General features: G+C 38.8%; 1 protein-coding gene across 1 annotated transcript; it reads right to left on the reverse strand.

The window, feature by feature from the left end:
• Nucleotides 1–24,270: 24,270 nt before the first annotated feature.
• TES (testin LIM domain protein) lies at nt 24,271–51,769 on the reverse strand. The gene is made up of 7 exons (XM_062583458.1): nt 51,634–51,769; nt 38,875–38,960; nt 30,269–30,521; nt 28,929–29,255; nt 27,150–27,365; nt 26,507–26,665; nt 24,271–25,780 (listed from the first exon to the last, which is right to left on the reverse strand). The coding sequence occupies exons 1-7, from the start codon at nt 51,658–51,660 to the stop codon at nt 25,589–25,591; spliced, it is 1,260 nt and encodes a 419-aa protein (XP_062439442.1). The 5' UTR covers nt 51,661–51,769; the 3' UTR covers nt 24,271–25,588.
• Nucleotides 51,770–72,089: the final 20,320 nt, after the last annotated feature.

Genomic DNA, 72,089 nt, shown 5'->3' on the forward strand with positions numbered 1-72,089 from the left:
TGCTTTTGTGCTTTTGAGAGTTTTACAGCTGGTGATAATGACTGATTAATGACTAACTCTCATACATTTATTAAAAAAGAATCTTAGAACAGTTAGCACTGCTGACAGACATTACTGAATTGAGATTCTTGGCATATGAGTCACAAATTACATGTATTATTCAGAGGTTTCATAGACAGTGACATGACTGCAGTTTGTAACCCTGCTTCCCCAAGAGATGTATACTAATTTGTTCTGTTGGAATCTCCAGAATAAAAGTGTCTAGGTATTTATATCCAAACTAATTGTAGGAGGACAGGTGGTTTTGATAAACCTCCTCTTTCTTTTTGTGACAGTATAGGGTAAATATCTTACAGTGCTTCACTACATGTTACTTTATATTTCATTATATATCCAGTTGTTGTTCTTGTGTTAATGCTTGTATGTGAAAAGTTGCAAATATATAAAAAAGTGGAATGACCTACTTTCTAGCACAATTATTCTCCATTTCACTACAGATTGAAATATTAAAAATAGTTATTTTAAAAAGTAAATTAATTTTAATGCAGTCTCTAGGTTCTGTAGAAGTACAGCTCAGTCCAAATCAGGCAAATACATGCAGCTGTGCAAATAACTTTTTTTGTTCAAAGGCCGAATTGAAAAAAAGTAATGAAAAAATGCTATCCTTTATAAATTCATTTTTAAATGCAAATAAAAATGAAATTAATTTAAAATATGTACTCAAATAAGCATTTTATTTGATCTGAGAAAGTAATGATTTATAGCATTTTTAATGAAACCAAATACAATTTAGTAATAAACATGATACTATTTTCCAAACTGTGGACTGCTAGCATTATCCTCCAACATCTAGAGATTATAGGATTCAATTAGAGCATGGTGGAGGTCGTAGAAGAACCTTTCCTAACCAGTTTTAAAAAGCAATTGCAACTATTTCATTCTCTCTAGTTGAAGCTATTTTGCCTTTTAGTCCCATACTTGTTGCTGTGGACTGCAGAGATATGCTTTTTCTCACCAGTCATGGTTAAGTGTTTGACTACAGTGTCATTCCCATGCCTTTTTTTCTTTTTTTCCCTGATTGAGACATCCCCATCAAAATTCCCTGTAACTGGGTGACTAGAGAATTAACCTAGTCCAGGATGACATTTTATTTTTTGTTTTGAAAAACAGAAAACCAAATTTAGGAGTCAGGCTACATGATGGGTTTTGTTTTAGGCGGTACAAACACAGAGAGGTGCCTGCCTGGCTGATGACATAGATACTTAGCTGCAGATTGACGGCTACTTTGATTAAGCAACTGTTATTTCTCTCTCATTTCATATTTTTGCTTCGGTTCAGATGACTCTTCTTTCATCTAATTTCTCAGTGTTACATGAGGACCCTGTACATCTTACATGGGGCTGAGGATTCTGGTGGGTTAATTCTAGGGATTAAATGTAGTAATGCTGAACTAACAAACGACAAAGACTTGTCTTATTTCTCTGAAGAAATTTTTAATGGATTGTGATGTGTGTTGGATGTATGAATTGTAGCTAAAACAAATATCTTAGAGCATTAGCTAAATTTCAATGAGTTAGTAAAATGCAGTTAGGGAATGACTACCTTTGATGAACTGGCTAGTTGCAATCACAGGGAAATTTGTCAATGACTTCAAATGGTCTGGCAAATTCACCTGCTTAAGAAAATGTAATGATTGAACAACACCATATTTTTTTTTTCTTTATCTTAACACATTTTTCTTATCTAATTTTCAAAACACTAAACATTTTTTTTCATTTCCTCCAGCTCTCCAGCTTTCATCACTGTTTTGTAGTGTGTATTTCCTAAGAAAATCCATATCAAGCATTAATCCTTAACTCAAAACCCCTGGCTTTTTCTGAACCAGCCTCCTATTCCCCCCCCTCCCCCCCCGATTAAAAGCCTACTGTCATCTCCCAAGCACATTTCATTAGGGCTCTGGAAACAACCACTGGTTACAGCCTGTTCTGAAGGCGGCTAATCAAGAGAGGGAGGTGGAGAAGATGGTGTTTATTTCCATAGTGGCTAATCGCCCAATGAAGGATCTGATTATTCAACACCCACACTGAATTTATGCCTGCAAATGCAGCAAATGTATGCCAGTGGCTCCCACTGAGATAGAAAGGGCCCTGGTTCTGGTTAGCAGCAGCTGAGGGGTCTCGCTTTCCCCAGCAGCACCTGTTTGACTGCAGTCTGCTATTGAGTAATGATCATATAGCACAGAGGGAGGTTATATTATTGGGTACGTCTTAATTCTTGCTGGTATTAGTCATAGCTGCAGTGATTCATCAATCTGGCTCACAGAGTACAAGCAGATTTACCCTTTATAGGGTTTGGCAGTTGGCAAGTAATTGTTTCCCCTCTGTGAATCAGACTTTTATTTATTTAGTGTAATCAAGAAGGAACTGTCTGTTTTGTGACCTTCTAGGTTAGTGAAAGGGAACAAAAGATTTTTTTAAAAATTATTATTTTTTGGCATCATGCAGTTAGCAGAACAATGCAAAACTGTGATAAGTGAATACGTTCTGTTTGGCTGGCTGCTTGGATTATAACTACATTTCACATTATTTCAATTGGTCTGTAGAATTCTTTTCAATTATCAGAAACAGCTATTTTAATGCAAATAAAATAGACTTCATACTCTAGAATCAGTCAGGGAAAATAGTCCCTTCAAGTAGAGACCTGGATAGCCTTTCAGTGCGGAAGGCACTGAAAGTTCCTCAAATAAACCTGTTAAGTTTTGTCTTACTGGACAAAAAATAATAGAGGAGTTGCAACATACCTGGCTACTGGACAGAATTTATTCTGCCAGATTACAAACACTTCTCATGCAAATTATGAAAAGAAAAAAAAAACAGATGACAGGCAGGAACTACGGGAAGTGGCTCTAGGACAGCAATCTGGATAACAGACCTAAAATGCACATAGTGATTGCTCAATGACAGTGGCGCTGAAAGAATTTGTAAAAGCTAAGAATAACTATCCAGAAATAATTAATTAGTTAGTGCTTCTTGTCCAGATATGGAGAAAATGACTTTTGGAAAGTTCATGAAGTTCCTAAACTCAGTATTTTGCTGGAAGAAAATGGCTTCACCAGCATGAAGCACACTAATTCACTCCTTAGTGCTGGCACGCTGTAGGCATTTTGCTAAGACCTGTAAATGATCTGCAATATGTTCGGAGAATGCCAACAAACATTCCTCTCTACAGCTACATTTGTTGCATAGCTTTTGAAGCTGACTATTTCAAAATGTTTTTCCTTCCATGTTTAGTTAGAGAAAGGTTTGAAAAGCATTAAAAAAACATTGGTACTGAGCAAATTGAAACAAAATTGAACTATATGGACTGAAATGTCACCAAAAGTGTTATCAAATAGATTTTTTTTTCAACTTTATTTCAAGTAACTGTCACTAGTGTCCTCCCCTGGTAAGCTGTGGAGTGGGTACGGGGTTCCCCCTGCAGCAAAGCGTTTGCAGAATCAGCCCCACTGGTAGTTGCTGGTCTCTGAATATTGCATCATGAGGGAATGACTTTTTGGTCTAGCGATTACTTTCTTGTATGGCTGCACTGAGGAGATCTTAACATGCTATTTTATTATGATCCTCAGTTGAGGAAGAGCATATTTAGAAAGCAAATGAGAACAACTGTAGTTCCTTAAGCTACATATTTGAAAAGGTATTTTTGAAGAGTAATCCATGCTTCTTTTAAACCAAACCTTTCTAGCACAAAAAAACCCTTCTAACTTTGAGATAGAAACCAAGTCTGTATTAGGTATAAATAAAGCATGACTGACTGATAGATTTAGCAGGGTTGGGGGCATCATGATGAGAGCTCCCATGAGTAGTTTTTTCATTAAGTGAGTCTTACTAATCTTAGATTACTAATTTGAGACTGTTTGCCAGCAAAGAGTATGCTTTGCTTAGGAATGTATGGTCAATGAATTTATTCAAGTGATCTATGGATACTGCAGTTTCTTTTTCTTTAGTATCTGTAAGGAGAGGTTAAACGATCACCTGAGAGGAATGATTGATCAAGATGATGTGTTAGTTACCTGAGATCTCTTTCAGCACTACATTTTTATTTAATAAAGGAAAGACAAAACAATTGAAAATGGTGGCTGTAGATCTGAGTTCAGAGATGCATAATTGGACCTGAAAGAAGATCTATTCTTGTTGAAGTTGGTGGGAGACCTCTGGATAGACCACAATTCCTGCTCAAAGCTATGGTGTTTTATAAGTTAAGCAGACTTAAAGAAGTGCTTATTTTGAAGAGCACATTACTTAAAGCACATTTCCAAATTGCAGTCTGTGACAGTGGATACTGAGATATTAGTTTCCTTACCTCGACCCTGATAATAAAGAGATGCACCCTTGTAATCTTAATTTTAGTATGCTTCACCTGAAACATTGCCAAAGCAAATATTATTGGATCTCTTCCAGTAGGCAACAAGACTTAGTGTTGTGGGTAAAATGACCATAAATAGACCCAACATAAAAATTACTTGTGAGACACATGATAGAGCTGTGCTCTTCCACTTTCCGTTTGTCAGAAACACATTGCTCCTGTGACCATCAGATGTTGCAGCTTAGGAATAAAAATAACACATGGTATTTGTTGCCCTTTGTAACAGGCACTGTACAAATATATAGTAGCTGAAATTACTAGTAGTCATGATTTTATTATGACTCTCAAGATTTCTAATGTGCTTCTTAAAGCTGTCTTTCCTGTTGTCTTGTGATATACAAGAATCTAAGTATTGTTTAATAAAAAAGCTTTCTTATTCACATAACCATGCAGGAGAATCTTAAAATTCCAAAGCCAGACACAAAATAGAAGAACACAGGCTTTTATTCTTTTTTATTTCTTAAGCCTCACAATTTTTAAAGCCAGTCTCAAAGTATTGCTTGCTCTTGGTTTGGAGGGCTCCCAATACTAATGAAAAACCAGACCCTATCCCTAACAGACTGCTCTGTCTATGTATTACAAAATGAAAAAAAAAAAAAGGTAGGGAAAATTAAACTATTGTTATGAGTGTGGAAATTAAGCATATGGAGGTTAACCTGCCAGATCTTTCAATACGGTTGATTACATAGATCAGGTCAGAGGCCAAGACTGCACAGAGGTAGTCTGTGGTAGAACTGACCCTGGCTGTTCCTTTTGTGTGAGACAACTGCTGTAAAGTGTAAATGAAGAAGCTGCTGAATCACTGACCAGCACAAAAATGAGATCAGGTGCAAAGCTTATTAAATAGAAATCATTGCAAAGAATCTCAATGAACTGCCTCAATTGCTATTATTTTTGTCTTTAGGTTAGTGGTTTTCAATGCTTTTCATTTTCTGTACTCTGGAAGAGAAACACAGCAATTGTCCAGAAATCTGTGGGATCCAGAGAGCACAGAGTGAAAACCATTGCTTTGGTAAAATCGGAGGTCTTAGATTTAACCTATTAATCAGCATAGCATACAGGATCTACTTAGCAGGAAGTGATATCCTCCCTTATCATGTTTACAGTTTATTGATGTCTCATGGTCAGCTGAGACATCCGCACTGAACTTTTCTTGCTCTGTAATACAAAAGTATTGATGCCAAAGTATTCTTTAAGAGGGCAGCTCCACTGCAGAACTGTCATCTTACACTAGGAATCCGAAAGGGGAACTCACCTAGGTTGCCAAACTAGCAAGGGCTACCACAGCCTGCATATTTGTTTAAAATTTAAACAAACAGGAGAGGAGTATGATGTCACTGTGTGAAGTACTTTTACTGGTCTAATGTTATTTATGGCATCGTGGTTGAACTGAACATGTTGACATTTTAAATGCTTGTAATCCCAGAGAGTACCATGAGTCATAAATGAATGCTTTTTCTTTTTTATTTAATTAGAATAAATTAATAGAAATCTATATTTGATGAAGGTTATACTGATTTTGATTTTTTTTTTCCAGAGGAATTCTGTGTTCTTCCAGTGTGGAGCTAACTCAGCAGCAGGTTCTTCATTAATCTGGCCTCCCTGAAGTCAATGGAGTGTTGGCCAGGACCTTGGTGGCGGTGTCCTTAGACAAGCCATCAGCAGTGGGAAAAGGACTGGAGGAGACAAAGGCAGGTGTCATCTGACTGACACAACAGGAAAGGAACACAGATTCAGACTCATCTGGAGCTGAGGACACTTCTGAAATAGAAGGAGCTTGTACAAGGTGTGACTGCAAGATGTGCAAGAGAGGGTTGGATACTGGTGGAGAGAGACACTCCAGGTTCATAAGGGGTTAAATAGGATAGCTTTAATAAAGAAAGGACTTGCACTACAAGCTTCATAGGGAGCCCCGGGAACCATGAGAAGGGATTACTGATGGGAGACACGTAAATGTCTCCCATGATGGGTCAGACACGTGGGTTGGACACCGAGATAGGACTCAACTCATTGTTGCAAGGGCCCCTTAAGTCTACTAGAACTATTTCCTTATCTCAGCTGTCCTAACCTTGAGCAGCTACTGCCCAGGAAGCATTGTTGACAAAACGGAATATGCATGCCTGGCCCTGATGGGAATTTGATCAGCGTGTAGTTTCACACTCTGGGCCTGCTACCAGGTACTCTGCCAGCTGACTCCTTGCCAGATCTTCCTCAGGTGTCTCGCTACACTCCACTCCCTGACTGACACAGATGCGATATCAATGCCACCAGTGAGTGGACAAGGTTCAGACATGCCTTTCTGGCATTAGCTTAACCAACAGTTAAGGTGCACAAGCTACTAAGTCATAGTGAATATGTATGTATATATGTATGTAGTATACAAACAGAACTAATCAGGCCAGAACCTAATGTGTTTTCTCCACAGTCCCAAATTCTATAGCCAAGGTGACAGTCACTACTAGATGTTGTCCTGCGTTGACTCTTCGGGCTTTACATCATGTGATACTTGAAGCAGGCTTTTTATCTTGAGGATGTTGAGTTCAAGGCACTCACTGCAGTTCCATTGGTGTCCTGGCTGCCATCAGTGTATACGGTTGGGATGGAGAGCAGTGATGTTGTGGCTCTGCTGGGCATATTTATCATGTCACTGTTCTCTGGGTGAGAGTCTCCAAGAGGAAACATAGACTGGGATACTTTCCCCTTTGATTAGTACAAGTGGATGTCTCCTGACCCATCAGCACTGATTTCCCTTTCCAACTGTTCAAGTTTAGTCAGATCATGCACCCATACAGCATGCCTTATAGACCTGAAACTGCCTGGTTGCTGAGTGGGTTGCAAGGAATCTACTTCCTGGATAGTGGGAACCCCTATCTGCTCACAGATCATTTGGGCTATTTGATCTGCCTGTGTACATCACAGGAGTTGGGATCTGGTGTGATGGATCACAACCTGCACTCCTTCAAGGCAATTTGAGTCAATGATGACCTGCAAAGACATCCACCTCCTGGAAAGTTAAACTATTACAGGGCGCTATGCGACAATAATACCCTTGAGATATGATGATTGCCAATCCCATACTCAAAATATGGTGGCTCTCTAGTTCCAGGGTTATTTCTTTGTGTGACAGTCGCAGACTCAACCCTGCACTCCTGGGCAGGGCTTGTCTGGGGAGGCAGGTTTGGGATACAGCATGTGTTCTGCAGGTGTTCTCACTACACAAGGGAACAGATTTTACCTGAGCCATCACGGTACCTTCCTGCTGGCAGTAAACTCACAAGTGAGGTAGCTTTTATACTGAAAACAGATTGGCAGGCATGGGACAGGTTGGGACCTCCCTAAATTACAGAATTCTGTGTCTTGAGTGATGGACATACGCAGTGGGACATGTTTGTGCTTCTTCAAAAATGCTTGAAGTCTTGATAGTAAGAGGGGGAACTGGGCTGTCTAGCTATCCATGAAGACATCAGCTTAATAGACACCTTGAAAAGTTAGTGGAAAAGAAGAAAGTCAGTTATGGGTATAAGCACCCAAAACATCTTAATATTGAATGACAGTAAAAATAGCAAAAAAAAAATACCTAACTTATTGGTAATTAGGAATAGAGAACAAAAAGCAGATAACATCATTATGCCATTGAGCAAATCTATGGTGAAGTTCAGAGAAGAGCAACAAAATGACCAAAAGCATTAAATATACTCCATGGACAGAATGACTGAGCTTGGAGTTATCTAACAAGGAGGTACCTAAGGGTGGAAAAGATAGAAGTCTGTAAAATCACATGTAGGGAGCGATGGGTTAATAGGTATCGACTGTCATTTCTAGTACAAAAACTAGGGGCATAAAATGAAACGGCAGAAGTTAGCTGTAAAAGAAGAGCACAATGTTACTCTTCACAAAATAGTTGATCTTGGGAACTCTCTCACAGGATGCTGTGAATGCTAAAAGTTTACACAGCATTAAGGGGGAATTGGACAACTCCATGAGTGAGAAAACAGATAATATTAAATGCAAGAAAATTCATATTTTTCTCTGGAAAATCAGCTGAATTTTGGCTGAAAATGTTTCAAGGATGGAACGTATTTTGGCAAGGTACCTTATGTTTTCCTTAGACAATGATTGTTCTGTAGACATTGACTTTTGGCCACTGTTGGAGACAGGATACTGGATTAAATGGTTTTTTGATGTGACTTACTACTACTATTCCAAGGTTATATTGTTATGAATGCCACTTATTTACAGCAGTCCAACCCATCAGCTGTCGGAAGTTCACTTAGATGTTATGCAGCTTTTGCAGCTACCAACAAGTTTCCAAAGAGTTTCCCTTCCCAGAATCTCTTGGCCTTACAAGTAAAGTAATTCTACATGGTTTAGCCACATTTAGGCTATCAGTGAGTCACTTGTTAGGATTGCAGCTTATGGAAGCTGGTGAAGTAAGACATGGGGTCAAAAGCTTCATTAACAAGGATAGGCTGCACCAAGCTGGAAAATCTTTTTTCCTCAGTAGACCCTTGATAGTTCTAAAATCTAAGAAATGGGTTTCTACAAATAAACAACATCTGTGTGTTATCAGCATTATCTGTCTTCAGGATGGAACACATTCACCCGGGTAGAGTCTGAAAGCCCTCTCAGGATTATTTCAAACCCTTTTCCTAGGCAAAGCAAATAGATACTTATGCCCCAACCCTACATCCCACAGATTCCTGTGTTCACTAGGAACCCAGTGACCTCATGGAGTCCATACTGCTAGTCAAACTGTAGGACAATGCATTGCCTTTGATAGCTAGGAGAGTATGGGTTTTTATGAGGAGTATGTTCCAATTTTATCACTTCTTCTTCATGTTTTACTGTAAATGAAAAATTTAAGTGTCTCCATGTTTAGAGTAAACACAAGAAAGAAAAGGTAAATGACATTTTAATTCTCCGTTTTGATTCAGCAGAAGGAAGTCTATGATTTAAAAAACTGGAGAATGGAAATCTGTTGCTTTCTTCAAGCTTTTTTACTCATATAGGTAGGAGTTATTCAAGCAACTAAACACATTTTAATTCTTTATTCAGCAGACTGACTTATGGATTCACACAGTTTAAGCAAACTGTGGCTCAGACTCTAGTGTATAGTTACGCTGTACTATAATTGCTGGCAGAAAAAGAAAGCTTGATAAAGGGAAAATCCTACCTTTTGTCTTCTAAAATCCAGTTTATTGGTGCAATAGTCATTAGTTGTCTGGTTCCCAGTTCTATTTCTTTATGCCCCCTTGACTGCAAGATATTATTAGCTTTCAGTTAATTGATAATGACTGCCAAACGTACACTCCTAGCCTGTTGCAAATGTGGAGTAAAATGGGCTTACAAAAAGTCACCCATAAAGATGGTTTAAGTTGCCCGTTTTACTTCTCATTTGCAATGGGCTAGGACCATGCACACAACCAGTCACTGTGGTCCAACTGACAGGCAGTTAAGATGTGCCAGCTTGTGCCTGTGGGAACAGATCATTAAACTACTTTGTCTAGTACTTCACTGCATTAAAAAAAAAGCTGTTGTGTATGTTAAGGTTGTGATAAAAGTTTTATTTTACTGATACTACATGTAAATTAAGTATGTATTCATATACCAAATGAAATTTCACATTTTCTATCCAAGCTGTGTTCAGCTGATCTTCTTATGCTTCATTACTGCACAGATTTCCATATCTTGTTTCCAGCACCAAGTGTACTTCCAGAGAAAAATACATTTGATATTATCACTTTTGGGGGATTTTGTTAGTATTCAGAGGATCTCAGGACCACACAAGGAGCTCTTGGCAAATGTCAGATACAGAGTTTTCTGCAATGCTGGGTGGCTGCTTCTTTGAGACTCATTAACTTCAATTATGACCAACTGTTGCAAAAACAAATTGCTGTGCTCTAATGTTCCAACAGGTTATTAATTCATTTTTCATTGAGACTCCATGTGTAGATAAGACTCCACACCTAACATGCAGCTATCTCTCTCTGTCTGAATTCTTTCCATGAGAGATCTATATACATATTTGTCTTCTTTTTTATTGCTATGAGATAGAAATATGGGATAGAAATCTGCAGATTCAGCAATAGATAAGAAAAAAAAAATGTTATTCTCTCACAATCTGATAGCCAAGAAAATTTACCCCTTGTATTTCTGCATTCTGTTTATGTAAAATTAAAAATGAAATAGTTTAGGAAACTGATAGCATTTATTTACTCTTTCCATGTGCATATGATAATGGAGAGATGTAGGCTTTAACTTTGTGTTTAAAGTATATCTACATTTTGAGCTGATAAGATTTAATATTTTAAATACAGTCTGTAAAAGATGCATATTAAATGTGAAATCAGCAACAATTCTGCAGAAATGAGTAGAGAATTAATCCGAATTACCTTGATTCTCTCAGTTAGGTGTTCAGACTAAGCTAAAGATATACTGTCAAGAGAGAGTAAGAGAGTGCAGGGTATCGTTAAGTTCGTTCTGAAATAAGGGTCTTAAATAGATGGCACAAAATCACCCACTGGAGATGCTTATCTCCTCTCAGTAACAGCAAGCTGAGCTTTGATGATAAACTTCATTTTAACATCTTATTTTTAACGGCTAAAATTAGGTAACATGAACCTTATCCTGCAAGTATCTACTCTCATCCAATACAGCAAAGCATTTAATAGTGTGCTTATATTTAAATGCAAGAAAAGTGCCATCAATCTTTCTAAGTGTTTTGCTGGAGCAAGGCCAGAGTGCTCATCACTTTGCAGGATCAAGCACTAAATTTTTAATGGTGTGTAGCTCTTGAAATCTCTATCGACATCATTGCTCTAATGTGCAGTTACAGCTTTGAAATGTGAAGGCCAGACTTGAATGTGTTTGTTTATCACTCAGCTATGATACTGTCTACCCCAGAGGGAACTGGAGGTGAAGAAAAAGAGCACATCTCACAGTTGGCTCAATACTGAGCATCTGAAGGTTATTTTCATGGTGGATCTTCTTGCAACTTACAAAGACAAGTATGTTTAGAGCTCAGATACTGAATTGGGAATAGATTTCACAGGCAGTTATTACATTTACTTCATAGTCTATTAAGGCTGCTTTAGGCACCTACCTTAAGTGCAATTCAGGACATATACATTTAGGAATCCAAATTTCCTTTACTGTCCTCAGGAAAAGACATTCTGAGGACTAGTCAGAACATCAGGGTTAGCTGCCCATAATCTCTAGCATTGCCCATTTTGCTATTTAATTGCAGAATTAATGCCTGGTTGTTTCCTGGCAAGTTATAAAGTACACATGGAAAATTAAGATACTGGAAGAACACAGAGCACCTTTTTGAGCTCATTTAACTCCTCTGTAAATTGGCAAGTAAACTCTACTTCCACTGAAGTCTTGTGTCTAAGCAGCACAAAAGTGTTTTTCACGGGTATTTGCCATATTTTACAGTACTATTCCACAGCAGTCTAGATAAGTAGCTTGCAAAAGCTATGTTGCTGTTTGAGTCTTAGAAGCTAAACTTGTTTGTATTTGCATACCTATCACATGGATAAAATAAAAGCAACTTAATGGTGTTATATCTTGGCTTTGAATGTGATAAATATAGTCCATGTTATCATTAAGCCAAAACAAACATACTGAATTAGTGACAAACGACCAGAAAATAGATTTTGACTCATTTACCACCCAGTTTAGTTTCCAGAATGGCCTGAAAGAGTAAAATCCTTCCTTTGCCTACATTATTGTTATTTTAGGCCAAGGAGAGGATTGGCTTAAACAGCTCTGCTCTGACTTTTATTATGATGTTTGACTTATTACAAATCTAGTCAAAACAAAGGAAAGAAAACATTTCAGATTTTGAAGAGTGTTACATACTGATTTATTTGAAACATATAAAACAGAACTTTGCATTTGCTTCACTGCCTCCAGCTGTTGCAATAGGTTTGGCAGTTTTGGTCACCCAAGCTGACTAACTTTTCTTCTTAGTCTCCACTGCAAATAGCTTTATTCCCAGAACAGACTGTTCGAAGATGATGGCTTAAATCTCTGCTCTGCCGCCCATGATGTGAAGAGAAATATCAGCTTAACTTAGCAGATATTGACAATCCGGTATGCTGTGTGAGTGCACCAACAAAAACAGAGTTTAGTGTGGGATGGACGAATTTATATAATTTTAACACTTTCTTACATAAAGGAAGGAGGGAAATTAACACCCAGATCTATTTGTTGATGTGAAGCATTGTTTCTTATTTTATAGGGAAAAAGACCTTATCCTGACATGTTTTATTGATTGATGGGTGTCAATATCTCTGCTGATAGCCTTCAGATGTGCTGCAGAGTCACCAGTTTTACAGACTGCTCCAATATACTGAAAACTCAGCTCACAGGTCAAATGCCTAGCAGCGTTCTCTACCATTTTCAGAAAAAGAGTGGGATCAAAGGAGACTGACTACAGTTTATCTGCAAGACCCTTCCACTGTCTCTGGCACGGCACTATTAGCAAACGTGTACTAAGGAAACTGCCCGAATACCTGTTTGTGGTATGCTATTATTAATGAGCCTTGGATACACCTCTGGCACAGAGGTGCACAAGACCGTGCGGCCTAGCAGTGTAAAAGATGTTCTTCCTGTGGTAGTAGGGCTGGATTCCAGGCTCAAAACTGGAATTCAGTGAATTTTCATACGTATTCTGATGCAAATAGGCCAGAGCCATGAGAGAGTTCAGGGTCAATTCAATAAATTTGAATCTTCCAATAAAAATGAAACTGTTCTTTAGATGTTTACTTCTATGCCTACATATCAGAACAGATGCAATAACGTCTGACCTTGAAAACTTGCAGAAAAATTCAGAGTTCCTCTTCATTAGCCAGTCATTGGCATGTGACTATGCTAAACTTGCTGAGGGGCTAGACAAGTCAATCTCCCCCCTTTTTGTTCCGTATTAAGAAGTAACTGACACAGCAACTTGCTTTTTGAGCTTCTCTTCTACAACAAGTAATGCAAGCATTTCTTGCTGTAAGTTGACTTTTTTTTGTCAGTTCCATGAAGAAAGATGGAGAGGATGAGCAGAGGTACTGAATATACTGACCGAGTTACTGATTATAACAGCAGGTGTTGTAAGTGTACCTGATAGTGTCAGGGCATGTCTAGGCTGCTAAACAAACAAGAATAGAGAATAGAGACAGAACTTAAAGCCCTTGTCTTCTCATCTTCCACGTTGCTCAAAAGTTTTTTTCCTCTTTTTCGGACATCTCCAGCTAGCTCTTTCCGAGATGATACTTACCATGGTCTGATGGACAGTTCATTTCCAAATGAATACAAAGACAGCATGAAACCAGTTTTGACTCCTTCCTAACATAGACTTCTACTGCTATCCAGCAGATTTACACTATCACTTATCTCCATGTAGCCTTATGCCACTTTTAGAACCTCAATTTCATGCTATTAGTAAGCTGCTGCCCTGTTTTGATATTGTTTCAGATACTTTGAACTGAATCTGCCTCATTACTGCTACCCTCTCTAATAATAAAAAGGATCTGGATCCACAAGAACACTACCAAAGACATGTTAAGGATGGATAAAAGGGATAGTGGGATAAATAGTTCTCAAAGAAAAGGCGTGTAACTTTTGGATTGCGCAGACTGATTTAACTTTCTTCAGAATCTGAAGTCTGTGAAATGAGCTGCTATGGACTGTCAAACTTGATCATCTTCTCTATTGAATGTATTATCTGTTTTTTAGTATTGCTAAAGACTCCTAAGGAGTGGAAAGGGGAAAAAGATTGTCTCCAAAATGTTTTCCTTTATGCTTTCTCTCCACCCAACCCAGTATCAAGTGTATAAATTAAGGCAATGGGGCGGGGGAAAGGCTAATATGCATCACGATGCTGGATAAGTCTGTGTCCCTACACAGTTTTCAGCATAGGCTTGCACTTCCTGGCAAGCGTTGTTTAACTCATGAGAAACTGTCAGCCACATGCAGGCCTTCTAGAAAATGGGCTCTTTGGCCTTTTGTCCTTAGAGAAACAAATTCTTCCCTTACGATATTTAAGCCCAAAAGAAACAAGTTCCTCCTAAACCTGAGAATTATCAGGAAGTTAAACTGCCTGCAGACTTGTACTGCAGCATGTGTCTGCGGCTAGCCAAGTCTGATCTCCATGTCTTCTTAGGTCTTCTGATAGCTGTTTTTGCAGAGTCAGTGTCAACAATACTGATGGCTCCTGTTTGGTACAAAAGAACTATGCTTATACGAAAGTTACATATTCATATTTCTTGTTCTCTTCCTATGAAATAGAGATTTCTATGACCATGATTTGCTAGATTAAGTTACTCAGCTCCACTGTTGCTGTGTTTATGGAAGACAGCTCAGTTCCTACAGAAGGAAAGTGAAGGATATCCAGTCAATAGCTTTGACCTTGCTCAAAGGCTTCTAATTCCTGTCCTCATACAGGACTGTCTAGGTGACCTTCTCTCAGAACTTCCACTTGGTGTTACCTCAAATTATGGAACTGAGACCCATGTTCTTCCATACATTATGAATTTTACCAGAGTCCTTTAAGTGGGAGTCTTAAATTTCACATCCTATTCTGGACCCACAGACATGTGTCATGGCCAAGACTACATATTTTTATGGATTTGGAAGATGAAGAATTAGAATATGAAACATTTTCTTGGACTATGAGATTTCCTGTGGTAGAAGTTCTCTGAAAAATTAGTTGTGATAGTGCTGCCGTAGCAAACTATGTACAACCCAACAATCTTAAAGAGACCATTTTGGATTAAAAGGTGGTTTGATTTGATTATTTTGGTCTAAAAAGTCTCCATGGTAAGGAAATGAATAGCTGGAGGTCACCTGGTAGAAATTCACTTGACTTAACTAATTAGAGAAAGTTACCTACAATGATAACACTAGAATATTTCTGCAGTCTGACCCCATAAGAAAACCTCCCTGAGCCAAGGCTCAGATCAGGAGAGCTGATGGGATGAGAGCTTCAAGTCTCATGTGTATCAGCCAGGTAATGCCAGCCAAGAAATTCCCCATACTTAGTCACATGGAATTGTAGAATGTAGAAGATGTAGATGAGTATCCTGGAGTAGGATATTTTTTACTAGTCACCTTCCAATTATTTTAAAGTTTTTAACTAAATCCGGAAGGTTCTGGAAACATTGGTGTTGCCGTCCTCATGAAAAAAAAAGGAGGCTGTAGAATTACAAAAAGTAAAAGCTTCATATCAGAGAAAGGAAGAAATGTCAGCACCAAAATTAGAACTCAGATGTTCTAGTCCTGCATGAATACCATCAATTTCCCAACTATCAGTGAAAATAAGTGTGATATTTTTCCAACAGATCATTACTATAATTCTAATGAGACTAATTAATTAATTAACTGATTGCCTAATATGAGTATAGCTGAAGTTCAAAATTTCCCATCCTCTATAGACTTCACACATTACACTACAAAACTACTTTTCCAACATAATCAAAGCTGGCAAAAATGCTTCTGAATTTGTTGCTGTGCTTTTGCTTTTTTTTTTCTCTCTATCTCTTCCACCATAAGCAGATTTCAGTGAAAAATAGTAATCCTCCAAAGTACTCGTGACACAACCAATATGGAGACTTTTCTTGCTAAATGGAAATAATTCAGTATTTTCTGGTATCAGGTTTGGAACAGATTTGGATGTGGCACAGTCCCTTCCCCCTCTGGAATAGTAGCTCATTGCAAGGTGGTTAAAATGCATGTTGTACAATTGCATCTGAAGTTACAATAGTTTAAGAACAGAACTGTATTTGGGACAGCGAGTTTAACAAGTATTAGGATAACGCTTCTTTCTTTAGCATTCTCTAGGCTCCACTCCATTTCTTAAAATTGCCGAACTATTTACAAATGTTTAAGAGAACCTCTGTGTTATTAGAAGAATGTTTACACGGCCATGCATTTTAAGTACAGTGAGAGCTATACAATCAGGGCCCACCCCACAGACAAGAGCTGCAGTGTACTGTTGAAATATGCACTGGTTCAACTCTCCACTACCATACAAGGCAGCTCTGCATTCCTGCTGGTAACCTTTTATTACCTCCTAAGTTTTCCAGATCACTGCCAGATTTCTTGAACTTCGTGGAATGATTACAGGCTTTATAAATATAAACCTCAGATTCTGTTTGGCAGCTTCGTATGAGAAAGCCAAAATGAAGAAAATAAAATATATTTTAGAAAAGACTGAGACCTTTTTGACGGTAACAGCTGCAGTTATACAATTTACAGCTTCAATAAATTTCACCAGTTAGAGTGAACCAAGTCTCAAAACATCACTGTGATGTTGTTAGTACACCCATTTTACATAGGGTGTTAGCTGGAAAACAGAATGCTCTAGGAATTTAGACAATGTCACACTGCATTCAACGGAGGACTGGAATTAGGCATCAGATGTTTCTGCTTTCCAGTCATAGTGTGCAGGCTACAAAACCATGGTGACTTATGACTTTAGAGAGGAAGAAGGTATTACATAAAAAGGATTCCAAACAACTTATACTAGTACCATCATAGTACTATGACTGAATTTGAAGTAGCCACATTTCCATTTGTTATTTGTAAATAAGAAATTTTAAAATGAATATTCAAGTTTGGAGAGTATTACTCCAACCTATTAGAAAAAATGAAGTAATGGAACAAGTGCAAGCACACGAAAGCAGTCTGAAAAGCTTCTAAGTATGTATCATATAGAGAATTTTCTAAACGAAGTATGTTTAAATTCCTGGAATGCGGAGAGAAGCTGTTTGTATTCTGCCCACAATGTTCTGGCTTCCTATTCTGAAAGGTCATTGAAATGTTTTCTAAGAACTGGCAAACTGTCTACTGATTTTATTCTTACTGATTATTTCTGATTTCTGATTTATAATCCTACATACACTTTCAAAATTATTCCTTAAAAAATGCTTCCAGGCTTGTTTCAGCTGCAACTTTAATGCCGCATTGTTTTTTTCTTGATGAAATCTGTATCTAACAGAGACAACAGAGTAGGCCCAATAATTTCCATTGAGTCAAATTCCTATAAAATATGACTTGTTTGTTTGTACCTAGAAATCCCATAAAGGTGTAGATACCTAAAACCTGATCATCAGAATGTGTCATTTTTAGGTCCAGGATCTGAAATTTGGGAAGGGTTAGTGCCTTAGAACAGGACCCAAAATTACCAGCATACGGAGCAGAGAGTTGGTCTACTGAAAACCACCAAGAGGAAATGCTGAAAATGCCAAGCACTCAAACGTCTCTGCCTCTTCGAAGATTACTTGTATCAGACAGAAATGGCTGTAAACCCCAAGTGAAGGCATTTTTAGAAAGACTCTTCTGACTGAGTTGTTTGTGGATGTGTTCTCCATGTGGGAATGAATAATGTGTGTGTGTGTGTGTGTGTGCGCGCGCGTATATAAAAGAGAGACTCTTCCTGCTGTAACCTCAGCCAAACTTGGCAGAGGGATAGAGGTCTAACACATAATGAAGTTCCTACAAGTTCTGTGAAACAAGTTTCATCTGTTAATGCTTCTCCTGAGGCTCAGCCTCTAGAAGACAACAGAAAATTTTCATGTGCAAATAAGATATAATGAGTTCCCTATCTGTGGGAAATGCTTTAGTCAGAGTTTATGTCTTATTAAACAGCAGAATAACCTCAGACAAGAGTTCTCTTCTGTTTGAATTCTCTGCTGTCTAATTAAATGCAGATATAGATAAAAGTTATAAGTACACTAATAAGCATGTTTTCCCATATAGATTATCTGAAGTCTAATAAGGGATAAACTCCTGCTGCAGCATAATATAATAGGTTTAGAGTGTCGATTAATCATAGAAGTGCTGTAAACTAAACTTCACTGGTTCAAGCACTTAGGGAACTGTTTGCTCCGAGTCCCAGGATCCAGCTGGGTCTCTTTGCTGGGGGCTTTGAGTTATTTAGGAAAGACTCAAAGGAGCAATGCATCTCGGCTAGAAGGAGAAATAGCACTTGGTGTGTACCTTTTAGTGATATGTGAAAGTGAAAACCAGAGCAGGCCACGAGATGTCATGGATTAAATTGACCCCATTTTGGAATAGGCAGGTCTGTGACTATAACTTGGCTGAACAAGGCCCTGAGAAACTTGATCTAGCTTTGAAGTTAGCCTGACTTTGAGTAGCAGACTGGACTTAGATGACCTCCAGAGGTCCCTTGAACTTAAGACTTTCTGTGATTTTATGAGCCCCCATTCTTTGAATTCACACTTAAAAGGAATGTGATTGTTCTGCTGTTACTGAGACGTAATAATTTATCACTGACGCATGAACATTTGGTACGAGGCTGGGATGCCTTTAGTTTTTGGGAACTTTAAAATAGACATTAATGTTCTGCTTACTTGTGAATATAGGAATATATTCAGACTTTTCCAGATGCCTTCTATCACTATAGATATGATTTATTGATGATTTGATTCCTCTTGATAGAAGCGTCACAAAATTAACCTCAGACAGCAGATTTCAGTATAGACCATTATCACACAACAATTTAATTTTTTTTTTAATTCCAGATTCCATGCTGTTTTCCACTGCCCCTCCCCCCCAGCCTCACAGTCTCCTAGGCTTACAGACCCCTCCTCAATTTATTTCTTCTTTAAAATCTTAAGAACATATCTTCTCTCTTCCAGTTCAAACCCTCTTCTTTCATCTCTGTTTAGTATTTTCCACAGTTTTGCCTTGTCTGTTCAGCATATGTGCTCTGTGTAACACAGATGGCATCTGCTGGATGATTGAAGAACATCATGGCGTTTTGTGGCTACTGTAATTATTTTATTTACTAGAAAAATAAAAATCAAGACTTGTTACATGTAAACCATTTATCTAGTGCAACTAAAAATAGTTAATATTTTATTATGATGCAACATTTTTAATGAATTAAAGTTAATAAATATATGAAGTTTAACTAGTTGTTCATAAACTGACTGCAAAAGTTTTCTGCAACAATGCTAGGCTTGAAGCCAAATCTAAACAATGCTTGGCTTAGTCTGTAGCAAATACATCCTCTTATTTGGGTCATTTTTCACTTGTTGTGGAGGAGGAGATGGGGAAACTCCGAGCTTTTGCAATTTTTTTGTGATTGCTCATAGAACTCGCATTGCTGCCATGATGGTGGTATGCTGAAGTGGGTACCACCTAGGTGCTCTGCTGAGTGTAAAGTAAAAAAAAAATATGTAGCTCATTTTTCTATGATTTAAACAGCGAACATAGGGTGTCAGTCTACAATCTGAGTCTAGTTCTGGCTCGGGACTTCTAGTCCCTAAAAGTTGGTTTATCTGTCATTTCTTAATAGAAAAAAAGACACTGAAATAAATGAGCATGTTATTTTCTGTACTTTGACTAATGCTCCCTACCCCCTTCTCCTGGATTGCTGATGATCTTTTGGTAATTTGTTTTCATTCTGCTATCTACTTGTAGGAGTTCTTTGTTAGTATACTTAATTTTATTCTGTATCACTCCTAAGACTATGAATTTAATTTACTTATTTACTGGTGGAGTGAGTAAAGACAGTATCTGCTACAGGCCTTTTAGGCCTCTGCATTTTGAAGTGTTAAGGTAATGGATACAATATATGAAAGTGTTTGATCAGTTACAGTGTTTGTATAGGCAGAGAATCCTCAGCTTTCATACCATTAGTAAGCAACTATTCATAATATGGCTCAAAATTATATCATTGAACCTAGCTCTATGTGTTCCTACTCTCTACTAAGATTGATAATGACAGAGTGATATGATTTTAAGAGCATGAGAGAATTTAAGCTAACATTCAAATTCATATGTAGTAGGACCCACCTCCAGCAGCAGGTGTGGAGAGTGCCTGCGTAAGGTGATCCCATAGCTCGATGGTTGGGATGTTCTACCGAAATATATGAAATACAGATGCTGAAAAGAGACTAACATCCAGCTGGAAGGAAACGCTTCACTCACTCAACAATACTATAAAAGGTGAACTCCCTTTCCTGTGTTTTATGGAGAAAACTATTCAGTGCTCAGCTGAATATTGTGGGTATGCAGGACGCAGGCTTACAGCACCAGCTGGGCTGGAAGCCTGTCAGTACTAGGATAAAATAGTGCACATCTATAGTCCTGAAGTGTGAAGTGGTGTACAAGTTCAGCAGAAGATTTTATGTTGGCCTGTTGCATCCTTTTCCATGTACAAGAGCATTTATATGCATTGATATAAGTCAGACTGGAATCTTCTCTGATGTTGCTTTACTTGACTATGGAAAGGAGAAAATGGGCTTTATCACCCTGCCACCTCTGCCTCACTTCTTCTTCTGGGAATGGATAGTCTGGAGCTTCCAAGCACCTCAAGTCAGTCCTGACTGCAAACAATTTTGTGGTGAGGGTTGTTACTCTAACAAAGCTGACAATTTTCCTTAACACCAACAACTGTGTTCTATAACACTCCATATCTAGGATTCAGTAGGAAAAGGGGGATTTTGCTGTATTAGCTTTGGTCATTAGCACGTATTTTAACAGACACTAGATTCCAGGGGCTATAGTTATTTATCTTGTACATATATCCTATGTATAAAACATATATAGTGTGTGTACATATGTATATTTAAAGCTACTTAAAGTGTGTTTTTTTCTAGCATAAAAATAGCTATAATAAGCTTGAGATGTAACCCTAATCTCACTAAAAGTTACAGGTTATTCCTACCATCTACAAACATAGATAACTCAAAGGTGAATTTGTTTAGCTTCATTCTTTTACAGATGCAAAGCCCTTACCAGCCTGGACTTTACAGACCCTCAGGATAACTTTTCCTTAAGTATAATGCATAGGAAAATGTGTGTAGATCTCTCATGAAGAACAGTAGGAGGTATGCATGCTCAGAGCACCATAGCACTCTTTTGTGCACTTCAGGAGGAACTTGAAGAGGCTGCATCACAACACTTGTACAAGGGGCCTCAGATAGCTGATTAAGGCTCCTGGTCTCCGCACTTCCAGAAGCTCCAGCCAAGATTATAAGCAGCTTAAGTGGAGCAGAACTTAACATTCCTCTCAATGGCATTTCAACTTGTTTGTAATTTTGGGGCACTAGACAAATTTCACAATTTTAGAGAGTATTAAAAGCATAAGAATCCTAGTGATTTTAGAAGTTTGAAAAGGTTGACTGCTACTGCCATATGGAACAGAAAAATCAAGTTTCCAGATGTCCCAGTTAGGTCAGTGACAGAATGCCCTCTTTGGTGTCATCTGCTGCAATAGCTTAAGCTAGACAAAAATTGCAAGTAGGCATTATTCCAATAAGAGACAAAGAGGGAAACCTACAAAAAGGTAAAGAATAAGCATAGTATCCTAAGTCACTCAGTAGGTTTACTTAAAAGTCTTGACTACAATTAAAATGGATGTCCACAGATCCTCCTGTATGTCAAGAAAAATAAGCTCTATTTGTTTTTGAAATCCTTTATTAACCTTTAAAAATGATATAAAGAGCTATGATAACCACAGTAGTGATAATCCTACACTAAGTACTTCAGGACAAAGGCTGCCTTCATAGATGGGCGGACATTGCTCCTCCACAAAACAGGTTCAGTTCTTGTTTTCTCCTCTTTGGAAAAATGTATACAATGTGTGTCATACATGAATCCTCAGAACTATTTCCCTGTGCTAAAATACACAAGTATACATGAGGATTTATAGATCAGGTACAGCTATCTTGCTGTCCAGAATTGATGGTGACATGGCATACATGACACAATAAAATCTTCAGAGAAGTACATATAAATGCTGTAAGATTTCCAGATATACAGAAAAAGAGAGGAAAGAAAGTAAGCATGTTTGAATCTGTGAGGAAGACACCTCGCTGAATAACTTCTCCATTGCTGATCCAGTGAGAGTCATGCATACCTATGTCCCACCCTACTTCTAATTCCTAAGGTTAGCTTGTTGTTGTACTACACAATCCTACTTGTTCTTCACAGACAGTTGTCAACAGCACATTTCACTCCAAAGTCTTAGCAACATACATTCTTTCAATACTCACATAAAAGAATAAGACAGGCAAAAAGCTGTATCCTGAATGTTAAGTTTGGGCCTTTCCTTCTCATGCATATTCATTACAAGGTTCTACAGACAAACCTATCTTCTGCTGAGAATTGTTTTATTTATTACTTATACTATAACCACTTAAAACCAAATAAAATAAGTGGTGGTGGCACGATAGAGTTGGCTTAGTGCCTCTTCTGGTTGGCCCTTCCAGTCAACTAACTTTCTAAAAACAGATGACGGTAGTTACAATGACCAAGTGCTTTTAAGGTTTTCTTATCAAAGAGTGGACTTTCAAGAATAGAATTTTACTTTCATATTTGGGGTTCAGAATTTCTGCAGAGTAGGAACTGGTATTACTGAAGCACGCAAGAACAGTAACCTAAGACTAGAAGGTAGATAAGATAAATATATGCATTGGGCTCTCCATGATTTAAAAAGTGTTATGACATTGTTTTTATTATGGCAGTGACAGAATGAAAACCTTCTCAGCACTTGTTTTGAAAATCCAAGATGCTGACATTTTCTTCCAGCAAACATTGTAAGCATTACCTTGACAGGAACATAAATAGTTCTCCTAATGAGCATATGAAGGAATTTAGTGTTCCAAATTATTCCTGAATTTATTGTGTAGCCACACAGCATTACCTTTGTCACCCTTCTGTATCCACTGCATCTTACACTTGACTTTAAGACATGGCCCTTCTCAGTCAGTGCTAGGATATTGATTAAACTTAGTCTACCCATAATAGAGACAACTAGAGGCACCTCGTTCTAGGGAAAACAGATGGAAAGGTGCATGCAAAGGGGCTGGACTTTTTAGGAACAGAACTAGCTAAAGACAGGAAGCTCACATGCTTCAAGAGTAGGCATGGAAACAGTCAGTCCCAGATTAACTATAACACAGCATTGTTAAGTACTGAGGTAATGCCTGTTCATCCTTTTAAGTGAAGTTTACACAGAAGTAAGTTTAATAAAACAAAACTGCACTGAATTAGATTCTTCAGAATTAGAAGCAGATATAGGGCTATCATGAGTGCAAGCGATCGTATCTAAGCAGAGGTGCTTGTTACATGGGGAGGATGGCAGGTAAGAGGAAATTACACAACAGCTTTCCACAGAATTACAGAGATCAGCTGCAGCTCACAGAATAGATGTTAGCAAGCAGGTGAAGACAGATCTGCTCTAAACAAGTAAAATCCAAACACTACAAAGCCACCTTCATGGATGATCATTGGGGAGGCCTCGCTCCGTTCCTCTCAGAGGATAGCAATCTCATAGCATGTCCAAGTATGGATTAAGGAACACTTTGGGAAAATGGAAACACCTTCATTCAACAAAGCAAGAATCCAGGCCCTTTGGTGTGAGCTGAAATACATGTGATTGAGACAATGCTAAGGAACTTGCAGAAAGGCTGTACAGGCTTCCAGAAGATTAGATCTCCATTTAGGCAACATACGCTGGTATGAGGCACATGCTCTGTTATTCTGTTATTTTTGCAGTATGCAAAGGATCAGAAAGCACTTAAATGTTTCCTCTATCTGTTACCCCACCAGGGTAAATTCAAAACTTTCAATCTTAAAAGATTCTACGACTAAGTGAACAAAGAGTAAATTCACACTAAATTGAAGTTGTATATTTTCTTTGAACAAGACCCATTGTTTTACATTCATAAGCACAAAAAATAACAAGACACAATATTTCAAGCCCTAAGATGTGAAAGATGGTGTTCCCAAACTTCTGTTTGTCTTGGAGGTTATTTCTCTACTTTATGCTTCCTAGCCCATAAGGAGAATTCAGCAAGAACAGAAACAGCAGACATCAAGTGAGCAACATTAATTTTTATTTTCAAGTGTTACAACACAGGCATCATAAAGCTTAAAAAGAGAGCTGAACATAAAACTTGCATAGTCTTTTCTCCCCACCCCTCTTCCCACCCCCCAGAGGTCAAAGACTCTCCATTTGCTGTTTAACACCGAGAGAGAGTTACAAAGTTTCATTGTAGAACTGTAATCCTTACCACAGGGAACCACAAGAAACAATTCATTTGGTTTCACTAGTAAGCTAGAAAGCTAGTATACAGCTAGCAATCCTTTTTATTCAAATATTGGAGATCTTATGGGAAAGACTCTTCTGCTTTGGCTATCTTTTGCAAAATGACATTCTCAGAAATACATATGCTATTCTGTGCCACATCCCTCTGATAGAAGGCACAATTTACCAAAAAACATTCATAAAACCAGAAATCAGTTCTGAAAGAATAAAAATGAAACCCAAGGCAAATCGTATTTTTTTTCCTTAATTTGGGCAAGACCTCTTCTTGTAGTTTCCTCCCCCCTCCAAAAAAAAAAAAAAGAAAAAAAAAAAGAGAGCAACTTTAATCTTTATAAAATGAAAACATCAAACACACCTCTAGGCAAGAAAAGTTGCCAAAAAAAAAAAAAAAAAAAAAAAAAAAGAAGAAGAAGAAGAAGAAGGAGTAATATAAGCTAAGATTTTTTTTCTAGGTACTCCATAAACTAGATGTTAAGAGTACTCACTAGCCCTCAATAGTCTCTATTCCTCTTGTGTCAATGAGGAAGCAAGAGCAAGCAGTTACAGGCAACTTAAAAAAACAAAAAACAAACAAAAAACCACTTTGTTCTCCTTGTACACTTGAGGTCTAGTGAACAAAAACGCATGTGGCAGTAAAGTTGATCATTTTGTTTAAAGTGCTTGATGAAAGCAGGGAGATTATTAAAAATGATAAATTAATTTGTCAAAGTGTAAGAGCTACATAGGAAATAAAAAGAGCATTTCACTTTTCTTCTTCCATTAAACAAGGCATAAAAAAAAGATCCTTCATGATGAAGAGCTCCCTCAAGTTGTATGCAGTTCGTAACACATTTTTCTTACATTCCTGTGATAGGAAAATTTTGCACAAAGACCCAGGAACAAAAATCCCAAAGAAGTATTATTATAGCTAAGGACTAAAGATTACAGAGCATGTTTCCTACTCATTAAAAAAAGAAAAGAAACACTTTGGGAAAATGCTGTTTGATACTTTCAATATCTTTAAATGCCCCAGTACTATATAATTTACAGTAGAAATGCAAGATACTTTGGAACACAGCGACACTTAGTTTTGTGCATGTCTTCTTTCTCTTAAGACATCATCTTTTTCTTACATTCCACTGAGCAAAAGACCATTCCTTCTATCGGCATAAACTTCTGGCCAATCAGACACTTGCTGCAACAGGAACACAGGAAGCATTCCTCAGTAGCGTGCCAGTTGAAGCTGTTGTATGTCACACGTTGAACTTCTGGATCTATAGCATTATGACAGCCTTGGCAGATCTGGTAAGTTAAAAGAACGAAAACTTAAAACTGTAGACATCGTTTCCACCATTCCAAGAAAAGTTGAAATTCTTGAACGTTTTGGAGAAATTAATGGTACAAGAGAGAAGAGTCTTTAAATAAAACTGATTTTTGATTTTTCCTTTTCTAAAAGAAGAGTTTAAGCAAAATGAAGGCTATGACACAAAATAACAAAATGCACGGATTACGCGTTCCCAAAACTCCAGTTTTATCAGTCAATTTTGTTACAACTCATAGTCAGAAATACATGTAAAATAATGAAGTGCCTAGATTGTAGCTGTCACTGCTGGCTTTTAACAGACCAAATAATTGTGAATATGAATCCCACTAGTCACAATTAGCTATAATTAATATAAACGAGACTGCATTACTCATTATTATATATCTCACTTATCCTGTTAGACAATCCTGCCTCATCACTAGAAAAATTAGATCTATTTTCAGACACCCCCCCCTCCAACCCCTACACTCTTAAGTAGTTTTAGGTCAAGCTTACAAAGCTTACCAGGCTCCTTTTTAAGTGTTTTTTTTTTTTTTTTTTTTTTTTTTTTTTTTTTTTTGAGGGGGGGGATGACTGACTTGGCCCAACATTTGCATTCAATTTACATTCTTCAGATATTCTCACACTGGGGAAAAGCAGAAGTTTCACACTCCATAGGTACACTCCTTTCTTTCACAGCACCAATATGCCTGCAAGGATCTTACCGCAGCGTGGTTCTTCACATAGCATGGTTTACAGACAGGCTTGTCATTCACCATTACATAGATTTCCCCAGCCAAAACACAATCACAATCAAAACAGCAAAAGTGCTTCAGATGCCAGTTTTGACCTTCCGCTTGGGTATATTCATTGCTGAATATTAGCTATGAGGAAAATACAACACATATTAATTCATGCATTTGAATAGTATTTCCTTCAATAAAGACAGCCTCAGGATGTTTTGTAACTTCCCAGGAATTGCTTGAAACCCTACTGTTTCAAGTTATTTAAACATCATAACTGAATGTGTTAGTTAGACTTTTGTTTCCAAAACCTTCCAATTTGTTTATTACAACTGTATTCTGCATAAGGTGTAATGTGTAAGGCACTCTGCCTAGGGTCCCTTCATGAAGGAACAGTTTGTGTATTACACACATATCATGCACAAGACGACCCTTGAATCCAAAACAAAACTGTGGATTTTCCTGAATGCAGTGTGTCCATCACCTATCAATTCTAGTTCCTTGCACCTGCAAACAGGTAAGACTGGTGCAGAGACACCCTCCATACTGAAATACTTTACTTAAAATCACATTCAGTTTTCATAACAACAAACCCGCATACTAAAACAAAGGACATCTTTCCTACCTCATCACATCCAGCACAGCGAGGTTTTTCACTATCACAATAATGTCTTCCACAGTACAGGTTACCATTCTTCCAGAAATAGATCATGTCTACTAGAAGTTCACCGCAAGTGCAGCAGACAAAGCAAGCTGGGTGCCACAATTTGTCGTACCCAGCACGCTCTGCGTAGACAGCTGGGTCACCTTCTTTCATGTTCAGCTTGCAGCAATAGCAGAACTGTAAAGAATTTATTACAAAATTAAGTAATTCTATGAAGAGTGATGTTTATGGCAATTGTTACCTACGTGTTTCAAAAAATCCATTTTCCTAGACTGAAATTAAAGCATTAATTCCATGATCAGAAAATATCATGACGTGATGCTGCAGTATAGGCTTAACTAGGCAATTCAAAATGATGCACTACTGACAGCACCAAGTAAATGGATTATTGCATTCTGCCATGTTTGCATTCTTGGAATTATAGTACAGTTCCTATAAAAGATTCCAGAGATAATTAAAATTCATGTTATGTCCTGCGAGTCTTACATGTGTAAGAATAAGGAACCTCCATCAAAACTAACTGACTAGACTAAGACTGCAGTATGTGACAAGAAAATAGCTGTGTACTTACAGGTCATGAGAAGATCAAGCCTTATCACCATCACCAATGAGGAAAAATTTATTACTGTTAATAATTCAAACTCATTCTGTTTAAAACTGCATTCTAGAGCTGCTCAGTCACTTACGGCTATTGTCCAATATGCTGTGATTAACCATCTTGGGACAGGGAGAGCAATTATGGAAAAAAAATGACCAAGAATTTTATGAACATACTACACTAGAAATAGTCCCCAAAAGTTCATAGATAATCATCTGCTCTATACCTTCTTAGAGAGAGGACTTTGTCATCAAGTCAAAGAACACAGGTCATTTATGTAATTGAAATATAATTTAATCTATGGTTTAACAAACCATTTTGCACACTTCTGGAAATCAAGCTTTTGCCACACTGAAGCAAAGGTCTACTACTAGAGAGCAATAGAAGAGTGAAAGATGGCTTAAGGAGTTGTTGGCAAGAAGCTTCTTTAATTTGGTACTTCACTTATCATACCCCTATTTAGGATTCATAAACAGGTAGCTGAGACATGCACAGCAAAAGTTGGCAGGATATGGCCTTAATAAAGCAATTCTGACATAAGTGTAGCTTTAGCAATATCAGTGAAAACAGGGTAATTTTCCATTACTCGTTCTTGCCGAGTTATTTCAAGACAGAAATCGCATGCCAAAGAAAGAAAAACGATCCGAACAGCTGGCTAGTCAATAGAGCTGTTGTGCAATTATACAGCCTGGCTTGCTGTAGGTGGGAGAGGTGTTACTTTACTATTTCTTAATTTCATTTTGAAGACAACTCGTCAGTTGTGTAGTCTCAGTGCTTTTCCAAAGAGGAGGAGGAAAACACAAGCTACCAAAGTTAAATCAAACTCTTCTTGAAATAGTCCTTAAGACTATACAAGTTTTTCCTCATTATTCTGCAAAAGCCATCCTGATACTGTGTATTTTCTAGCTTGTATTTTGTGCAACAGGCATGGAAAGATGATCCAAGTCACTTATTTGTTGCAAGTTACTAAATACTGGTAGCAGAGTCAGGAGTGCTGAGCAGGCATTAACATACATTTCCAATTTCCCGTTCCTTCTTTCCCTCCCCATATTCTCAGCATTCCAGGTTAACAATGTTAACTGAATTAAAATGACCAAAGAAAATACTCAAATAGTAATCTTCCTTTCATTTCTTATACTTACATACTGAGATGCCTTCTGATCTGCTGACTTGCCCTCCATTGCTCCTACAGCAGCTGAGGTGCCTCTGTCACCATTATTCACGTTACTCTTATTAGCTTCCACCTCACCAGGAAACTTGACATCTCCTACACCGAGCGCCTCGTGCTTATACTTCTTCACAAATTGTTCCATCTGCTTCACTTCACTGGGAGATAGCTCGTGGCATTTTGAAGGATCCTGATCATGAGCGGGCAGCTGCTTTGCCAGCTGTTTCTTCCTGTACTGCGCGCCTTCTGAGCCAGCAACAGGCTGTTTCTCCTTTGGAAGCATCTGCATATACTGCCTAGCCTAAACCAAGAGGAATTAGACATCAGATGCCACTTCAGCTATAGACTCATCCTTTTAAAAACAAACAAATGGCTAAAATCAGCTCTACTGTTGTTAGCGACAGCCAAATTTATCAAAAACAAGGTTCTTTCCATAAACACTAAGCTCCCAAAATATAGTAGATGAAGATAAAAATAATGCATCTGCTGTAATTGGCTTCTACCCAGCATAAGGGACAAGCTCCCTTTGAAGCCTTTTACAACATGTCAAATACTTATTTACTCCAAGTAGTAATAACTTGGAACAGTAATTAACATTTACATAGCACCTTGTCTCTTCAAAACTGTCTAAAACACACTGATCATCAGGATAGCTTTAAGAAGTAGAAGCTGAAATATCTTGCTGGAGGCACATGGTCCATTGCAGAAATAATTCTAGCCAAATAAAGAAGAAAGCACTGTTTTAATAAAGCAAGAACAAGTTTAGGAAGTGAAAACTGTAACTAAATGTTAAGCAACAGTGAATTTAGATATGGAATGTTTAATTCATTCACCGAAAAATGGTATTTTTAGAGAGGTAGGTCAGAGTTAATATGATTCCAACATGAATCACAAAACCCAGCAGTAGAGTAAGTTAACAATTAAAGCTTGAAAAGTGAAGCAAAATCCCCACAAGACTATCTACAGTCTCATCTATTTGAGCTGCAAACATACTGAAAGAGAGTTTTTCTTTTGGATGTCAACACTGAACTTGTTCTTACCATATACAGTAAAAGCTATATATAAGACAGTGTTCCCCCTTAAACAGCTGTTTTTTTTTTTAAACCCACAGTCCATCCATTTTTTTTCAAGTTCTACTCCAGAGGACTTGCAAAAAATATTATTTTTTTTATTATTGTTCATTGAGAAGAAAATAAGAAAAGTAGTCCATGGAGAGGGGCTACAAGAAGTAAATTTATCCTTTTGATAAACTCCACCTCTCCAACTTCCATCATTTCCTGATGTAAACATACGAAAAAAGCAGCTTTGACTTACAAGTGTCTGATTCTGAACTGGAGGAGCCCACTCGTAAGTGACAGTATTGATGGATATATTCTTCTTGGCTGGCACTGGATTAGTCAGTATCATTACATTGCGTTTATACATGGGAATGCCATCATTTTTCAGCTTTGCAATAAGGGTTGTGTACTTCGTATCTTCAAAGAGTTTCCCCACTTTCCGGTCTTCTTCATTGCTTGTGAGGACATCATGCTCTTCCTGGCCACATTTGCAGTTGCGACATATTTTTCTGAAATTCAGAGAAATGGCAGCAAAGCTATAATCCCAGCTGCAAACTACATCTCACACTAGCTGCATGCATAGTATTGACATCATTGGGAATTCCAAACCTTGCTTTCAGTTTTTGGTTAGGGCATATAGGTTGTTCTCCAATTTTTCAAAGACCTCTTGATGATATTCTTTGTTTCTGCTGTTAAATTCTTTGCTCACCAAGACGATCATCACAGAGATGCTTGCCACTTACATTAGAACTTTTTAAATAAAACGTCCTTTCAGTGAAGTCATGGTACAGACCTTGCACATACATATCTGTTATCATCCACCTATCAGATTAATTATGGATAGTCATCTACCTGTATCAGTTATGACCTAAATGCACCCACACAACAGCCAGTGACCATTTTATTTAGGCTTTTAGTTTGTAAGGTTCTCTTTATACACTCAAAACTTCATGCTCTTTTCTACTTTCTCCATCTGCATTTCACTATGCATGATATTTGCTTATCACAGGGCTGCAAGGAGGGGTTTGAGTAATGTTTCCACTTTTCCTAGAACAGAAAATAATGTGTACGGCCATATGTAGTGTAACTGCAGCAAGATCTGTCCTGAAGTTCAGCATTTAAGAGAAGATGAAAGAAGAGCAATTAGCTTATATAGAGAAAGTCTTTCACACAGCTCTGAATCAAGTCAGAGGTACTCTGGTACACGCTGTACAGAGAATTTCCACAGAAAACAATCTTAACAGGTAGAAGGCTCTACTTATTCAGATATAAACTGAATTCTTCTGTAGTATACATGTAACACATTTGAACTCCTTTAATCAAAGAGTTTTAGATCATATTACTTTTAGCATAATTAAACAATTCACATATAATAAGCAGATCCTTGAATTAGACAAGCCAATTTACTATTTTTAATAAATTTTTTAGAGCTTCCACTCAAGCCACAATATACAGAATCAGTGAAGTTAGAACACCCTAAGAAAACTGATCCAACTTCTGGATCTCTGTTGAGCTTGAATGAGCAATATTTTACCTCATTATTCAGTTCTTTATGTAGCAAATAGTGTAAAACAGATACCTATAAAATGCTTTTCAACCCCACCCACCAGCACTCATCTAACTCTCAGATTATCTACACCTTATTTTCCAAAATCTTGAAGGTAAGATGCATACCTTATCTTAAGGCATTCAACAGGCACATGTCCTGCCACAACACAGGAACATGCCATGCCTGCCACAGCCCCATTAGATGACACAGAAAGGAGGAGGCAAGAGGACCTACATATAGGTCACACAATAGACATAAGGATATGTGACCAGCCCCAGAGATGCACAGTACACACAACCAGAGATCCCTGAGACAATAATTAGGCAATTTAAAAGAATAAGAAAGCAGTTTATGTTCAGTTTGTCCATCTTTTAAGGTTTAATCATATGCACTCTTTATTACCAGCTCTTAATTATGTCTTGACAACCTAAAGCTAGCTGGCAGTATTAGACCTTCCTTTCTGTGGTTTTAGTTCATTAATACATCAATGACTAACATGCACATGCCTCACTGTGTACCTGAAACTTGACTTCAGGCAGTTACTCCATTTAGGTAATTTTTTAACCAGATATTTTCTCCATTTTAATGCAAAAGCTTTAACAACATTGAATCCCAATTTTAGCCTTCCCTCTTGACCTATCAAGAGAGAAGTGGGTGAAGATGAGAGGATGGAGTGGAAGAGGATGTGCTCTAATGTAACAGGTGACTGAACAGAGGTTCTCAGGTGAACTTCACAGATTTATACAAGCAAAGTGTAGTTCTTCCGTCCTGTTGTTCATAAACTACTATGCTTGCAAAAAAAAAAAAAAAATCATAGAATCAGTAAGGTTGGAAGGGACCTCTGGAGATCATCTAAGTCCAACCTCCCCGCTCAGCAGGGTCACCCAGAGCATGTTACACAGGGTTGCAAATCTGAATGAAAATACTTCACTGTATTGCCGCCTACTTGGTCACAACAGCAGTGTAACAGTTTGTCTAGCTCTCGTCAATCTATACAAGATTCAACTGAGGCAAAGTAGCACTCTCAGTCTGAAGATGTAAGCGGAGCACAGCAAGCTGTGGGCTTGCTACCCTTCCACTAAAATTTCTACACATGCTGAAAGAGCCACCAGGGCATCTTACTCTTGCTCATGTTAAGTCATGAAATGGCACATCTATTTTCTAGTACGGACCTTCATCACAGAAGGCAGAACATATTTTTGAGAAGTAGTTTCTATTTCCAAATAGGAAAGTACTGACAGCTGCTTTTATCTTCAATGCTACTTTGAAGGCTTAACATGTCTTACTAATTTCAGTATTTCTGATTTTTTGTCGTCTTGAAAAATTGACGAGAAATATTTGCAAAAAAATGATAGTATACAACTTGTCCTCAGAATCTTTCCTAGGTCCTACTGTGAAACTCTCATAGAACACCTGTGGTTTATATTTTAATTGAAAAGAATGAGATCACCATCCTGATTCAAAAGCTAGGCTTTTGACACTGTCTCCCATAACATCCTCCTAGATAAGCTCAGGAAGAGCGGGTTAGATGAGCGGACAGTCAGGTGGATTGAGAACTGGCTGAAAGGCAGAGCTCAGAGGGTCGTCATCAGTGGCTTTGGAGGCCTGTGGCTAGTGGAGTTCCCCAGGGCTCAGTACTGGGTCCCATCTTGTTCAACTTATTCATCAATGATCTGGATGAGGGGATGGAGTGCCTCCTTAGCAAGTTTGCTGATGATACCAAGCCAAGAGGAGTGGCTGATACACCAGAGGGCTGTGCTGCCATTCAGAGAAATTTGGACAGAGTGGAGAGCTCGGCAGAGAGGAACCTCATGAGGTTCAACAAGGGCAAGTGCAGAGGGACTGCATCTAGGGAGAAATAACCCTAGGCACCAGTACAAGTGGGGGCTAACCTGCTGGAGAGCAGCTCTGCAGAGAAGGACCTGGGAGTGCTGGTGAATGACAGGTTGAGCATGAGCCAGCAATGTGCCCTTGTGGCCAAGAAGGCCAGTGGTGTCCTGGGGTACATTGCAAAGAGTGTTGCCAGCAGGTTGAGGGAGGTGATCCTGCCCCTCTACTCAGCCCCGGGGAGGCCTCATCTCGAGTACTGTGTCCAGTTCTGAGCTCCCCAGTACAAGAGAGACATGGAGGTACTGGAGAGAGTCCAGTGTAGGGCTACAAAGATGATCAGAGGGCTGGAGCACCTGCCCTGTGAGGAACGGCTGCAAGAGCTGGGCCTCTTCAGCCTGGGGAAGAGAAGCCTGAGGGGGGATCTTATCAATGTGTATAAGTACCTGAAGGGAGGGTGTCAGGGGGACGGGGACAAACTCTTTTCAGAGTGTGTCACAGGACAAGAGGCAATGGGCAGAAATTGAAGCACAGGAAGTTCCGCCTGACCGTGAGGGGGAATTTCTTCCCTGTGAGAGTGACAAAGCACTGGCACAGGTTGCCCAGAGAGCTTGCGGAGTCTTGTTCTCTGGAGATCTCCAAGGCCCGCCTGGCTGCAACCCTGTCTGCCATGCTCTAGGTGACCCTGCTGAGCAGGGAGGTTGGACTAGATGATCTCCAGAGGTCCCTTCCAACCTTACCCATTCTATGATTCTTGTCTGATGCCCTCCCCTTCACCCACCCATCCCAAGCTTGCTTAATTTAAAAAACTCACTGTGCACATTTCAGTCTAATGTGAAGCATCTTCTCCTTGCTCTTTGAATAGCAAGGCCTGAATAAGAGGCCAGGCACTGCCTTTTCTAAGGTTACTCTAACGATTTATATTAGAGCTGGCTGATGCAGGACTCTACCTGTGCACAGTTTGCAGGATGCCATTACAGGAGCTACATTATAAAACTACAACTGGAGTAGTCCTGTCATTAGGGCTTCTTGATAATCCAAATCAAATGCAGAAGGAAACAATCCAGAAATACTTTAGAGGATGTAAAGTCACAGCTGATGTCAGTATAGCTTGGTAAGGTCACAGGGGAATCCCTGAGGCTGCTGCTGTTTCCCCAGCTCCCCAGATCTTCACTGGATCTCAGCCTTGTGAACATGGTAGCATGCTGCTAAGAGCCAGAAAAGGCTTTCTATCCTGATTTGTTATCCCTTTTCTCAAATAATTTCCAGTTCTAAAATACATGCAGTTGACATTTACACACATTACTTGTAATATATTGTTCTCAATTTACATATACCTTCTTCCATTAAGCTGCCACAACAGTCCTGTTCATTAGGAATTGTCCCTTCTGCAGGAAGAATATACCAATTTTCTCTACTTAGGCTAGATTAGCTGGTCATTACTTTGCTATGATACAGCCATCTTTCTTAAATTACCCCCCCCACTATCTCAAACTCCCAGTTTACAAGCTTATCTGAGAACTGAAATCTAGTTTTAGTTTCAGTTTTAAAGGAGGCTCCTTACATGCCCCAGAACAACCAGTTGCTATTATATACGCATGCAAACACATACATAGACAGAGATTCATCTCCCATGGCCCTCTCCAGAATGGAGCCTGCAAGACTTTTTTTGTTCTCTACTGTCACTGAGGGGTGATAAGGGGGAAGGTAAAGGAGACGGCTACCCCCTCTCCCCCAGACTTTTTTCACTTGAGTACATTCACCGAAATCACTACTGAAGGAATAATTAGAGACCACTGTTCATGTCTTTGCAACGCTTTGGACTTAAGCAAAGGAGATAAAGAATATTAAAGCCATCTTTAGGCTGTCTTTGCCTTCCAGGGATTGTATCTTCCCAAAAGAATCAGATGCTGACAGTGGGTCATTCCCAAGCTCAAGATTCTTGTCTCCAGAAGCTTTTGAAGATCTTGGCAAGCTATACAAAAGACAATTACCACTTTCCAGTATATATGACTAAGATAAATCAGAATGCTCCCTCCTGCTTGCAAGGAGCTTGTCTCCTGTCCCATACTCCCCTCTAGTGGGAAATATGCTCCCAAAGAACAAAAAACTACAGCAAACAGTTTTTTTCCCCTCTGCAGTCAGCTTTCCCTGCTAATTTTGCAGAGGCAGTTTTGCAAGCTGAAGGATTTTTAATAACTGAACTAAGACCCTGCCTACTGTTGCAGCTAAACTTGGAAAGAAGCTTGACTCTGACAATTTTAAAAGCCAAATAGTTATTAAACAAATGGTGAAGACTTACCTGTCTTTTCGCAAAGTATTATTATTGTGGCACTTGGTGTAGTGATTTGCTTCTGGCTTACAACAGGAGGCTTTCAAAACTTCAGAACTAAGGAACAAGTTTTAATACCGGCTTTTGTTCATCACTACTTCTGTACTAGCCAATTTTAACAGTTCTGCATCTATATAATTATCCCACACATAGCGCCAGTCATAGCACCTTCAAAGCCTTCAACAAACTCCAAGCTGTATCCGACACCTCAGAAGACTATTGTATTTTCTGAACGCTACAGCTATATAGAAGAATACAATGTAGTCACACTGTGTAAAACTCTGCTATCAAGTGGATATACTTGCATTTTTTTCCTGCACTTTCCAATATGACTGCCCAAAGGCAGCATTTAGGCTCTTTTGTGTAGAAATACAAAGAGAAATTACACTACTCCACTCTGATGCATGCCAGAGGTTTCAGATATTACTGGAGGGAGTGAGGATTATGTCACTGCTTCACTCTATCCAGGAGAGGGCAGTGCCACCCTGTAAAGGCCACAGCTCCAAGTACAGCCTACTTCATATGGTAATATGAAGGCAAACAATTGTTACCCCAGGCCAGCATGGGATTGTGGCTAGAGAAGCTGTTAAAGTTGTGAAGTTTAACACCTGTCTCATGGATAAGACAAAGCATAGCATGAACTATCAAGAGTAGTTCAAGTTTAATTGCCAGGTTCAAAGGTATTCTTGTACACTTCTGCTAGTTTGACTTCTACTTAAAACAGAGTTTCAGCTTTTTAGGCTAAGTGAACAGATATTCTGATGACTAAGTACACAGATATTCCGAATGCATCCTCATCTGTCCAAGTGATGACTCCTGAAATCTATCATGCAAAGCATATATTAACATTTTTCCTTTGCAAACTGCTTATGCAGAGCTGATTTAACTGACTTTAGATTTGCATCTTGCTTGTCCCCCAATAGCAGCTACAGTGTAGAACAGCAATTTTCCAACCACCACAGAACACACACCTGGATTGCAGGTTCTTTCAGAGGTAGATTCTACACTGATCTGATACCAGGGAGAAGCATCTCTGGCATATTAGAGCCTCCCTATTGGATACATTATCCTATATCATTCCAGTTTCCAAATTAAAACTTCAGTCTCAGCTAAATAGCTGGTATGATAAGACCACTGTTTTCATATATTCCTCCCCTCCCCACTTGCTCTTTAAATGCTCTGCTCTTCCAAAATGAGACTCTGGACAGAACAAGTGCTCTGAAGAGCTACATATTCAGGACGTACTACAACAGACCCTAATCACAGGGGCCTAGAGAAACAAGGAACAAAAACCCCAAAGCACACTCCCCCCCCCCCAACACCCAAGCAATAGACACTGAATGAGATTCAACTTTTTAGGTTGGCAAATATACTATTAGGTGACTGTATTGCTTCAGCTGTTATTCCGACTTCTCTCTGCTGAAGAATAAGCTAGGAATTACAAGGTCCCTTGATAACAGAAACTAACAATAAGAGAAAACGAAAAAAAAAAGATTTGAGAAAAAGCTAACTGGTCTAATCTTTCTTTCACCTGCTATTTCCTCATCTCTCAAGTAGGAAGTGACAACATGACTTCTCATCTAACTATAGACAAACAACACTATCTATTCCCACAATTTTAAATTCTGTTTTATCAGCGTACTTATAACACAATAAAGTTAACTTCTGTGCATATATTTTCCTTGTATTACACGCATAGATCCCCTCAGTGACTGTTTTCTTAAAAAGCCTTTCCATACTACTCCTGTCTTATGTACCGATACACGGTTGTGATCATCTTAAGGTATCACCACTACTGGAACCATCTGGTCCATTATTTATATTTTGTTTCTGTAGATATGCATTACAGATACTTAACTGAGAACTATAACCTCACCAGCTTACATAAACAAGTCTGTTTGCAGTCTGTTCTGACAAGTTATTTTCTAAACTCATTCTCAGTTGCAGCCAAATACCTGAGATTTAGTATCTCCTAGGCCTTACCTGTATTTGATGCCACTCTGGCCATGTTAGAAAGACTACATTAAAAAGTGTCTAAAAAAGCCTTCTGTGGATACAGTTATTAGTGTAGCCACACAGCATTGGAAAATTAATTATTTTCATCAGCTAGCATGTGCTAGCACTACTGACATTTATTTGCATGTCCTTTGTAGACTATTCACTTTGAAATTGGTGCTGATTTTTTTTTCTTCAAAAACCAGAATCACTAGACTACATTTCAAAGCACACCCAGGATAATTAGTGAACTGAGCTAGCCAGAACTGTGTGTTAAGGTTTCAGTAAAACAAGAAGCCTCAATGGAATACAAAGTTCTTGCAGAAGTGATGGCATAGACCACAGCATAATCTATTTACTACAACGACCATCAGTTCTTTTTGGTTTAAGAATAGTGCGTCATCCAAGGTCAAGTCCTATTTGATAAGCTTCCGTAAAATGACATTTCCCCCACATTAACTCCCCAAGCCATTTGCAGATGTATACAAAGTTTCAGACTGAAACTGGTGAGGTTATAGTTCTCAGTTAAGTATCTGTAATGCGTAGCTACAGAAACAAAATATAAATAATGGACCAGATGGTTCCAGTAGTGGTGATACCTTAAGATGATCACAACCGTGTATCGGTACATAAGACAGGAGTAGTTTATGGAAAGGCTTTTTAAGAAAACAGTCACTGAGGGGATCTATGCATGTAATACAAGGAAAATATAACAGAATAAAGTTAACTTGTGTGCATATAAGTACTCTGATAAAGTTTGTAGATAAGGTAATTTTAACCAAAACCCCAGAACAAAGGTTATGCATTTGGCGAGAAGCCAAGAAAGTATTTTGTTACTGAGGTAAAGCATATTCTTCCTTGTCATCTCTCTCACTGTAGGAATGGAGATGCTTTTATAATCATACTTCAACTGTTTATTAAACTGATGCAAATGCTTAGAAGTACCACCATTAACTTCAAAGCAGATGTATATATTCATAAGCAATAACCTACTTAAATACTCCGTTGCAATGCTGCAAAGAAACCCTGCCCCTGAATCTGAGCACACTTTTTTTTTAAGCGCCTGAATAGTAGAAAAAATAATAAAAAAGTTAAACATTTGCACAGATGAGCCACTGCTTGCAATACTGAGCCACAGATGAGGCATCCTATCACTTACCTCCAGAAATGAAGCTCAAATCCTTCACACTTATCCTTGCACTTTAAGCAGGGAGCACCGAATCCTTGCTCATGGCCCAAACCCATCTGTTTTAAGGAAAAAAAAAATCTACTGTAAATTTCAAGAAATAAGCTACATGAATGATCTTACTGATTCCCTTTACAATGTATAACTCACAGCTCAAAGGTTAGCAGTTTGACTAAGCTGACATCAGGACAGTATAGTAGGGTTTACCTACAATCTTCTATTAGAACTATGTGAGCATGTTCACACAGGTCTGTTTATAGAGTTGAGATAGCAGAAAGTCAGCCCTGGGCAAAAATCAAACATTGTTTTTGGTGACTTCATGTCTCCCCAAACTCTGCTAGCTTCACTGGAGAGGAAACAGATTCTTTACAACCCTTAACCTAAGTCTGTGCCTGTGAAACCACAGCGAGCAAAGCCACAAGATCAAGTCAAAAGGACACTTAAGTCAGTTGTCAAGACAAAGCAGTCCACAATATACAACTTAGTAAAATGTAAGAGATCAAGAAACAGATTCCACGTTTATACGCACTAAATTGAATCAGATAGTCAGTAATAAAGAACTGATTTAAATGACAAAACTGATATTCCTGAGTGTATCTGAAACTTTTGACAGTGACTGAGAACAGAACAAATCTTCCAAAATTTTGTTTCAGCTGGACAGATATCCGCTTACTTTCCAAGAAGAAAGAGAAACAGCACAGTTGGTAAATGCAAGGAGTATGATATACAATGAGTTTCACTATGGAGATTGAAAGGGCATATGACCAATTCAGAATGCAGAAGAAATGAGAGAATATAAAAAAAGTAGTGCAGAGTAAAGGCTGAGCATTCACACAATGTATCAATGCAACAGCAAATTTAAATGGATAACTGCCACTGAAAGTCAGAGGTGAAAACAGACACCAACCACTGTAATTTATGCATCTGTTTAACGTACTAAATTTAAAAATGTTTCTCTGTAGTTCTCTAAATCTTTGGGGAAACCTCAGTCCTGAAATAGATTAAGACCTATGGGACTGTGGTCACTGCTGAGTACACAGGCTCACACCCACCAGGTGCAGGACAACCCATCCTTACTGTCCCAGCCACCACTCCAGCAGCACAAACATTCCCAATTAGCTGCAGGTGTTGTCAGTGGAAGGGAGAGCAATCACGACAGAGATGGCTCACCTTTCATTTAGCATTTATCATGAACAGAAAATGAGCTAAATGCTGACAAGTTCTGGTTCTAATCTCATTTTGTATTAGAGTCACCAGAACTAAGATAATATTATTAAAAAAAAAAAGAATCCAGGTTAGAATCGCCTCTGAAAGGTCATGTTGTTCTTGTACGTACAAGGATACAAACAGTTCACCTTTCATCTCACTTCTGTCTAAAATGAAGAAGCAGATTATTCATGAACCACTTGCTCAGGACAGACAGCACACAGTACAATACAAAGAAGATCGTATTTTCAGTTATTTTATAACTCAAAGGATAACTGCCTCCACAGTCATTAGACATCCCCAAGGAATCACAAACTTTTCTGCAGATAATGGGCTATTTAGGAAGAAGAGATCCTTTGTAAACTATATAGCTACTGCTTACAACTCCAAGACAGACACACTAAATTATTTCTTCTTCCTTTCTTATTTCAAAGAAGAAACACATTCCTGCTCTGATCATAGCGACACTTTTATTAGCTTAAGGAGTCCAAATGTTCACATGCTGGAGCAGCTAACCTGAAGCCAGAGCCGGAGACATGTAAGAGATGAAAGCAAAGAACTATCTTCAAAATCATCAACTATATTTTTATGTAAAGCTAACAATAGTTTGTCTCCTCCGAAGATGGGTGTCTACAGGGGACCTCATCCAGAGACCTATCACGTACACCAGGAAGCAGCTAAGGACTCCTGTCAAGTTACGCACAAACAGAACAAAGTGTTGCCCAGGATGTTCTTTAAAGCAAAAGAGGAAGCTAAAGCCATACAAAACAAAACTGCTTGGTTTTTCATGACAGGTTGTTTTGAATCCTTCTCCCTAAAAGCTATTGAACTTAATGTGCTTGCACAAAAATGCAAAAACATTGACCCAGATAGTTTTCTCTAGCTGCTACTCCAGCTACAAACCAGCAAAGCTTCCTTCTGTTTGCTTCCTCCACTTTTAAAAAAGGAGGAGGGAGGAGGAAGATGAATGATAATTGTATTGATTGTTTCATTATTTTAATTTAAATAACTTTTAATGATAGTTTTATTACATTATCATTAGAAGGCTTGGAAACCTATGATCACTTATGCATGGAGAATTACATGCACAGTACACAGAAATAACCTTAGCATTTCAGGAATTTCCAAAGAATCACCCAAAATAATCATGTTCACAGTATTTTTTTTCCCAAGACTCCTAACATTTAAAGTTTTTTTTTTTTTTTTTTTTTTTTTAAGGTTAAAAGTATTTCTCCAGAGTATGTTAAGACAACAAAACTTGTATACAGCTGTCCAAACCTCCACCCAAACACACAACAACTAAACAATTTACTCCCATCTTCACAGCCACTGCTCCCAGTGCGGATTCCTTCAGTAACATCTGATTCCACATTCCTTCCCCAGTAATAAAGAGCACATTATTAGCAAATGCATGGAAAGAGCAAACACGATAATGACACTTATTCTGAAGTGATTTTTTTCTGTTTGCTGTGAAAGAGAGAAAAGAGAACTATCCCTTTTCATAAGAAAGGTCTAGTCATTTATGAAAGGGGTTTAGCCTGAAACTACGGGCACCTTCAGAACTGAGCTGGACCTCATGTTCACAGCTTCCTTGTTCAGACAGAGAAACTATCTGGCCACTTGCCAAAAATATTAAAGCTATACAAAAAACCCAATAGTATACTTTGCTTTTGAGATTGACTCTGTATACAATAGCCATCGTATGTCAAATTCTTGCACAGTGCTGTACCAGGTCTTGTTTTAGCAGTAGGGGAACATCAGCCGCAGAAGTCACTGTTCTATCACATGCTCAGGAAACTCTGAGCACTTACAGCTATGATGCACTTCATCACTGCTGTTGCCTATGTTCATTCCCCATGCCTCCCAAATGACACATAACTGGCTCCATGTTGGAGCACCCAAAAACATAGAGTGGACTGAGCATACCCTAGAAGGGGAATGCATGTCTGAAAACAGGATGGAATCAATTTTCCCCATAAATGGAATTATAGAAGAAGTGGCATAGATAGGTCAACTGAAAGACTGCCAGAGGAAGGTTCCTGCATGTCAACTGTCATTAATTTTTATTTTATAAGATCTATCCAAAACCATCTGGTATTACTAACATACCCAATACAGATTTTAATAGTCTGAGTATGGAAGACTATATAAATATTGAGATCATCTGTTGCATGCTGCTTTCAAGATTAAACAGCCCTCAAGGGCAAAGAATTTTAAATGGTTACAGCTAAGTGAGCATTACTAAAAAACTGCCCTATTTTAACATGGACTGGAATCTGGTGTCAAAAGTTGACTATCTTTACATTGATCAAAGAGGTACATAGCTCACGGTTATCTTAAAAACCCAAATGATCAAATTCAAGTGTTTAATAGTTTGTTCAGATCGGTAAGATAAACATGGCAGCTGCTACAATATTGTTTAAACCCAGATTACCAGAAACATTTATTGTTAAATTTATTGAACATGACTGAGAATAAACATCCAACAAATGTGTTTTCTGCTCCTTTTAATGTAAATCCTCTGGCAAGTGTTGAAGTCTTGCTTTCTTAGAATGCTAATTTTGAAATTTATATTCCTGTAAATGTAGTAGAACATCAGACATAACCTCTGACTACAGGGAAGGCTCAAAAAAGAAAAAAATCCAAACAAAAAAAAAAAAATCAAAAACATTACAGATGTAAACAGACTATGCCTATAGAGGTAGACAGCTAATTTAGTTTATAGACAGATACAAGTGAAATTATGTTTTGCCAGAAATGTTTCCTCCTCTGTTGAGAAACAAGTGACCTGTGTTACAGCTAACAGCGCTAGTAAAGAACTATAATGAAAGAAGGATTAGCTTTTTAATAGTTAAAAATTAATGTCACAAAACTAAATATTATTCATAGTTGAAAAAAGCAACTATGATAAGCCATAAGTAGTTTTTGATAAATTAAAACATAAGACACAAGCAGTTTTTAAATCTTGTCAACACTTTTCACAATCATAGAATAATTTAGGTCGAAAGAGCTCTCTGGAAGTCATCTAATCCAACTGTCTGCTCCCATCAGGTCCAGCTAAATCAGATTTACTGAGGGCCTTGTCCATTTGTGTTTTGAATACCTCGAAGGATACAGATTCCAACTATTACAAAGTTGGTCTACAAAGTGAAAAAAAAAAAAAAAAAAAAAAGAATTCTACATGTTTAAATCAGAATTTCCTATGTTGCAACTTGTGTCAACTGCCTCTCGTACTATCAGTGTACATGAACTAAAGAGTCTGATTTTATCTTTCCTGTTCTCTCCTACCAAGTAACTGGAAACAATGATACAAAGAATATTCCAGTGGAACTCCACTGGAAATCTTGAATTAGTTGGTAAATAGTTATCATCAGTCCTCCTCCTCCCCACCACAAATACAGTCCTCAAAATAAAGCTAGCTACTCAGTGCTTTCTTCCCCCTTAAAAATGAACCTTTTAGGAACAGAGGCAAGGAGGAGGTGGATGAGGAGGCTGTAAGAAAAGAACAGAACCTCAGCTTGGCACAACCAAGTCTCTTCCCTACACGATTTATTTTGCCTCCTTAGAGTTTCACTAAGAGATCAGAGCTAACTAGGGTCTTGGTTCCTTTCTATTCCCTTTCCCCCAGGAGAAGCTCCTGTATTATCTGTCAGACAGCTTGTATTAATCTTCCATCAGGTCACAGATGGTAAAATGCAATACCTCTGCAGAAACAGAGGTCCTAAAGCACTTCCACTGTTTGAGACTGCTCCAGAACTTCAGAAGCTGTGGTTCTCCCTAAAAGCATTCTTTCAAATACAATACTCAAAAAAGTCTTTCATTTATACAGACACTATATAAGAAGAAAACGATCATTAGTGTGCTACAAGAATTAGCAGTGAACTCTAGAACAGATTTAAATACTCTTCGCTTTTTTGAAGATCTTTCTCCGTTACCCTTAGGTGTTCAGAGACCAAAAGAAGAGATTCTTGATAAAGCTATTCTTGAATTTACCACAAAACCTCACTCAGAGCTCTTCCAGTTTGACAATTACCTAGCTAATAATCCATTTAGATGTTACTGGGTACACATAAAATTGATTTTTCCACTCCAATGCTGACTGAAGGGGAAAAAAACCCCACTCCAATAAAAAGCAACCCCACTCCCCTAAAACTGTACAACACAACATAATAGACTGTTAAAAGATCCTAATTTAACTTAATTTAGGAAGTTCTAAAGAAGTCAAATCAAGAAAGTCAAAGCCAAATAAGAGTAGAGGAAAAAAGCGTTAAAAGATTAATGTGTTATGCATGCTTTATTGCTGAGATACTATCTTGTATTACTATAGTCTATTCTCTTCCAGCAGATTACATCATTAGTAGGAAAACACAACAAGCAAATCTGATCAGGTTATAGAATTTAACATAGCTCTTCTGCTTTTAAAAATCTATTTCTAATGATGTTGGATTGAAAAAAAAACCCATAAAAAGTGATCACATCTGGGTAATGCTCCTTCTCATAAAACTTTTACAGACACCATATGAGAAAAAGCAACAACTTCATCTGTAGTGAAGAGCAGGATCCCACGGACCATTCTATATTTGTTGTTGTTATTTAACATCTGTCTTAAAATTGATGGTAGGTCTGTTCTGGCTTTTTTAAACATGCATTTGGATCTAGGGAAAAATTTGACTGGGATTAAGAGGCAGAAACTCTTTTAAGGAACTCCATTCGCACATAAACAAGGATGCCAAAGTTGCTTGCATCCAAGAAAAATATTTGAAAGATGCTCTGAGCTGGACAGGCATAAGTATAAATCAGGGAGCTACAGACTACCATAGTACACAAGTGCTAAGAATTTATTTTATTATGATATCTTTAGCTAAATATCACAGTTCAGAATATAAATATTTAAGACACTGCTGCACAGTCTACTGTCAAGAGACTAACAGCTACTAAAGATTTCCAAACAGTTAGAAAACAGAAGTGGTGTTTATTCAGAAAGCCCACTATTATACCAAGCTTGAATGCAGCTGACATATTAAAACATTGTATAAACCACCAATATAGAACCATCCAATGCTGCAGAGGCAAACTGAGATTTACTGTCTTTACTGCTCAGCCCTCCAACCCTTCCAAGATGTTTATTTTAAGAGTATGGGTTTCTAGGAAAAATAGTCTACTACAAGGATGCAAGTCACCATTGTCCACTACCTCCAGCCTTACTTGTTTTGATGGCTTAAGATAACCTAGAACACAAGGAAGAATCAGTCATTCAGAAGCTTAGGGCTGCCTTGCAAGACCTTCACATGGTGGAGCTTTGTAAGCATCACATACACTGAGGAGCCGAAAGGAGACAGACTGCCAGGACTACTTCACAGATGACAGATTACCACAATTTACAGTGAGGCTGCACAAAGTGTACTGAAACATCAAAGCAACCGGGAGATTTTACACACACACACTATATATATATATATATATATATATATATATATATATATATATATATATATGTATATACACACACAAAACATTTTTTCATTCTGTGCTCCTAAAAGAAGCTACAGTTAGACAAACTCTGACAGAAAATAAGGCATAACAGGAGAGTTATGTGGACTTAAAACATGACCAGAAACACACACAGCTGTACCCAGAGTACAGTTACATGTGATGTTATGTGAAATTGCTGTGACAGGAGCCTCCTTACTGCCTTGATACTGGGCCAAGTCCCAGACCCAGCTGACAGGCATGACAAGCCTCCCTTGTCACAGCCTTATTCTTCCTAAGGGTCTCCAGGACCTACAATAACCTCAGTCTGCAAGCCTTTATGTTACTGCAAGGCATGTAAAACATATGCAAGATACATATAAATTGTGTGTGTGCACAAGCATACACACAAAATACATATCTTAATTGTGCTATATGCTTGACAATACATGTTTTAATCCCAATTCCTCCCTGCCTCATGGTGTAGTTTGCAAAAAAAAATTTACTGAGGAACAACCATTAATTAGCAAAACATGTTCAGTACCTTTGAGATAAAAGAAATATTTTTAGCAACTTTCACCCATAAAGCTTTGTTTGCAATTTTGATACTTATTTTTTGTTGTTATTTTACCTAGCAGTAAAGAAAAACAGCTTTTTCTTCTATTAACACTTGCACAGAGCTTTGTGCCTTTAATGACAGAATTCCGTAGCTTAAAGATTTCCAACATACCAGGAAATACTTATAATGGCTTATAATTATGCTATGTCAATGTTTCACCTGATCTTAGAAGTTACAGTCCTATAGCTAACTAGTTTCTTGGCTTGCTAGCTAGGCTTTTCATAATAATTTATGGTCAACCACCTGGGACAACATCAAGTGAAGAAAATTAATTTAGCCATGCTGCCTATGCCAAGTTGATATCCAGCAACATAAACTCTAGTTATTTTTTGTCTGTCATTCAGTCAGGTGTTCCAGACAAGAATTCATGTCAGCATCTCACTCTCGTTTTCTTTTTTGATTTGAGAAGGGAGAGCGTGGGAGAAAGCTTACTGTTTCCATGTCAAATCAGCTCAAGAAGTTCCTCTTATACCTCCACACATTCCCCCCTCACCCCCCCAACACACACACCTTTCTTTGCAGACAAAACTCACACAAGGATATCTCTTTGCATTTCTTTAATCTTATTACACATAAGAAACAGTAGAAAGCTTGGCTTTTTCACTATCGTAGGTTTCTATGGCAGTAACACCAAAGCAAACAGTGACGTCAACAGGAAACACAGTCTTACAGATATTACGAGATCATGCTTTGCAAAACACAGATGTAATTGACTTTGCTCCTACATATTCTTTACTCAGCTTTCTTATCACTGAAGAGACTTACAGCTGTCTGAATTAATGACACCTAAAGTATTCGCTGTATTTGGTTTTCCACTATAAAGAAACAAACTCAATACACAACTCATGCACCTAGAGAACCTGCACACACATTACTCATTTGAGAACAGAGCTTCACCTCCCTTTTCCCCCCAACCCCTCTTCCCCATTTTCTATCACAACCACAATGCCACTTTTACAAAGCAAGTGCTATCCCATGAAAGCTTTTACAGAACAGCACTCATTGTTAGATTCTTATTTTCCCTAATAAAGCATGAGGCCATGCTGCAAGCAAGGTTATAAGGCACGGCCATGACCTAGTGATTCATGCTATAAAGTTCACCGAGGTGACAGACAGAGCAAAAATACAGATTAGCAGAACTCTTTTCTAACAGGGTATTTAATGAAGCATTAAATCTTCAGTTTTCCTATACCCACAAAATGAAGTTCAAGAACATTGTGGGTATTGTATTTGAGAGAAAGAGAGGTCTGATCACTGAACAAGTGCTGTTCAAGTTGGAACTGCTTTCAGACTGCAGCTCAGTTGTGCAATCGCTTTGTGTATACAAAGCTGTCTTCATGATCCTTAGATGCAACAGCAAAGTCCAATTCCCTCTTTAAAAAAAAAAGGAGAAAAGCATGCACTTAGTCTTATACACTCCTCCCCTTTAAAGAGGTAGTATAATAACTAGACATTAGCGAATTAGACTGGATGCTGATACAGCAACTGGATAACTTGCAACTATATTTTTTACACTATTTACTGCCAGAGTTATTTTATTGCTCTAAAAAGCATGGTGACCTTAACCACTTAGTTACACATACTCTTCCAAAAATCATACCCCTATTCTACAGGTACTCTCAGTGTTGAAAATTCAACTTGGAATTTGTGCATCTTAGAGACTGCTTGTCCAGGACCCAGGCAAAAGACAAACTTGGTTACATGGCAGACTTGCCGAGTCCGGCTACTTGTAGAGATAGCAAGGTGGGGTTTTTTCAATGCAAAGAAATGAAACAAAGGCAGTTAAATGAGAAGTCTGAGCTGAAATAAGTGTTCCTCACAGCCAGGCTTATCTTAAGAAAGCTATGCTATACTGCTGCTTTTCTCTCACAAGACAGCAATAACATCAGCTATTTACTGCTTAGAAATAAGGGTTTGAAACCGTAGTGGGTGGGGCGCCCGCTCTTCCTGCTGGAGGACAGAAAGGTTGTTTCAGCCCCAGCGTGCTTGCACTGGAGGGGAAGCAATTAGCAGCGTTAGCTGGACAGTGCCAAAACAGTTAAGCAGGTTAGAAAAATAACAACTTTGGGGCGGGGGGGGGGGGGGGGGGGCAGGACGGGACACAAAAACAAAATCCCTCACTGATATGAGCATTGAATACAGACTTTCCTGAGCCAGTTCTGAATTGTGTTTTTTTTTTCCTATTCTTAGAGACCCATAGATATAACGTAAATAACGTGTTTAATATGAATGTTTCTCCAGTATATTCCCTTAAAAGCTAGTAGCAGCTCTCCAAAGAGACAACATATAAATGCACAGCTGAAAAACAGACTCAAGGACTACAGATATTGGGGGGGGGGGGGGGGGGAATCTTAGAAATGTCACTTTGGAAACTCTGTCTCTAGAGTTTTCCAGCCTCATTCTGCTACTCCAAGCGGTTACACATTAGTACCTGCGAGCAGGAGAAGAAACTGTTTCTTGCCAGCATCTGCTGGGTGTGTGAGCACGTCCCGCACCCTGCTCCCGGGGCACCCGTGTCCCTGGGGCCTGCCGAACAGCCGTCTTCTGCTACCCACCAGCCACACCTGTAAGCTCCAAGTCTTATTCTTGGGAACTCGGAACAACACGTAATGGAGCTGTGACTTATCTGGGGACAACGTGGCGGTTCCTGCTCTCTGTTCTTCACAAGCTTCTTGGAAGTTGCTAACCAACAGGGCAGCCTAGCTGCTCATTAAAGCTTTTACCTTTATCTGCCGTACTGTAAATAGGTACTAGTCATATTAATAACATTATTATTAATAATAAAAGGCTCGGCATAAGTAGTAAGCAGCTTCTGTGCAAGAAGAAAAATTTAAGTTTATTCCTGCCACAGGTGCAGCACAGGCAGGTGAGAATTTCTACATGTGGTTAAGTAACACACTGCTGCTAGCAGACTTAAACAAAAAGCAAAGAAAACTCACACCCTATCAGACAGGTCCAGCACTATTTTAAAACAAGTTTCCCCAGAAAGACTAAATAGTTAACTGGCTTTGAGAACTAAGTTGAACCATGCCAGACCACAACCAAATAACCAAAAAGACCCAGTGGAACAGAGCAGGTATACAAGAATACTTCCCAGAATGACTTCCCACTTTTCAAGAAAGGAGGAAGTTGCCCAAACCAAGACAGACTTGAGATATGTAGGGAAAAAAAAAATGTGAGAGAATGAGAGCTGAAGAATGGAGACTGAAATCATACAGCTCTTGCACAGTTTGAGAATTATTATTCATTGCAACATAAAAAGTTTGAAGAAGTTTTGATTAAATATCAACAGTCACAAAAAAGAAAGAAAAAGGATTTAGTACAGAATATACGGTTACATAGAAAGGTGTTCTAGTTTCCCTTTCACTGGCTTGTCAGAGAGCAATGCGTATTCCCTTTGGCAATGAGTTTCAGCTAAGTTACAAAGGGAAAGGAGGTGGCAAGAGATGTGTACAAGTGGGTAGATGAAGGAAGAGTAAAAGAAGTTTTAAAAGTATGCATACACCTGAAACAAAGGGACAAAAAACAATGGCAAAGCTCTTTACATCATGAGGAGCTTTTAGCAATATTAATATTCTTAGCAGAGAGTAAAGTTGAACAGAGTAAGAGATACAAGCTACTTTTATACAGAACAGCTTTGATGGTTGTTTGTCACACTAGCTTTCACACGTGTGTCTGAACTGATTCAGAAAAATCTTCAGGAATCTTTGAGGTTAATGAAAGAAGAGAGTAAACTAATGAAAGAGGAAAGTAAAGTCTAAAGAAAAAAATGGACAGAAATAGTCAGACAAAGTTATAACATATGGAACTTTCCAATAATTACTGTATAATTTAAAGCAGATGCTCAGCCACAACAAATTCACCCAAGCCAAGACTCAGTTATCAGCAGAATTTTATCAAGATTTCATAGTGTATATTTATTTTCACTTTAGAAAGAGAAATTTCGTAAAGGAACACTATCTTTCAGGAGTAGGCATCTCTCTCTGTTTAGAGACTAAATGGACTTCATAGAACAAGTGCCTCGATGCTGTCAAATTTAACGTTTGGAAGGGGCTTAAGAAGTATTCAGCAAGTTCATTCAAGAAGCTAGACTTCACTAGATAAAAGTAGTCATGCAAAAGGGACACCTCTGTGTGTACACAACTAGCCACTCAAGACCATGACACTATTTAGCTGCATCCATCTGTACACTGTTACCCTGAAGATGACCCATGGTAAGACATACAATTTCTCCAGCCCAGGACACTCATCCAGGTTATATCACCACATGCAATAACATCATCAGTTAATGAAAGTAGTAATTCACTGCTGACCTGCTTCAGCAAGATTGAACCTTGAGTTAACCCATAGCCTGTTATGCTGCACAGCCACTTCTGTATTTGATTTAGTTTCTAGTTTAGAAGCTGAAAAAGCATACAGGTAAATAAAGATGCTTGTGTACACTTAAAAAAAAAACCCTACATTTAAATATAACAATATAGGAATACAAACCACGCACATCTGTGCGCCATGGATTCAACGCTAGTCTTGAAGCATCTGAGATGCACTTACAGATTTAACCCCTGTTCATGCAGAATGCTTTTTTTCCCCTCCTCATCTTTATAGTATCTGCCATAAGACTCAATGAAGTTCTTTTAAAAGAAATTATCACGCAAGTACTGCCTTTTATTTTGAATATTTATTTCAAGTGCTTTTACAAATTCTGAAGCATGTCCCACAAGGAATCACTTTTACTTAGTAAGTTTGGAAAGACAGATCTAACATATCTGGACTACTTACTAGTTTCTGTTACTTGTCCCTCACTGTTCATCTCCAAAACAACTAGTGTATATGCCTTTGAAATATCAAGAAAGCAAAAGCTGCCTAACTTGATATCTCAAGATGACAATCCGTACGAGAGCCCATTTGTAATGGGCTAGTCACATCAGAGGTTTAAAATTGTTCTTCAGCATATCAGTAAATAGCATTTTGATTACTTGGCATTCAGGTTGTGCACGTATCTACGTGCACAGACCACACACCTGAACAGAACCTACTAGAGCTCATTTTTTGAGAGCATAGATGGTTTTACTCGAAAGACGGTAATGCTCACATAATGGGACAGCGCACACACTAGGGGACCGAACCCGAATGAGTGCTAAGAGCATGAACAAACTTTCGGCTCGCCCGACGGCGAGGCAAGATGCAGCGGAGAGAGCACTTCGCAGGCAGCTTTCCCCGCCTCCCACGGCGGCTCCTTCCCGGAGCCGAGCGGCACCTTCGCGGGCTCCCGCAGGCGAAAGGCGCTCACGGTACCGCCCGAGCGCTCCTCAAGGCGAGGAAGCGGAGCAGGGCGCAAGGAGGGGAGGGAGAGCCCCGCTCCGCCGCCCCGCGCCCTCCGCGGCGGCGGGCAGGTCCGCGGCAGCACCGCGCCCTCTGCGCGCAGCTCCTGACCTTACCTTTTTCACTTTACTCTCCAAATCCATGCTGCCTCTCGGCCGGGAGCCGAGGCAGGTCCCTGCCCGGCGGCACTCGGCTGCAGTGCGGCGCGGCGCGGTGCGCCCGCCGCCGCCCCTCGCACTCTCCTGCCGCCGCCGCCGCCGCCGCCGCCGCCGCCGCCCCTCGCACCCTCCTGCCGCCGCGCTCAAACTTCCGCTGCCCTGCGGCAGTGGCTGAGCCGAACAAAGGCAGCGCGGCAGCCAATCCCCGCCCGGCCGCCGCCGGCTGCCAGCCAATCAGCCGCCGCGCCGCGCCGCCCCGCGCTGCCGCCGCCGCCCGCCGCCCCAGCGCCCCAGCGCCCCGGGCAGCCGCGCGCGGCGGGGAGCAGCGCGGAGCGGAGCGGAGCGGCGCGGCGCAGGGCCCGCCTGCAGGCAGGGCTTTTGTTGGAGTCATGCCTTGCAGGATGATAAGGTCATGGAGAAGGCATTTGCTGGCGCAGCAGTTTATCTTCGAGTATAGGCGTTGGGAAGACGTGGTGCCTCCCAGAGCAGGGGAAAAGAAATGTCTGGAGTCTACTGATTTATTGGCGGGGGGGCGGCAAGAGTCGGGTGGTCATTCCCTAGCTGAAAGTTCGTTCCCACGTGCTTAGTGACTCCCCAGTGACAGCAGGGTGCCTCATGCCTGGCCCCCAGCCTCCCGCACTGCTGCTGGCAGCTGAGGAGGCCTCCTTGTACTTGGGTTGCACTGGGGTCTGGCTGAGAAAGACTGAGCATAAGTATTTTTAACAAACTTTTAAAATTTCTGCATGCTAAGGCTGTGCTTTTGAGCTGTGTCAAGATGGCATGAGGTGACACAGGAGCATCAGTTGTCCCATTTGCAAAGGAGGCAGTGGAGAGCAGGGCTGCCCTGTGGGTGGTGGCAGCCCCAGTGGTGTCTCAGGTGGCGGTGTGGTGGATCTGGTGGACAGTGTGGCAGTTGAGGCAGGTAGCGTGATGGTTGAGCAGGGTGGCATAGCAGCTTGGGAGACTGGTGGTTGGGAGACTCTGTAATGCTCAGGTCAGGTGATGTGGAGGTCTGGCTGGGTGGTGTGGTTGATGCAGGCAGTGTGGCAGTAATTTCAAAAAGGGCAAGAAGCAATACCCAGGGAACTACAGGCCGGTCAACCTCACTGCGCTCCCTGGAAAGGTGATGGAGCAGCTAATCCTAGATACCATTTTCAAGCAAGAAGGTGGCTGGGAATAGTGAGCATGGTTTTGCAAAGGGGCAATCATGCTTAACCAACCTGGTAGTCTTTTATGATGGAATGACTGGCAGGTTAGGTGAGAGGAGAGCAGTGGATGTGGTCTGCCTTGACTTAAATAAGGCTTTTGATACTGTCTCCCATAACATCCTCATAGGCAAGATGATGAAGTATGGGATAAACATTGTGAAAGAATTTAGACTTTAATCCCAATCTTCAAATTTTGGTGTCTGTGATCAATATTAGGTTATGGCTGGTGATATAAAATGTCACAAAAAGTAAGCATTTGCAAGATTTAGGCCTAATATTTTCTTTTAATACATTTGATTGAATACTTTCCTATACATTTTCTTCTCTCATATTTCTTTTGATCTTTGGAAGGCACATCTGAGCAGACCTTATACGTACCCTATAGTTGTCATGGACAATATGATAGATTATTCTGCTACTAATCTGAAATAACTGATATTCTTTCTCCATGAATACCAATTTTTCTTAAGTAAGCCTTAGGTTATTTTGTTTCTTCCCCAGAGGCTAAATATATCTTTATTTCAGTGTTTAACTTTTGTTGTTGTTGTTATTATCACTTGTTTGTAGATAATTGCAGCAACAAGAAAATGGGACTAGATCTGTTTGTACTCTCCTATCATTGTAGCTTTTGGAGCTTTTTGAAGTAAAAGCAAACTTCTGATCGACTTTTCCACTGGAACTCTAGTAACTGCATCATGGTGGATGGCATGGGCCAGCTGCTCTGACCAATGAGTCTGTACACATCCTTAATGAAGAAGTTCAACAAGAAAAACGAGAGGATGGTCTCAAGTCATAACATTAGAAGAAATAACAGAACATAGACCAGCAGGTGCCACTGATGTGCTCATTGTGTTTCTGTTCAGAAGAAAGGTGCATAAGGGCTGTTTGTTGTGGTTTTTTTATGTTTTGTTTATCATTGTTTTGTTTGTATTCTGTTTGGTTAAATTGTTCCTTTGTGTTGGCTTTGGGTGTGAAAAACAAGGAGATGTTTCAGAGTGCTTGAAATGCTGGTATACCTGAGACCAATATAGCCTGAATACCATTTACGTGCACAACTTCCTCTCAGACTGAGATCAAAGGAGATCAGTCAGGATATTATACCTATTTTACAGTTCATTCACTGAACAGGCATGAGTGTTTTATGTAATAATGAAACATGCCAGTAGGCTTTGCCATTGCAAAGACTTGCTGGATAACCTTTGACTATGTTTAGAAGAGGAAGGAAGGTATTGTAGTTCTTGTATTTTGCTTATTCTTATTTACCTGGAAATAATACTCTTTTAATGTAATAGTACTGTTTTAATGAAGACATTTTTTATTAAGTTGTGACACTACTGACTTAATTATAATTTAATTCATTTGTAATTTTCTTGAAACTCTTGAGTTGGAGATACTTTGCTTGTGATTTGTACATCTTTTGAGTTTATAAAAAGATGTCATACTAAAGTGACAAAACATAGTAAACTTTTAATAGCCTTTCTGTCTATGAAATCTACAAATTAATATTTGTAGTCTAAAATGCAGAGACTATTATAAGACTTCTGTTTTACACACCAGCAGATAGTTGCTGCAATGTACTTCCTATGAGCGCTGGATCAGTAAAAAATCAAATTTCAGATTCTAATTCTTTTCTGTGCTTTCTATAGCTTGCATTAGTCTGGATGTGGTGACTGCAGAAACAATTTTGTATTCTGTAGATGTGATCTTGTATAGCTCTTCCCCTTAAGGTTTCTGAAGTTCTGAGGTTGCAGATACTCAGCACTGGCATGTGCCAGGACACAGAACTGGACTTTCTCATAAGTGACTTGGAAATACTGAATACCTTTTTGAAAATCTTACTATTTTGGGGAGAAAAAAAAAGCAAGACACACCCCAGCATTAACTTTCCCACATTAACATTCTTGGAGCCAACAGAGAGAAGATGAGAAAAAGCTAATAATTCTACCATATACACTCTTGGGGACATAAACTGTGGAGAGTGAAAAATCTATCAGATTGTCTTGCTGGTTTTACAATTTTGGTTGCACTTAGATACTGTAATGGTAAATATATTTGGAGTAACTATATGTCTCCAAACATCCTCCATGTCTCCATCCTTGAATGAGAGAAAGGATGATATCATAATGACTTAGCAATGCTTAAAATTTGTTTCTGGGAAAGCTATTATTTAATAAACAGTTCTTTTTTTAAAAATTTAAAGCAAATATATCAGACTACCTTCCAGCTACATTCTTCTAGTTGCATTGTTTACTCAGTGCTTCATACATTATAACTAATGACACTGTGTGCTTTTAAGATTTTTCTGTAAATATAATCTTAAGTGCAATATAAATATAGGAGTCTGTCTTGCCTCAAAGTGCCTTAATACACTAATTTATTTTTCCAAAAAAACATTTCAGATTGAGAAAGGGATAACATTTGCCTTTTTTGTATTCATTTGAGTAAAACAAGGAAACATAATATGGAATGCAGATCAAAAAAAAAAAAAAAAAAAAAAAAAAAAAAAAGAAAGAAGGAAAGAAAAAACCCTACCTAGAATGGAACTTGAGTGCCTAAATCAAAAGTTGCAAATCTTATTGTCCCCTTCTTATGTGCTTCCCAGCCAAGCACATGTGTAGTTCTTCACTATACTTTGTTTTACTTTTTACTTAGCTAGATTGGGCTTCTCTGAATGCTCAAAACAGGTATTGATAGACTGATTTGACGCCTGTCTCATGCTTGGTCCATTCAGAATCTGGAGACTAGCTCTTAATGCATTTGGGCCTTCAGGGAGGCTTAATCCATTAGGAAGTTCTGAAACTTCCATGCATGAAGCAGCTACAGATTTAGGATCCTTACAAAATGCAGTGACAACTCTTGCTTTTTTAAAAGACAGTAGTGAGAAGACACTCCACCCACTTCTTCTATAACGCTCTAGTAGGTACCGAACGTGCCCCCTAACTGGAAAATGAAGTTGTCTGCTTTCCTCAGCCTGATGGGGATCCATCCAGCTTCCAGCTGTTATGACTGTGGTCTAGCTACCAGACTCTGGCTACAGAGTTTACAGAGTTAGATGAGATGTTCTAACTACTGTTTTTAAAGCTGTGACACTACAGAAGAGAGAAAGAAGTCCATTAAATTAGTGAAAGGGTAGTATGTCTCTAAATTAGTGGGTATAGAGTCCTAAGACTTTCAGTAATGAGCTATTGGGTAAACCTACATAGCTAGGCCTAGGAGTGAGGACCCGTTACCCAAAGAAACCTTAACAAAGGCTACTGTCCTGCTCTTTCTTGTTCTCCCTGTCTGTTCCAGTGAGTCTTCACTTCTTTTTGAAAAAATGGCAAAGCAGAATGGTGGAAAATACTCTGTAACTTCATGATTATGGCACTTGCCTGGGATAGCCAAAGCTTTGGTCAGTCAGGGGAGGAACTTGAACCTGCATCTTCTACTTCCTGGGGAAATGCTAGTGGCAGAAAGAGAAGGGAAAGGGAGGGGAAGAGAGGGGACCTCCTCTAAAAGGAAAGAATGAGCTGTACTTTGTTCTTTGAAAGAATTAGGAGTGGAGGAGGAAGTTATCGGCTCTGTTTCCCAATAGACGAGATGTTTTCTAGCAAGTATGGCTGATTCATGTAAGTCACAGAGAAATGTTTCAGTATTTCCAGTGAAATAGATGGAGGTAGCTGCCTGCTGACTGTGATTCCTCTCGCTTAGTGTGCTTCATAGTTTGGAATCTGTTCTGGGTTACTCAGCTATGTGCTTCAGGTGCCCTAGCATAGAATTCAGACATTATAGTGCCTGAATATAGGGAATATAGGGAAAAAAATCTCTGTCTTGCCTGGGATTAAGGTATTTGCATGAGTTGTAGAAGACCAAATCTTCTGTTCAGGATCCTGCTCTGCCTGGCTCAGATGGAAAACTTTAACTGTAGTGAATGCTTCGACTATGGGGTAGTTAACCAGTTCAGTAAAGGGCAAAAGATGTTTCTCTTGGGTTTCTCACTTTGAGTGTTCTTGGTTTCATTCCAGTGCAGAACAAGACAATTTTTGATCTCTCAAAAAACTATAGGATGGGAAATAATTTCCTGCCCAGCTCTGCTAACAGTATAGTATGAGCACTTACTTGGCTTCTTTCCCAAGCAAGGGAACTCCTGTAAATATTCTACAGCGCTCAGATTTTCCATTAGTAGTAATTTATACATAGATTGTATATAATGTCTAGAAATGGATAATATAACTACCAGCTGGATAGTTAGTGCCTCTTTGGCTGTAATGTATATTTAATAACTTCAACCCAGACTTACAGAGATGATCTCTAACAGTATTGAAAGAAAGTAGTTACAGTGTATGAGATCATCCATTTATGGCTACAAATGCCAAGAAACATTAATAGGTAATTGAATTCTTTTTGTGTCCATTCATAATTACAGACTCTAAGGATACTTACCACCCACATCCCAGAAAAGCAAGCCAGTTAAGTCTTAGGAAACAGGCACTGTGCATCAACCCTCCTGCATACCAGACTCCTTTTATAGCCATAGAAAAATCTCCAGGCTTGGCTGTGTAAGCACAATTTTTTCTCTCAAGCGAATTGAGGTTGTCGTTAGGGTCATGCATCTCCAAGCTGCCTCTTCAATAGATCAGACTCTTTTGTTCTTTGTCTCACTGATCAAAACCACTCCTAGGCTAACCCATTTGAGATTTTACCCAGTAACTTATAGCTTGTCAAAGAACAAGTCTCAAGAGGAATGATTTATAGTTTCTGATGATGTATATGGTATACAGGAATAAAAATTGAGGTTAGGACAAATATCTGAAGTAAATGCTACCGTACGTAAACTCCCTCCTTTGGCTTGGCTGCTTCTTTTTCCTCCAGTTCTATAAAATTCTCTGCTGCACTCAAATCCTTTCTCAGATTTAAATGGTGTCATATAATAATATGACTTTGCTACTAGTGTAGTAGTTGCTACCTCTATTTGAATAGAAGTTTAGGCCCCAATCCAGCAGATACCTGTAATGGGCTTAGTGAGAATGCCAGCTGAGGTTCATGAGCCATCCGTGGAGAACATTTCATTGCCCTTGTGCCTTCATTTATGTTGAGAAGGTATCATTTATGTCTTTAGCAAATGGGGACCATGTTTGTTGCTTGTAATTCACTGTGGCTATTGTATTCTGATGTTTGATTTAAAAGCCTTTACACAAGAAGATTAATCTTTAGGAATGGCATTTTCTACCAAAATGGGGGCATTGTCTCAAGAACAGATCAGGAATCAGAGCAAACTTGCATTTTCAGTGAACGAAAAAGAATTTTCAAAAGCTCTCAGGAGACTTGACTTGTTTTTCTGTTGCAAAGAGACTACAAAGCCATGAGTTGAGGCAGAAGCTGATTAAATACACTTGCTGAATTTGGTCTTTGTTAAGCCTTGTTCTCGAAGGTTTGCCTACATGCTTAGCTTTTAACAGTCACACAGTCCCAGTGATTTCAAGTGGTATATGAATTTGCATACAATTAGTTTATCATCGCATGTTTTGGTGAGAAATTAAAAGATTTTCAGGTGTTTAAATAGATACTTCAGTAAAGGTAACCATATATGCAGCTGAGGAGCAACTTATTGTTGTATCTAACAACAATTCCTGCCTAAAGTAGCAACTCTCTTTCTTTTTTTTCCTTCCTTACTATCTTCTGTGCAGTCTCAGGACTTTTCCTGTGCCACCTCTGGTGCTTCTCTCATTCTCTGGGTAGCCAGTTCAACTCATTAAGCCAGAAGAAATCTATTGATTTCTTCTTTTCTATAAGATAAATTAATTTTCCATCAGTCGAGTGAGATGAATTGATCATGGAGGAAATCAAATACCAGAGATGACACAAAGGGAGGGGCAGGGTGACATATCTGGAAACAGATAAGAGGGAGTGGGATTTGGACCACCTCTCTAGACAGTAGCAAATTGTTGGGTTACTTCTGCACTTCTCATGGAAATGCATTATGAAGTGGGCAGAGAAAGAGATAAGTCTTTGCAGAAGTAGTGTATTAAATACACTGATGAGAGCTTTTCTACAGAACATGGTCTGGAGGAGTTTAGGGATTGGATGTTGAAGATGGGAAAAGCAGAAACGAGCATGGGTGGTTAGTTTTTCAGGAGGTACTACAACAATCATGCCATCCATACTGTATCATCCATACATCCTTACTTACTGTAGAAGAAGCATCAAGTCTCTGAGTCCCAAAGGTCATCAATGTGTTTGCAATGTGTTTGCACACCTTTAAGTGCAATATTGTCCAGATTCTGAATAATTCAGTGTAGTGGCAACATACAGTATATAATTAAAGAACTGGAAAACAAATCATTCATTGATCAAGCACCTCATTATAATGGACAATGGGAGTATTGCTCTTGGAAGAAATATGATGCATGAATGCAGAAGAAAACAAGCTTTTGAAATTATATCTGATTTTGTAGTTTCGCCTCTTCATTGCCCATACAGTATATTTCTTCTTTTGCACATGTACTTATTAGGCATGAAACATTGCAGCAGGTTTTCTGACAAATATTTTATACATGCACTGGCTTTACTCCTTTGCTGATAAAGATTATAAAGGATTCAGAAGACATCAGTAAAAAGAAACAGTATGAATAATATGATATATCAGGTTAGATCTTTTCATATATTTTCTTATTTTTTTGTGTAGGTCTTCTCTTACCCTTTGCTGTTATTTCACTTAAATCCTCTTCCCTTAAATCTTCCTCCCTTAAATCTTCCTTATATGGCATGACTAAAGTTTTAGTTTACCTTTCTCATCCATGTTTTGCCTTCCTTTCTCAAAAAAGTATTTCAGTGTTGCTTGATAGCATCTTATATTTGTCTGTTACTAAGGAAATATATACAAAAAGGAACACAGGAAAAGAAGAGTCAACAGAGTCTGTGTGCCCATATACATGTCTGCCTCTCAATGTTTTTTTCTTTCTTTTCTTTCTTTACTTGTTTTTCCATGAATGACAAATTATAGTACCAATAGCCAAGGCTATCCATCACTTTAAATATAAGGTCTATTTTCAGTTTCTTCTAACTTTGTCAAACATTAACCATTCAAGCTGAAAGCTTTCCCGCCTCACAACCTACCAGGCTGTGCCTTTTTTGTGTTTTGCTCTTCCTTTTTTGTTTAATTTATGTGTAGAGGGGGAGATGATAGAGTGGAGAAAAAAAGTTGATTTATTGTTAATGCCAGCAAAGACAACTAAGGTGATTCCTAGAACACGAATTGTGGAGAATGTTTTGCTTTGATTGATCCAAGTTAAGTTTGATTGGCCTCTGTTTCACTGGAAATTTTACTGACAGCTAATGGGTCATTCTGGAGGCATTTTCATTAGAAGTTAATGTCTATATTCAGCAAACCAGTGAAGTGGCTCTGCTACTCTCCTCCTGAATAGTCTTGTGGTTAGGGCATTCAGCTGCAGAAGTGTGGGAGATCCTTGTCTAATCCTTTCTCTTTTCATACTGAATCTCCCACATGTCCTATAAGCTGTGAGGTAAGGAATCATTCTATCTCCTTATATACTTAAAATACTTTGTACTGAGCAGAACAGCTTTCACAAGAAATGTTCTTCATCTCATATCCCCCTTTTGTGCAAAATCCTTGCAAAATCCTTTGAGCAATCACTCCTTCTGGACAATTTTCCATTCCATTTTATAAGGAATAATTGCTAGTGTAGCCATGCTTAAAATATTTGAATTTGACAATTTCTATAATCTAAAGCAGTTGCACTGCTTTGCATAGTACTATGCGCTAGCTGATAAGCTTAGGAAAGTAAGTATACTGTTCTTGATGGTTTTGTAAAGGCTTTGAAATCACCTTGTGAATATAGCCCTTAATTTTGAAGTTTTTTTTTTTTTTTTTTTTTTTTTTTTTTGACATAAGAGCTTTACTTGTCAAGTTCAGCTCAGCATCACAAATACATTCATATTACATAAAATTGTATTTCTGCTGAGTAAATTATTCACAAAAAAACAGTTTATACAGCTCTTAAATCTAATGTTTCTTCTCTTTGCAATGAGCACTTGAATTTTGGCAGGAACTAGTTTGGGATGTCTCTTTTGATGTTTTGTAAAGAGTAGGTGAATTTGATTCTAACTTTGCCATATTATAATCTTCTGAAAAACTGTAGTTCACGAAAATGTGTCACAATTTGGGAAATAATTTGAAGCTTTTAATACTATGTAGGTCCAGTGATCAGATAGTCAGCCTAGGCCCAGTAAATTGGATAGTTCTTTGGGATATAATTCCTGTATGACCCTCAGCAATGTAGTGAAGATAAAATTTTCAAAAGAAAAGAGCTAATATTCTTCGTAATTTAAATCCTACTGTTTTTCCCTTTTGAAAAAATGTCATTTCTGTACCTCAGTATTCATTTACAAAATGAGAATAATAACTCTTCCTTAAACCCTGGAAAACAAAAAGTCATTCAAAACTCCAAGAATCCAAAAGCTTCATATTCTGTAGGGGGGTTACTTCACAAGTGCTTAAAATAGATATCTTACTTTGGAGCAATCAAATGGTGATTCAGTTCCAACATTTTACAGATTTCATGATGTTAGAAAAGTCAAATAGCATGTATCTATTTATTTCTTCTGGACTAGTTTATCTTTTCTGTTAAGAGGATGCCTTGTTCAAACTAGAAAATTCACTTGAGATTTTGATCCACTTGGATTATTAAAAGATGTTTTACTGTTGTTACTGTGCTTTGATTCAGAATCCCAGCTACATCAAATAACTACAACAGAATTGATTTATCTGCTGTTGCACTTATAATGGTCTGCTCAGTACTAAAAATACTCTACTGCTTCTGGCAGAAGAATGATGCATTTTCCTTTGAATTCAATTTGCAGTTCAAACCCTGTCTTCAAAATAGGATTATCAAACATTGAATATATGCAGGATCCCTGAAACATCGTAATGCAAGTTGGCAGTCACTTATCACACATTATTAAATAGTTTTCAAAAATCACAATGTTGTCACTGTAATTAGAAGCCTCTTTATATTGTACTACATAAGTGGCTTGTTAATCTGAAATGAAAGTTATTAATATCAAGGTCTTAATTACTATAATTACATTAAACGTAGTCTTGTTGTGAAGGATGAGAATGCTCTATAGACTTTCACATCTTTGGATGTGAATTTGTACAATGCCAGTGATTTTGCACTAGCCTTCAGATAGGATTTAAATTTTGAAGCCAGTTGTAGGATAGTACAGCATGAGTATACTTTCTGCTTTCAAGTTCTAATACAACTAAGAATGAAAGTCTAATTTGGCTGCCATCACGATTTTGAAATCAATTTTTGTGGGAAAAATAATCCACAATTTTCTTTTTCCTTTGGGAGATGAGGTAAATCTAGTGAGATGTAAATGATCAAACTTCTTTGGAAGCTTAGAATACCACAACTTTTAATCTCAGGATACTTCTGGGGTCAGTGAAAGGCAAATGATGCCATCCTCACAAATTATTTTTGTAGCCATTTAAAAGGCTCCCACCTGCAAGGAAAAATAAGAATTAAATTCAGAAAGCCAGATGGGATTTCCAGTTTAGCTCCTATGTGGATTCTCCCTTTCTCAGTAATACCCACTCTCATTCACAGTGTTACCCATGACTTATCACTACATACAAATGAAGGGAGGGGAAAAATAATATTTCACAGAATCATTCAGATGGAAGGGTGGTCATCTACTCAAACTTCCTGCTCAGTAGGGTCAACACTCAGACTGGATTGTTTAGGGATTTGTCTTGTCAGTTCTTGAAAACCTCCAAGGATGGAGTTTACGTAACCTCTCTGGGCAACTTGCTCCAGTGCTTAATTATCTTCATGTTGAAAAATGTTCTCTGTATATCAAGTCGGAATATCCCATTTTTAATTCATGACCATTACTTTTCATTCTACCATTGTAGACCTCAGTAAAGAGCCTGGCTCTGTCTTCTTGGTAGTCCCTAAGGTCTCCCAAAGCTGCCTCTTCCCCAGGTTGAACCAGCTCTGCTCCTTCAGCCTCTCCTCTCAGCAAGAGCTCCAGCCCCTGACTATCTGCTGAACTTGCTGTGGTCAATCAACATCTCCTGTACTGTGGTGCCCAAAACCAGATGCAGTACTGCAGAAGTGGTCTAGTAAGTGCTAAGTAGAGGGGAATAATCAGTTCCCTTGATCTAATGGTTACTGACCACTAGGACTCCCCAGGTGTTTTCTGACAAAGTTGCTATGCAGTCAGTCAGTCCCCAGCCTGTAAATCCCTATAATGCAGGGGCAGCCCTGCCTTCAAGTATATTAACTGCACCCTCCAGTCTTGTGTTGTCCATAGACTTGATAAAGGTGCATTCTGTTTTCTTCTCCAGGTCACTGATGAAAATATTAAACAGGATAGGTCCCAGAATAGACACTGGTGGAACCCACTTGAAAGCAGATCCCAGGTAGAGTATGAACCACTAGCCATTATTTGAGCCTCAAGATTGAGCCAATTTTTCATCCACCTATTAGTTCAGCCACCTAGATAATAATGTCTCAACATGGAAACAAGAATGCTGTGGGAGACTTTGTCAAAGGCCTTGCTAAAGACAAGGTCAACTGATCTCTGTCATCCACAAATGTACGCATTTAATTGTAGAAGACAATTGGGTTGGTTGAGCATGATTTACCCTTGGTAAATCCATGCTAGCTATTCCTAGTCACCTTCTTTGTCTTGTGCCCAGAGATATTTTTTTAAGAGGACATATTTCATGATTTTCCCAGGGAATGAGTTGTGTGTGATCAGACTGTCATTCAACATGATCTTAAGATGAATAAACGTTTGCCTTTCTCCAGTCATTAGGTACCTCCTGTGATTTCTAAAACCTTTCAGATATGATGCAGAGCAGCCTCACAGTGGTATCAGTGAGCAATCAGATGCATACCATCTGATACCATAGAATCTATATGGGTCAACATTTCTTAAGAGATCCCTGACTCGATTTCCTTCTACTGTTGGTAGTTTTTCTCTTGAATACTATCTCTAAGCACAAAGGCCAGGGAAATCTGTAAGTGAAAACTGAGACAAAGGCAGCATTGAGTATCTCACCATCCCTCCATGCCCAGCCAATATTTCTGTATTCTCTTATGTAGCCTATCCTTGCTTACGTCTCCTGTATTCTGTCTTTTCATGCTGGAGCTTATGACTGAATTCCCAGTCTAGGCAAGCTGGTCTTCTGGTACATCTACTCATTTTCCTGAGTATTGAAGTGGACTATCCTTGCACTTGGAGAAGGTTGTCCTTAAGGAACTGGCAGTTCTTTGAACTATTTTGCTCTTCTGAGCTGTTTTGCACAGGATTCCACCTATCAGTTCCCCGAATAAAGTGAAGTTTGCTTTCCTGAAGACTCTACCTTTCTCCTTCCCCTTGGAATCATGAACTCCACTGTTTCATGGTCACTACAGCCAAGGCTGCCATCAGTTACCACATTCCCAACCAGTTCTTGTTCATGAGTAGCAGATTCAGAAGGGTCTCACTTGTGGTTGGCCCATCTGTCTTAATACCTGTGGTAACAATTTCTTACCACAGATGGTGGTAACACAGGTACCACACAGGTGCCTGTTACCTATGTGGTGTTATCACCGTCTGTGGTAAGAAATTATCCCTGTCACTCTACAGACACCTTCTAGATTGCTTGCATCCTGCTGTGTTACCTCTTCAGCTAGTGTTAGGGATGATAAAGTCCCCCATAAGGGTCAGGGTCTGTGATCCAGAGACTTCCATATGTCGCTTAAGAAAACCTTTGTCTGTTTCATCACCCTGATTCATTGGTCTGTAAAACTCCCACCAGGGTGTCACCCTCGGTGGGCTCTCTTGTGACCCACAAGTCCTTACCCAGCCTGTCTCCTATTTCACAGAAAAACTCTACATGTTCAAAGTCCTCCTTCATGTAAAGTGCAACCCCCTTCCTCTTCTACTCTGCCTGACTTTTCTGGAAAGTTTGTGTCCATCCATCCATCAAAAAGCTCGCATCATTTGAGTTTTCCCATCACTTAATAGTAGTGATGGGAAACATCCAATGATGTTACAGTGCTGTGCCCACATAAGGAACTCTAGTGCCTCACAAGCTATCTGTAGCTGTGTACAAGAGGGAAATCTTTTGACCTGTTTTATCCTTTCTGATGGTTCTTTTGCTCCCATCACTCTATCCCATATACTATAGACTGCTGACCTCTGTTCCCTCACTTAATGGCAAGCTGTTATCATCACCTTATTGAGGTTCATCACAAGGTTGCCAGCCCCACTTTTACTCCACTTTTTTGAAATGAATCCCATCTCTTACCATCAGTCGGCACCCCTGAGAGAGGGACAGAGGCTACCATAAAAGACCCTCCAGGGTGAGTTTGTGTGGATGGGCTCTATAGATACCTATGGGTGTGATTGGAGAAATAATTACCAGAAACCAGGCTGAAGAGAGGAAAAGTACGTGCTGAGAAGTTGTGTGCAACTCTCCCAGGAGCAGACAAGCTCCGCAGACTGTTGGTCCTTCTGAATAGACAGGAACTTACCAAATAAGGTCTTGAAGAGTTTGCTGAATCTGTACATGGCCACTAACACATACTAGCGTTAATAATGGGTTGTGGAACTAAGACCACATTCAAAAAGCAACGGTGGTTGTTGTACGCAGACAAAGACTACAGAATTTCATATACAGCAGATGAAACAAAGGACCATTGAAGGGACTTTCTCATCAGCTACCTGCAAGCCATTGGTACATCAATATGACCCTCTGCTTCTCCCAGTAAACAGCTGCGGTTGACATCTCAACTGTTGCTCTAGCTGGATAACTGTATGTATGTACATACAAACTTGAAGGAAATGTATTGCGTGAAAAGTTACCATCTTTTAATAGTAACAACTTTACCAATAAAAGATATCATAATAAATACTGGCTCTGACCACTGGCTGTGTCTCTCTCTGACTTGATCTCCTATCAGGAGAATTTACAACATGGTTATAAAAGCCATAGTGCTGCTTATGACACCAGCCATGAAACAGCTGTTAGGTCAGATGTGTTCAGTCCTACCTGGCCTTTCCCATTCACCTGTAGGACTGAGGGAAATCCCATCTGGGTTTCCATGTCCTTCACCTCCCATGTCCTTCACCTCTCCTCTAGAGCTCTGTAGTTCCTCGTGATATGCTCCAGGTCTCCTTTGACAGTGTCATTAGTGTCTGTGTGAATGAATAATGAGAAGTAATAGCCTGAAGGCAGCATGATCCCCCAAATCCTTTCTGCAGTGTCCTGGATACAGGTCCTTGGCAAGCAGTGTACCTACCATGAGAGCAACTCCATCTACCGCATAAGGAAATCTCTAGCCATTATCACCCACCACATCTTCTTGGTACTAATGAACTGTTGTGCATCAGGCATTGTAGCAATTCTGCCAGCTCAGATCTGAAGGTGGAGAAGGGTCCTTTCTGTTGGTACCAGAGGTCACAAGCTTCCAGTCTCCCCTATTGTAGGAGTCGCCATCTACCATGAATTTAAGCCTAGCCTCTTGCCAAGCTTCTTCCATTTATTAGTGGCTCTGGCTTTTGCCTCTGCAGGGTGCCTTAGAAGATCCTGCCATCCTCCTGCTTACCCTCTGTGAGAGTGTAGTCACCCTGCAACCCCTTTTGGGCTACTTTGTGCCTCAACAGAACACACCAGCCACAGGTGAGGCCACCATCAGCCCCGGTGCAGACCCTGCGGCCTATTACCCCTTACATCCCTTCCAGTCCACTATTGGGACTGAAGCCTCTTATGTACCATTCTCCAGCTGGTACTGGTGACTGAGCCCTATGGCACATCACCACTGTTGCTGCATACTCCCACACTGCCTGGAACAGGTTTTCTAGGCCCTCTCCTAGGCAGCTACTAGAAGCTACTAGAAGGAGCAGTCTGAATTTAAGAAAAACAAAGAAAAAAACAAAACAAAACTAAATTAATAAATAAACCTCGGCTCATGACAGAGAAGCTTCCAATGGTGCAGTAGTGGTGCTACTGCTATCGGTACCTACTGCTGTCAGAGCCCCTTACTCAGTAGAGTTCTGTCTAATCATCTTTATTTCTCAGGGATAAAGCAGATCGTAGGATAGTCTATAATTTTTTGTATTCTCTCTGGGGGCAGATACTGCTCTCTTTCATACATTCAAAAAAAGCTTTATCTGGTTGAATTTTAGATGTGCAGAAGTTAAATGTATGAGTCAGAGCTAGTCATTCCAAGCTTCCTTTATAGCCAAAGAGAGAAATAGGCATCTGGCTTACTTAGACACCAATTTTAGGGTATGTGATTCATCCTTTAGAGACAGAAATTGCTCTTTATTTTTGCTGTCTAATTAATCATACCCTTTCTCGTCATAGCATCCCTAGCTGAGCTGAGCTTTTGCAACCCTGAGTCCACTCTAGTTCAACTCATTTCCAGAACTGCAGAATTGCAGGTTTGCTGAAGTTGGAAGAGACCTCTGGAGATCATCTAGGCCAACCTCCTTCTCAAAGCAGAGTGCATTAGCAAAGGGTACCAGAAGACCTGCATGGTTGAATATTTTAATTGGTAGCAACCATGAAAGGAAGTTCCAAAAAACGTTGCTTAGTTTGACTATCTCAGATGTTACTAGGTGTGCAACTCTTAAAGTTTTTCACCAAAAACAAGATTATTTACAGAAACTCAGAAGAAAGTATCATTAATAGTTCTTTTGAATATAAACCCTTAGGTGGATAGTCCAGCCAAACTACTCATAGTAACCAAAGATTATTTGGAAAATAAGTTGATGACTGAGTCAATACTATTTTGAGCTATCTAGATGTGGGTATAATACAAGGGAGTTTAAACCACAGGTCTCTGTGCACTGATGACTTTGGTTTCTTCGTCTCTTCTTCTCTCACTCCAGGCAGCTTAGCCCTTCTCCTTCCCCCACAAAAAAGTATTTAGTACTTGAATCAGTCAATTAGTGATGGCAGTACTACTTCTACCTTTTTATAATACCAAGGGCTTGGAGTTGTGTTTGCCTTTGGCAAAGTAATAGGGTAAAATTAAATTTTATTACTGTTACGTGAAACATAAAACTGAACAAATAATGTAATATGCACCTCTCTTGCAACACTTGCAGTGCTCTTCTGCATTATAAAAGCAAACCAATCATTTCAGTAGAAATTACATACAAATAAAAACTCTGAGATGTGTCTTGCTTGAAAAGTTTCAGTTTTCTTAAGAGTTTAGCCTGTGTTTATAATTTATAACTTGCAATTGTTGCAGCTCACACTGGGAAAAGGGGAGGGGGGAAGAAGGAACTGCTGAAATAAGAAACAGCAGTATGAATGGCCCATGTTTTCCATTGCTCAAGATAGGACTTAGAGTTGTGTCTAAGTCTAAAGGAACTAAATAGGTATGTAGGCTGCTGTAACTCAAGCTATGAGGTACTAGCACCAAAGGTGCACCAGGGCGGTTGGTATAACCACTTCTGTAGGCACAGCCTGTTTTCTGCTACACTGACAGTAAGAAGTGGTTTGGATTAAGAGCTCTCCTACTAGTATCATACATCTTCAGGCACAGCTTGATAAACTCCAGTGGCTTAATTAAGCTGGTTTCGAGGCCTCTTTATGCTAATAACTATATGACATCAGAGAATTTATTCCTGTTATTGATTCAAATACCTTTAACTAAGTGCTGAATGAAGATTTCTTTCCAATGCTGTGATTTTATTTAATGTACAAATATTTGTTCATTCAATATATACAACATTTCAGAATTAGACCACTCTATTTTTTTATGATTTCATTAAACTATCTCCAAAATATGTGTGTGTTAGAACAGGAATGTCTTCCAGCCTTCCAAAGAATTATTTCTTGTTATAGAGAGAAGACATTTTATTACTTATTTTGCTTTGCCGCAAGAGTCAAAGTTAGTTTAGCTTTTGAACAAAGTCCAGAGAACAAAGTATAGTGCTAGCTAAAGGTCACAGTTCTTCCAAGTAAAAGCTCAGTTTATAAATATTCTCAGTAAAATCAGCTTAATTTTCTGACAAATATAGCTCAGAGCTGATACCATATTAATGTAATGCACAGATGTGAGACTTGTTTTATTCTTTTTCTTTCTTTTGATTTTAAGTAATGTATAGTCGTTAATATTGGTGCATTATTCATGACAAGGTAATATATAATCTGTATGGAGTGAAAGCATAGAAACAGATGGCTCTCAGTAATACATGAAATGCAGGCAGAGAAGAATGTCATTTTTGAAGGTCAGAAGAATATTCTGACACCGGATATTTCTATATCAGCATATCACAAACTGACCTCTTTTTGTCTCAGCTGACAAAGTGCATATTGCAACATTCAGTGATGTTTTATGAAAACAGAAAGTGTCTCTTGAACTGTACAAGAACAAAGTTAGGAGAGGCCTAGAAATAGGAAACACCTGTGAGAAAGCCAGAAAACAACAGATTTGATCCTTCTCTCTCCTTCCTAGGCAAGGAAAATGTGACATTTGTTAAAGTCATAGTTGTAAATCCTGTAGATCATAAGACAATAACATCTTCGTTTCTAGTTCCACAGTCTGCTGTGTCTTGCTACTATGGATCTTCCCAAGTTGCTCATTCATGATGAGATACTTAATTTTATGGTGGTCTTGGGGAAGATTCTGACAGCTCGGAAATACAAATCTTCATTCTTGCTATGTTTTACAAGCTGAAAATCTTAATTTGCCAAATTTTAGGCTGGTATTGCCAGAGTAGCAGCCATAAAAATCACCTTTATTTGAAAACTGAAGAAATGTGCTGAGAGAATCACCAAGAGCCATTAAATATGGAGCCCAGTACAGTGGTTAGGCTTGGGTATATTATGACCCCCCCAAATAGCTGCTACATACACCTAATTGTGATTTTTTACTTTTGTTAGTGTAACTTATGCGCTCTAAGTCCCATACTCTATCATCTGTACAGACTGAGAAAGTGTGATGTGTGCTGAATTTATAGGACTATTAGTGCCGTATAGATTTGTAGATCAAACGCTTTGCAGAAGCACGACGCTACCTATACATGCACCATGGATGAGGTTTGCAGAAGCGGTGTATCTGTGTCTGGGAAATCTCTATGGTCAGGAATCTATCCATAAATCTGACTCTGCCTTGAAATCCTTGACAGATGTACAGTATCACTTACTTTGCCTGCACACATTTTCAGTGCAAAAAAATTAAATATATCTGGGGAAATGTAACATATGTTAATTTGTTTCCAGCATCAGGCAGATTTATAAAACAGGGCAGGGCTCATAGATTAGACTCTTGCAGACCTGTCAGCATCGCAGATACTATTACAGCCTTGGAGCTGAAGAAGCAATGAGACTATTTCATACAGTTTACAGCTTGCCCATTTCTGACTATGAAACTCCTGAGTGCACAGATGGAGAGATTTTGTAGCTATAAACACAATTGTGAAAAGTAACATAAGTACCGTTTGCAAATATGTGATTTCCTCAGATATTAAGTATTAAAATGGCAATCTGCTCAGTAACATCAGAGAAGGGAATTTTATCACAGTAAACTCTTGTATAAGCCGCACTGTTAGTTCTGCTCATTCAGCAGCCAGAGATTAGCTGATCTGTAAAGAAAAAAAGTTACCAGTCAGTGTGTTGTGTGGCACATTTTGTTCTTTCTTTGTCAAAGTTTCCCTCCCACCTCAGTGATCTTGGCATTTGGTTTGACTTTATTAAAGCATCTGATGTTCCTGAGGAGAAATAATGCTTTTTAAATTAGATGAATCCATATGCTACTAGTGTACCACTTTTTGACTGTATTGATTGGAGTGGATGTATGGGGAGAGTTGAAACACATGAAAAACATCAACTGCAGTAACTTTGTGCAAAACAGGACAGAAAGTTACCACTTACGTCCCAACTCCTGCTAAAAATGGAGTTTGCTGCCACCTTATGGGGCTGTGAAATATTTTTCTGCTAACGGAGAATTCATCACTATTAGGAATAGTTCTTAAAATCCTTTTTCTTAATGTGTAGATGATGTCATTGGAGCTTCAGCTCTACTTAACCCTAGTCTAAAGTGTTTAATCTTTTTTCTTGCAATTCTGTTCTCAGAATAAAAATCCTTCCTCCTTTTAGCCTTATTTAGCTAATTCATTTGGGGCTTTAGATGTGAACCCTCTCAGCAGGTATTAATCTCCTTCCCCATTGTATAATTTTATTATTTGAAGCTTATCTATATTTTTTGGCTACCATCTCTTTATTAATTATTTTGTGGAAGTTATTAAAGATCTTAACTTACTGCTTTTAAAATTCTTTAAGTAGTCTGGATGACACACATTTAACTACTGCATGCCATATTGATTGTAAAGCTTACTTATAAAAGCCTGAAGGAGTTTAGTTTTATATCTGATGAAGACATACTGGTCTTAGTTCATACTCAGGAATGCCATACATGGGGAATGTCTTATTCTCTGGCCCTAGGTGAAGCTTATGCAAAACTTTTTTTCTTAAAAACAAATACTTATATTAAAAAATAATACATACCTAAGAGGCTTTTAGCATACCAGTAGCTGGTCCAGTTGGAATAATAGGCCAGATAAATTCAGATTTAAAGTAATGGACTTCCTAAATGCAAGGGAAGAAAGATCAAGTACAAGGAGAGTTTGTATCCATGTATTCTACAAGCACACTTCCCTTCCAAAACTAAACTGAGCCAATAAACGTGGTATTCTTTGGGATAGTTATGAGGAAGAAGTGATCTGAATGGGGCCAAGATTTTCAGTCATACAGAAGTTTCTGACATAAAAAAGAAAAAAAAAAGAAAATCCTATGTTGTCTTAGAATAAAAACAGGAACTTTAAAATTTTTTTCTGAGAGACTTTCCAGAAGAATAAATATCCCTCTAGTTAGTACATTAAGCTCATAAGGAAAGGGAAAGAATCTCTGCTTCAATAAACATACCTAATTGTTATGTAAAGTGAAACAACTTGTGAAAAGATAGAGTAATTCCAATTTATTCAAGAGCTTCTTGGATGTGTCTCTTGCCTGGGATGCTAAAAAACTGGAAAGGAGGACAGAACCAATTCTCTTGTATCACAACTCACTCTTTTGTTCCGCCGGAAATTCCATGGAAGTTGAAATTGGGAACTTATTGCATTTAAAGGTCATTTTCATTTCTGCAAGGAAAAAAAATGTCTTTAATAAGTCATGTTGACTTTTTGGCAGAATAT

Source organism: Rhea pennata, chromosome 1, assembly GCF_028389875.1.
Source record: "Rhea pennata isolate bPtePen1 chromosome 1, bPtePen1.pri, whole genome shotgun sequence".
Classification (NCBI taxonomy): Eukaryota; Metazoa; Chordata; class Aves; order Rheiformes; family Rheidae; genus Rhea; species Rhea pennata.

Bases quoted from the DNA above. Each gene is read 5' to 3' on its own strand.
- TES (XM_062583458.1), bottom strand. From the start codon at position 51,660: ATGGATTTGGAGAGTAAAGTGAAAAAG. The intron at 38,961-51,633 runs GTAAGGTCAGGA...TCCTTAAAACAG, and splicing joins TGGAGAGTAAAGTGAAAAAG to ATGGGTTTGGGCCATGAGCA. The intron at 27,366-28,928 runs GTAAGTATAAGA...AATTCTTTACAG, and splicing joins ATCAGAAGGCATCTCAGTAT to TTCTGCTATTGCTGCAAGCT.